This window comes from Amblyomma maculatum, chromosome 11 (assembly GCF_055883805.1).
Source record: "Amblyomma maculatum isolate TAMU_Amacu chromosome 11, ASM5588380v1, whole genome shotgun sequence".
Classification (NCBI taxonomy): domain Eukaryota; kingdom Metazoa; phylum Arthropoda; class Arachnida; order Ixodida; family Ixodidae; genus Amblyomma; species Amblyomma maculatum.
Genome location: NC_139354.1, coordinates 100,806,491 through 100,878,579, shown reverse-complemented (window position 1 = coordinate 100,878,579; position 72,089 = coordinate 100,806,491). Strand labels below are relative to the sequence as shown.

At 44.2% G+C, this 72,089-nt stretch overlaps 1 long non-coding RNA gene across 2 annotated transcripts; it reads left to right on the top strand.

Moving 5' to 3' along the window:
* The first annotated feature begins 44,616 nt into the window (after positions 1–44,616).
* On the top strand, positions 44,617–66,901 carry LOC146174505 (uncharacterized). Of its 2 annotated transcripts, XR_014702257.1 has the most exons (4): positions 44,617–44,697; positions 46,493–46,588; positions 65,853–65,949; positions 66,711–66,901. It is a non-coding gene; the product is annotated as an uncharacterized LOC146174505 (long non-coding RNA). The 2 variants fall into 2 exon arrangements; XR_014702259.1 differs by lacking the exons at positions 65,853–65,949; positions 66,711–66,901 and adding an exon at positions 46,673–46,733.
* Positions 66,902–72,089: the final 5,188 nt, after the last annotated feature.

The window sequence follows — 72,089 nt, the reverse complement described above, 5'->3', positions numbered from 1 at the left end:
GCCGTGGCAAACATTTTCTGCGCCAATGTATGAAGTGGTGTTCCTTGAACGGAGAGATTGGACTGTGATCCGCATAAGACCTCACGAGCTTATCCATTAGCGTATTATGCAATTCGTTTAGCATAAAGATCCTTCCACGCCTTTCTCATGCTAATACATAAAAGCGAATGTCCGATCAAACTGCTGCAGTGACGCAAGCGTTACTATGTCGGTCGTCACATAAATCAGTAATCTTCAGTGCAAAATGCAGATTCTTTAGGGCGGTAACTATGCTAATTATTATTTGTTTCAGGAGCGCGTTCACGTGCATTATATCAACAACTAATTGTAATTGGCGAGCTTACGAATAGCGTATGGTATTGTTTTTTTCTGCTGGATAGCAAACGTTTGTACTATGTCTTAAGAATCGAGATTTGAGCAGCCTTTATAATTTTTATTGCTTTAATGTTGTATTAGATATTTGTTTTATTTATTTGTGGTTCCCTTACATCTCTTCTGATAACTGCTTGAAGTACAGCAAGATAACTAATATTTATTCAATTTATTAGCTGCTGCTAGCGGCTGTTCTCCTATTTTGCTTTGGCTTAACTGCTTGCCTAGATTTGCTTACTTCAAGTACCCATTCACTGTCGGCAATTATTGTTTCATTACAACCCTGTGTTTACTGACGTGAAGAAAGCTTGCTTTTGATGTAGCATTTCCAGATTATTCTGAGAGCCTACAGCAAGATAACAACTTAGATGAACCTGAGGAATATGGATATCACAAAGATGAATCACAGCTACAACTCCCAAATCTGGGTGACTCGTCATGTGACGGTGGAAGTTGAGAGGTAGAATGTTCCTCTTTTCAAAATACGTGCTTAGCAAATACCATAAATGAACTCATGAATACAGTCCCATGTCGTTTGCAGATTTCACCACAAACTGAAGAAAGCAGTTGCCGCACACCTGACTCATCTGTTGCCCTCAGCGGTTCCTTCTTCTCGGTGGGACTGGGGAACTCTGTTTTTGTGCCCAAAAACAGTGGACTAGTGAAAGGACCGGTGGCGCTGGCCTAGAGGAGGTGGACGGGGATCCCTTGGAATGTCGCGGCCTCCATCGCCCTGGATAAGCCGTCGTTGGTCTGCTGGAACAGAAGTACTCTGTTTTGTAGTGTGTAAACGTCCAAGGCATGTGCATGAGAGTGGCCGGAGTTGAGCAGTATTTACACATGAGGGGTATCTGTTCCGGAAAGATCCTGCTGTATAACAAGGGTGTGGGAAGCGGCGAGTTTGTTTGTTTGCGCCATTGAACGGCCTCGGGTCTTGTTAGATCGCGGTGTGCGGGAGGATATAGAGTCGGTAGTGCTGAAGTATGTCCATGTAAGTGGGGAGTAGAAAAGCTCGTGAGATATTAGTGTCAGTGGAAGCAGGGTGGCTGATCGTACTCTCGGCTCGGCAGCTGAGACCTCGAGCGAGAGAGTGAGCCTGGACGTTCAACTGTCACGTGTCTACTCAAAGCAGCCACTACACCATGCCCCAACAAATGTCCTGTGACAAAGGCGTCAAGACTGTAAACATTGATGATTGCTGTCCAAAGAGTTTTAATGGTTTCAGTTTCCTCGTCTTGCCATGATACGAGCTCATGCTCGTATCATGCCAAGACGAGGAAACTGAAGTTTGGGAAGATTTTACTTATGTTTCAGCTTTTTGCTTCACTGTTCTGCGGAGATTTTTCCTCGGCTATTACTTCTTTCCCATAATATTTCAAAAGTGAATATTCCCATCTTTGACTTAATAATTTAGGGCTCCACGCAGAACTTGGTTTTGTATGGTGTCGTAGTGGTGTTGATCCACATTGAGAAACTTTTAACTTCTCTTTTCCTCCCATACTATGAACAGTCTGTCGAAAAAGTGCTTTACGACAGCTTGGTAAATGTCTGGGCGGCTCGGACAGAACACCTGTGACTACAATATAAGCAATAACCAAAAGTCACTCATTATTCAAAGTATTATCAAATATTTAATTTCATTTCATTTTATTATCTTAAAGACCCGTTAGGTGTATTACATAAGGGGTGGTACAAAAATACAACACATTTCTTTATACATGATGCGCGGCAACACTCTGTCGGAACATCAAGGGACATGTGGTGCCAACGATGTGGTTGGGAAAGTGGTTCCAGTCGGCTGCAGTTCGCAGAAAAAATGATTTTGAAAAGGTTGTAATACGGGAAGGTGAAACTTGAAGAGGATGGCCGATAAGATAATAAAAGCGTGAGGAAGGTGTGCAGATGTATGGTTCCTGTTGAAGTGCAGAATAGTAAAACTTGTGATAAAGGCTGAGACTGGCGATGCGGCGGCTCAGTGAAAGATGCTGTAAATGTGATTTATTTAGGGGGATGAAATGCTGACATTGCGTGAGTAGCATGAATGTATGAATCTAGATGGTCTGTTTGAATACCCTCGAGAGCATTAGCATAGTGTAATTGATGTGGACTTCAGACCGCAGATGAATATTCGAGTTCCGGTCTCTCAAGTGTTCTGTAAGCAAGTTGTTTACATGAGGAGTGGCACTACGGAAGTGACACTAAGAAACAAAATGATTTGTTAGCAGATGAGATTATGTTCGTTACATGTGCATTCCAGGTTAAATCAATGATAGAAAGACACCGAAGCACTTCTAAGGTGGTACAAAATCAATCGGAAAGCCGGAAAACTGATATGTAATTACGAGAGGATTACGACGGTGATGAATTCACATAGTTTTTTATTTAGTAGACTTGAAGGTCTCTTGCCATGATTGCACCATGTTTTTATGTTTTTTTAGCTCAGTCTGTAAAGATTCATTATCGGAAAAATTAATGACAGGTTGGAGATAACACAATCGTCAGCAAACAAACGAATGTCGTTTATGTAAATTAAGAACAGTAAGGGCCCAACAACATATCCTTGGGGAATGCCCAACGTTACTGATGATGGGTTTGACGTGGCATTGTTAACTGAAACGAACTGAGAACAATTAGTAAAAAATGATGTGATCCAGCAAAATACATTTGGATAAATTGAAATGTTTCAGGAACAAGTGATCATGCGGAACCTTATCGAATGCTTTCGCGAAGTCGAGAAAGATTGCATCACTTTGCATGTTCATATCGAGGTTGTTATGCAGATTGTGAAGAAAGATGGCCTGATGATTCTCGCCTAACATGTTATTGCGAAGTCAATGTTGTGATGCACCAGAAAATAATTTTATTTTAGAAACCTATAATTAAAGAATAAATGACATGTTCTGTGCTCTTGCAAATCACACTGGTAAGAGAAATAGGGCGGTAGTTGAGAGGGGAATTTTGTTGTCTTTTTTATGGTCGGGATCGACCTTCTCCATCTTCCAATATTCCGGTAGCAAAACCTGTCTGTGGTGACTGCGTGAAGAACAAACATATGTTGACAAGGATATTCGAGTTAATTTCGTCCGGTCCAGCTGAGAAGGATGGTTTTAGATTTTCGACTAGGCATTCAATGCCAGAAGTAAAACAAACGTGTGACATAGCAGGAAACGTGTTGGTGCTTGGAATGATACATGATGCGTTTGATTGCGTGGTTAAAACGGACGAGAAGGCTGCATAAATATGTTCAAACATTCAATATCAGTTACCAGTTCGTCGTTATCATTTGTTAGAAAAATAGTATACATGAACTGTAGGTTTGTTGCTTGCCAGAATTTATTAGGGTTTAAAGTTAGCATCCTCGGTAGGTCAGTACGGAAAGAGGAATATTGCGTGTTTCTAGGTACAGATACATAGTCACGTTCAGCTTCATAGTATTTTGCCCACATGTTATGGTTAGAAGGTCATCTCGCAGCGCGAAAAAGGTGTTTTTTCTTGTAATCAAGTTTTTTTCTATGGATAGTGTTCCAGGGTTTTTGCTTATTACAGTGGAAATTGTATTTCGGTTTAAATCTGTTTGTTTGTTCAGTAATATTTTTTGTAAAAAGAAACCAGTTTTCATGAATGGTGCTGTCAGTGAAAGATGATTCCAAACTCTTGAAGAAATGGATGAGTTGAGTATTAAGAGCATTGTAATTACCCTTATTATAAAGATTGGTGTTTTCCTTTCGAAAGTTCTTCATTAATGGCTTGGAGCTGGAAACGTCATATATTATTTGATGATCACTGATTTCCTTCATGTATAAAATCGAAGATAAATTAACAGGTTGTGATATTAGAATGAAGTCGAGAATATTTGCACAGCCTTTCGTGACAGGCGGTTGCTGGGTTAGAAGCTTCGTAAGGATAAAATTAAGGCAAACGTCGATAAAGGCACGAGAGTTTTCATGACGGGCAGTTGGGTTAGCTTGGTTGTCCCAGTTGATCCAACATCCTGTGAAGAGAACGTGTGAGCCTCAAAAAAAAGCACATGGCGTGCGAAAATGTTCTAGTTATTTTGTTTAAAGCTTCATTAAGGGCATTGAAAACGTCAGGGCTATTGTTTTTCGCACGATAACAAACGCCAATTAACATACAGTTTTTATTATTCACTATCAGAAATTATTTTTTTTGCTGACAGAATATCGTGGTTTCAACACGTATTTGCCATTCTACACTGAAAGCAAGGTACTGCAAGAGGGAGCTTTTGCAGGGGACAAATGAAACCACTGTACCTATCTAGTTTTTCGTGTTATCATATTAGTGTTTTATCCGTGCAGAAGAATTCTTGAGATCAACAGAATTCTCATTGAAAAGCGACTCCTGCTTTTCCTCATGAAATTGAAGCATGGTGTGACATTTAGAGCACTTGGAGCTCTCTTTTGTGTGCATCGTAGGATGCCATCCCGCACTTTTTAAAGAATCCTAGACACCTTGTTTAGTAAGACGGAGGTCTGGTTGACCTCGTTTCAAAGAAACTATGCCTGCTTCATTTAGAAAAGCTGTCCCCATTGCCGCGTCATTATAGACTGGTCTGAAGTTTCTTTGAAAAGCCAGCAGAAATTAAGGACCAGATAAACTGTTGGAGTAGTTACAAAAATGCTTTTGTTTTAAAATATCTGATTGTCATTGTACCCTGTGGGTTCATTTCATTTGTTTCAGTGTATTTGGTGCACACTTTGGGCTCCTAGATCTAATTGAACATAGGGACCTTGTCTGGCAGATAATGGGCTCCCCTTATTCCCTTTGGCTCAGATGCACGTCATGTTGTTCTGGGAATGTCGCCATTTTAATGAATGTATCAACAGTTTACAAGACGCCGGACTTTCCTGATGAGTTGGCAGCAACGACCAGCAAGTCGCTTTTCTTTTCCAATCAACGTGCATTACAGGATGTCCTCATGCTTCGTGCTCGTGTTTGACTTTATCAGGACAAGATGTTTCTTCTCTGTCAGACTCTCGCATGATACATGCAATTAACACGGGGAATGCCAATCTACTCCGGCAAAACACGTATCGAGACTCTCCTGCCGAGCGAAAAATTATTCACAATTAAGTCCAAGAGATTGTAAAGAAAAGTGTGATTCGAGAACCTTCGTGTTCAGAGGCCACGCCCGTAATACAGGTAAGAAAGGAGGGTTTTTCATGGCGATTTTGTGTCGATAATCTTCGCTTGAATGCGATAACAAAAAAAGACGTGTGCCGGCTGCCGCGCATGCATGACGCTGTCGACTATATGCACTTGGCGTCGTTATTCTCGTTCGTTGATCTCCGTTCCGCGTATTGTCAAGTACCGATGCACCTGTGCGACAAAGAAAAGACTCTATTTTTGACTCCTGACGGCTTGTTCGAGTTCCACGTATTGCCATTCGGCTTGTGCAATGCGCCTGCGAAGTTCGAGTATTTCATAGATACGGCTCTTCGTGGCCTCAAATTGAATATTTGTTATGTACATTTGCATGACGTCAATATCTTTGGCAAGACTTTTGAAGAGCGTAAATAACGTCTTAGAATCTTTCCTGACTGTATTAGCAAGGCTGGGATTATATAAAATTCTAAGAAGTGCCACTTAGGAGAGCGACGATCTGTTTTTTTTTTTGCTTTCTGGTGGGCAAGGATGGCATTCGACCTGATCCACAGAAGCTTGCATCAGTTAGATACTTTGAAAAGCCACGACAAACGAAAGTCTTCTAGTGTTCTTGGACCGCGTCATATTTCTGCCATTTTATACCGGGCTTTGCACACCTTGCAGATCTCTTAATTGCAATTCTGCATATTAAAGATTGGCAATCGGTAAAGAACACCTAACTGTGATTCGGTTTTCAACCAGCTGAAATTTGTTCTGACCTCGGCACCCCGTTTGCAGAACTTCGATCCTGTCGTAGCCACGAAGATTCACTCTGGCGCTAGTGGAGTCGGCCTTGGGGCGGTGTTAGTAGAGACATAGCGCTGCCGAGCATATAATTGCGTTTACCAGCCGCACCCTAACGAAGTCATAAAGCAATTACACCTGAACTGGAATGCCTACCTGTTGTCTTGGCCGTCCACAAGTTGTGCCCATATCTATACGGATCTTCGTTCACGAACGTGCCAGATCATCATTCCTCTTGCTGGATCATATGCCTACGCGATATCTGTGTTTGTTTTGGGCGTTGTACGTTGCGCTTGCAGGAATATGACTTTTCTGTCGTTTACAAAAGACGTCGTCGCCACAGTGATGGTGACTACTTGCCGTCCATTCATTCCCAATAACTACCGAAGATGCAGACTTCCAGGAATGTTGGCCTCAATTTCCAAGCCATTTTCATACACAAAGATCTTCCGTCGAGAGCAACAAAATGACGTCACGCTGCAACGGGTTGCTGCTGCGGCCAACACAGGAGCATATGCTACATTGTTTACCATACAAATTGCCTCCTATGAAACAATTACTTGGCTGAATGTGTATCGGTGCTTTTCGTTTTCCAGCAAAATTTCCGCAATTCTGAGCTACCCGGAAAGCGCAACGACATCGCATTGGGTCACTTTTAGTTCTCTTATATATTGTAAAGACTTCACTAGCTCTTTTAATCGTGGAAAATGTTTAAAACCACAAAACAGTACATCTCCAACTCAAGTCTTACACCACTCGTCCTGCTGGTCTTCTCCAACCGGTAATGCAACCACCGGCGCCTTTTGAAAGGTTGCCATCAATTTTCGTTGCCCATTTTTCATGTCTACAAAGGAAACCGCTGGATTCTAGTGTGTGTGGATTATTTGACACAGATATGGGAAGATGTCAGCGCTTGTATATGTCAAGGCAAGTATGTATCGTCGTATATGCTGCATTCGAATGTTCTCCGTCAAGGCACTCTACGTGTGATCAGGGACCGCCGACGGCAGTTCACTGCTGACATTTTAGAGGAAATAATTCGGCTCTGGGGTTGTAACTACCGCCAAGCCACACCTACGCACATTCCACTTGAAGACGCAAGCGAGAATCTGCAACCAGCGCTTTATTTAATTTAGACCTCGAACTGCATGTTGGATACAAGTATATTTAATTCTTAGGAACACACTCACCAAGAATATCTAATTTAGATGCTTTTTACTAATGTGGCTTACTACGTGTCATTCCTGATAGAAAATATTTCTCAAGGGCACTGCTTTTATCAAGAAAATCACTGATATGAGGGAACATCTCACGATGAGACGTAAATGCTCGCGACAATCAATTCACGGCTATCATGGTAACTGTTTTCCTATAACGTGCAGTTGTTGAATAAGCGTTCCTTGTTCTTACCATATGAGTATAATGAATAATTCACTACAAATATATTTTTCTTCAACGGGTTCTCAACAGAAGCTGTGTCTTTTGATCATGATATTGAGAAGTAGGAAAAAAATGGCAGTTAAAGTACGTCACACAGAGCGCTAGAACTATCGTAATTTCGGAAGAATATATATATATATATATATATATATATATATATATATATATATATATATATATATATATTTATAGATACATATATATATACTGCTCATCTCGAGTCCAGGTATCCCAATTCAAGCTGGAAAATTATTCTTGCCGAAAAACAAATCAAAGTACCTATCCTACAGCACACCGCACCTACATATTTAGCACAACTTCTTTTCACGCGATCGCAAGCCATTTTCTTTCCTTAAAATGACTTATATTTCTCGTAGCAGCTGGAAGCAAAATAACGGAATGGCCGTGCTACACTCACGAAACTTTTCAAAACCGAGAGGCAGAAAACAGAAGAGAACCCCTATTGCAAAAACCAGTGTCTCAAGTGCGAAACCAGTAAGATTTTCGCGCTGGTTTTCCACTGGATCTGCTGGGCACGCTGGAGATCTGCGATATTCACTGGAGCAGTAACGGGAAGACACTGGCTGCACTGGTGCGATGGGAGAAAAACGCTGGGATTAGCCGTTTGACGCTGGGTGTGTCGCTGGCATCCGGGATGCACTGGGAGGAGCGCTGTATGTGCGCTGGGGCCCCACTGGTCCCAGTGCCCCACTATAGCCGGTGCGGCCTGCGGTGTCAGCCGGAGTAGCATCCCTCAGGGGCCAACAGGGCAACAGCGTACTTTCAATCGACCATCGGGGGGCATATGAAAAATATGGTTCAAGCAAGCGCTTTTTGCTGCGAAGTCGTTGCGCATTTGTCAAAAAACAAAGGCAGTATCTTTTTTCTAGAGTTTCCATGTTTCGATAGGTCGTTTCGAGCGTTTCGAGAGAGACAACGACCGCCGCGCCTCGATTTCTTGACACACTGGCGATCAACGCACAACTAAAGCTGGAATTGAATAATGTTGGCTATCATGCATAACCAACTTCACAGCTGATCTTAAGGGCCCTCTAACACAATGATTACTGCCAAAATGTTCAATGCGGGCTCAATCGCAGGCGAGCGTAGCCTGCACCACGGCCCAGTATAAACAGCAGAAAGAAAAACTAAAACCAGGAAGAGAGTAGTTTACCGAGCGATGGGCCCATGAGAGAAAAAGCAACAACATACAGCGCTTGTAATACATAATATTTGACGTGTTTCTCAAGACTTTGCGCTCCTTCTAACTCTGCGTATCAAGCAGCCGAGCCCTCGGTCATCCCAACGCTTCCCGCAATGTTTACATACAAATAAGGTTTAGTTACACTCGATTGGGGTCATCGCTGCGGCGCTTGCCGGTATTGAAGCTTGGTCGCACTTTTTTCCTTGAAGGCTTCTACTAAAGCTCCGTGTTCAGCGAAAATTACGCCCACGGTAGCAGAGCACCACCCAAGAGCCGGCATTGGTAAATTTTCCAGCGATGTCAAACTCCACATGTTAAAATGATTGCAGTACACAAAATAGCGCGCATAGGCACCCAGAACATTAGCTGCAAGTCGTGAGAGCAGAGAGCAAGCTAAAATTATCAAGAAGTTGCAATTGTTAAAGCGGTAGCAATGGCCTGTAGACTGCGAAACATGAAGTCCCAACCTTATAAATGCGGGTCATGACATAAAATGCAGGAATGTTTCATGAACAAGTTCTCGGTGAGGCCGAGTGGTTAGCTTGCTGAGCTAATGATTGATATGTGCCTAGGGACTGAGTTCGAGGCGCACATGGTGCACTAATTTTTTTCTTTTTTTTACTTCAGGTTTTTTTATGTACCTAACTTGTTTCGTTACTTTTTAGTTTTTAATTTTTATCCCACTCCTTTTTTTTTCTCCAGGCGAACAGTGCCGCCACTGCGGAGCGTCCCAGTATGCCGCGTCCCAGTGCGCCCAGTTTCCAGCGTCATACTGGGACCATAATTAGGTATGGCGCTGGGGCGCTAGCACCCAGTGGCACTGGTTTTTGCAATAGGGACACAAACCTTATGGAAGCATCTGCCGCGATCAGCATCTTAAGGCTCCCGGTAAAGGTCAATACGTGGCACAAAAATAAAACGCCTCATCCATAATTGCAAGCTATTGTGAAAGGCCCTGCAAAACATTTTTTTTGTAGACACATTTCACATTACTTTTTTCACTGTCGTTCTCAAAAAGAGCTATATATTTGAGCCACATGTATTATACGAGAGTAAAGTGGAAAAATTCGCAATATATATAAGGATGGATATATTCGCAGGGAACGGATGCATTGTGTCTGTAGCATGCGATCGTGGCCCCGGCGCAAAAAAGACGCCCTCATCACGCCTGCAAAGCACGTGCAGTTCGTTCTTCGTTCTCGACGCAAAAGAAGAACAAACTGCGCGTGCTCCACAGGCGCGCTGAAGCTGCCGTCTTCTTTTGCGCCGAGACCACGATGGCATGCCACACATAACATCGTATTGATAGCGTCACTCAAGGGCTCTGGCTTGAATCATGAGGGCCCGCAAATGCTTTAGAATTTGGTTTGCCTACTCGGTAGGTCATAGTGCAAATATTCTTTTTCAACATCTGTTTGCGGACGATACCACTCTGAGCAGCAATAACCACTCAGTAATATATGTTCTCCACCTTTCATCGAATTCATGAACAAGCCATTGTTTCCAAAGGCAGTACTGGTAGTAAAGAGGAGTATAAAACCTATCGTTTAGAATTGTTATAAGAAACATATTCGTATCATTTCAAGACGATCGTGTTGCAAAGCGTTTTGTAGAAAAGGCAGACACTATGGAATTTGTGCGGTGTGCTCTTGAAGCATTGTTTAAAACCGAATACGACAGTTGCTAATGAACATATTTTGTAATGTATAGAGCATGCACGTGCAAAGAACCAAAACTACTGACGGCAACTGCAGTCTTATAGGCCCTTCCATGCTCCTTGTGTGTACCTATATTTCATAATAAAATTTGAAAGGGCACAATATATAGACAAATATTGTTAACGGTACTTAGAAATAAGCCTTAATATTGAGAAGACCTTCAATTTTTGTCGACTGTAAAATTACTTATCGGAACAAGAATAAAAATAATGGAAACAAATTTCTTTTATCTTCAACTGTGCCCTCTAATTTCCGTTTTAATATGCTTCTAAGAATCTGTTGTAAGTGCGCGCTGTGGGCATAGCATGTGTATAAGAGACAAGGCTAGAAATCACAAAGTACACACTTTGTTAAGAGAAAGTGAGTTTCATGGCTACAAATTCAAGGATGTGGATACAAACCTATCCATCTGGTGGCGCAAAGTGGTGCTGTCCTAACTTGAAAACAAATATTTGTGTATTGTTTCAACGAGAATAGTGTTGTACATATGTGTATACATAACGCAGCCCGTGATATTTGCTTAAGCTTTGATTGTTATTTCAAGGGAATCGTTAAAGCACTTTCGTTTGGTATACTGAGCATAAATTTGCCATTAGCTCGGCAACTATCTAATTTGCACTAATAGCTTAAGACGCCACACAGCAGAGCGGGGAGACTGGCGTTTCCGCAACAAGAGAACATTTTTCACTCAAAGCCTGTATAGCTGGCTCTAAACAGTGGTAAATGTGGTAAAGAGACTAACCGACAGCATTATGCATAATAATGGCGGTTTACAGCAGCAAACTGTTATGCACACAAACGTGTAAGATTTCACACTGCACACAAATTAGCGTAAATAGTGAAGACTCTTAAGTAAGTGATCTTCGCCCCTTTGTATCAAGTATGCAGTTAAACTGATTTGGGTTTTATTTTCGTCTTGAGAGGAGGTGACAGGATTAAGACACGTGAGAACGGCTTTACGTCTGTCCACACTCTTTACGAGTTGGCTTTTTAACAGGTACTGGTATTGTACCATTACCCCATAGAATAAAAAGCATAAGTATCATAAACATGTCAGAATTTTTCGACTATACATCAGCTAATGAATTTAAAAGTTAGCAAAACTCATACCACCATTTTAGTCCAAGATTTACACATGGTTATGGCAGTTCAACTCAAGTAAAAAAGTATTGTCGGGCTGTACCGGATATTTGAATGGGAGAGCGATAAAAGCAGAAATGAGCCCGAATCAGCGCGACAATGAAAACACAAATTAAAAAGTTGCATTTGATGAAGCCAATGGGAGCAGTTAGAGAATGGGAGCAGTTAGGGATAAGAGTAGATGGAGAATACCTCAGTAATCTGCGATTTGCTGTTGACATTACCTTGCTAAATAACACAGCAGATGAACTGCAAATAACGATTGGTCACCTTTACAGGAAAAGTAGAAAGGTAGGCTTGAAAATCAATATGCAGAAGACTATGGTAATGTTGAACAGCCTCGGGGATGAACAGCAGTTTACGATTGTTAGCGAAGCACTGGAAGTAGTAGGCGAATATGTCTAATTACGACAGGCAGTAATCGCAGATCCGGGCCATGAAAAGGAGATAACAAGAATGATAAGATTGGGATGGAGCGCATATGGCAAGCACTCGCAGATTATGACTAGCAGCTTATCGGTATACAAGAGGAAAGTATACAACATTTGCATCTTGCCTGTACTCACCTATGGTGCTGAAACGTGGAGGCTAACATAGAGGGTTCTACTTAGATTGAGGACAACCCAGAGGGCTATGGAACGCAAAATGGTATGGGTTACAATAATAGATAGGAAGCATGCAGTGTGGGTCAGAGAAATAACTCAAGTTACCGACATTCTAGTAGAAATTAAAAAGAAGAAATGGACATGGGCAGGACATGTAGTGCGAAGATAGGATAACCGATGGTCGCTGAGGGTAACAATCTGGATTCCCAGGGAAGGAAAGCGTAGCAGGGGGCGGCAGAAAGTTAGGTGGGTGTTGAGGTTAAGAAGTTCGCAGGTGCCAAGTGAATGCAGCTAGCACAGAGCCGGGTTAATTGGCGAAATACGGGAGAGGCTTCGCCGTGCAGCAAGTCAGGCTGATGATGATGATGATGATGACATGAAGGGAGTTTCAAAACATAAATATATTACTATCCTTTGGATTGTCTTATTTTAAGCTACAGAGGGAACGATGGTTTAGGAATTACATTCACTTTCGAATGCGACTTGAAGGAGCAGTTACAGAAGAAAAGCTTTTCATATTTTAGATCACATAAATTTTATATGTTTAAGTTGGCATACATTACCTTTCAAACGTGCAATAATCATGTCGTTCTCAGTGATTTTGTGTCCTCCGAGCTCTTTAGCAATAACAGCAGACTTGCTACTAACAATCAGGACTAGTTATGAAAAACAAACTACCTGCTTTTCAGGCATATCTTTGAGGAATTTATTGCCATCCAAAATAGAATATCAGCGTACTCTCACACATTTTCTCCGTACGTAAAGACTTACATTTTTTTCTATTTTTGTTTTCTTCCATCGACTAAATATCTTTCTCTGGCTCTTAAGCTTCAGTGTTTATCTTATTTCATTCGTTTATCAGTAATTTCAATTCTCAGCTCGCTGCACATTAGTGGATTTTTGACTGCATTTCTTGATTACTTAGATTTTCCCCATTGTTCCTCGTTAGTATTGTATTATAAGATTTTCTCTGCATGCTCATATAATCTTTTCTTAATAACTGCCTAGTATGTTACATGCAAAATTTATTTATTTTTTACAGGAGATCCCCGCGCAGTTTATACTTCGGGGCGTCCTCCGTGATACTGATGAAAAACGAATTTTGTGGTTACCTTAGAATACTCAGGGGCAGAAAGAATCTGATTTACTTAAATACACGTGCTGCACCACAAATTTCGTTACAAAGAAAGTTAAGTACCTGCTTCAAGACATGTCACTTTCGAGCAGTGTCAGCAAGCTTTTTGCGCTGAATATGAAAAGTCTTGTAGTTTGCACAATATTGCGACTGAGTTAATAAGACAAAAACATTTAATGCCTCATTGATGTCGACGGAAGGGTATCAGTAGATGTGTCATGCTTTAGAGAGCAAGAGTTGAAATAAATTAAAGAACCTTGCCTCTACCGGAAATGGAACCTCCATTCCATGAATACCGTGCTCAGCGCTGTACCAACCGCACCACGCCCCGGATTTTTTTTTTTCTGACGCGGTATTTATTACACGTGGTTATGTACAGAAAGGGTTATGTAAGCAGACTATTTACAAAACACTGAGCCGTTGCTCAACTGCAAAATAGAAAACACACATAAAAGGCAGGCAAAGATAAACACCGTGTCACCAGCGCAAATCAGTCAGGTTGAAAGTCATTTTCTTCGTAAATCTCCTAAGTTGCGGCATCATTCGGCTATAATGGAGTCTAGGTGGAACAACAGGTGCAGCGGTGTGATATAAGATGCGTTTCTTCCGCAAGCTATGGATACCAACAAGGAAAAACATTTCATATGGTTCGTAATCACATTGTTTAACGGCAAGATACCGCAGACTACGAATTAAGAACAATGGTTTTCTTTAGAGTTTTTCGCAGCACGTCCCAAAGAGATTTGCGTCTTTGCAAGACGCAATTTACAGACGGCAATATACAGAAGATACAAAAATAATTTTTATTATGAAGCCACGTGTTAACGGGTAGACCTTCGCTGTGTAATTTAATGAAAAATGTTTTCTTGCAAGGAAAAATCTGCATTTTGCGCACCATCTATAGAACACCATGGCCCTTAACACCAAAGTATAAAGAATGGAACATTAATGGTAGAATGAGCATTGCTATCAATTCCTTTTATAGACTCTTGCGCGAAACAGAGTATAAGTACTGATTCGAGAACCGTACCGTCAAAAACTGCACTAATGCAAAACCTTCCTGCATAAATCCTAGTAACTCTGGCCGGTCAGTAAAATCTGAGCATACCCCTAAGTTTGGAAACAAATTCATGAAATTAACTTTCCGGAATGCTCCAAAAATCAGATTAGAAAAATGATGAAAAAAGAATAAACGGGCAAATAACTGCCTCAAATACAGGTGTACTAAGCCGAGCCCCCTTGCACAAACAGGTCTGAGTAGGCTATCACGTCGAATCGGTTCAAAATTTGATGACCAAATAGAAGTCGCAAATATTCTGCGAAAACGCTGGATATAATATCTAGCACAGTGGGGTACCTGAAGCACGTAATAAATGTTTGTCGCCAGATCATGTTGCAGGCCTGGGCCCGACCGAAGATTGAAAGCCGATAGGGAACAAATGTATTAGCATAACGCTTGAAGAGAGGAACTCGCTCTTTCCAGTAGTTTGCACGTGACTTGATTTCATGCAGTGCAACGCCCGGATATTTAGGGGGCACACGTGACCATTCCACTCCTACATGTAGGGGCAGTATGAGCCCTACGAACGAAACAAAAATCCAGAACTCTTGGAGTGATTCATCTCAGCATTAGAAATAATGCCAAATTGTTCTCTGCTGGATATAACGTTTTCTATGCTTGTTGTATCAGTGCAAAAAAAATGCTAGATAACCCGCATATGTTAGCCCTTTAACCTCATTTCAAATAGAGAGAGAATCCATGGATATTACTATTACGTAAAACACTCAGACAATGTGGCTCCAAGTAAAGAGCAAAACGCCGCGAAGACATCGGGCAGCTTTGGTTCGCAGAAGAAGTGATTGGTGCGGGGCTTGTTAAGTGGCCATTTACAATCCGGCGAGTCGAACAATTTCTATTCGCCTCGAGATCGACCTAGAGGTGGCGCCACCGTCGCTCCGGTAGTGTGGGTCGGCAGCCGGCGGCGGTTGCAGAAACGCACGCGGCGTAGGTCTGCTTCCGAGTTTACGGCGGGTTTGTTGGAGAAGAAAACGTGTCTTCTGCAGTATTTCTGCAATGTTGCAGAAAAAAATCCGAGGATTTCGCCAATGCAGCGGAAGAAGCGTGGATTTTAGGAAAGCAAGGCTCGCAACCACCAGTCTTCTAGATCTACTTTGCACGTTTCTTGCGCTGTACCACACTCACGCGCCTAAAACTTGGGTCTGCCTAATAAAAACTTTATTTTTCTTTTAAACATTGTGCGCGTGTCTCATGCGAGTGAGACAGGCGATAGATAGATAGATAGATAGATAGATAGATAGATAGATAGATAGATAGATAGATAGATAGATAGATAGATAGATAGATAGATAGATAGATAGATAGATAGATAGATAGATAGATAGATAGATAGATAGATAGATAGATAGATAGATAGATAGATAGATAGATAGATAGATAGATAGATAGATAGATAGATAGATAGATAGATAGATAGATAGATAGATAGATAGATAGATAGATAGATAGATAGATAGATAGATAGATAGATAGATAGATAGATAGATAGATAGATAGATAGATAGATAGATAGATAGATAGATAGATAGATAGATAGATAGATAGATAGATAGATAGATAGATAGATAGATAGATAGATAGATAGATAGATAGATAGATAGATAGATAGATAGATAGATAGATAGATAGATAGATAGATAGATAGATAGATAGATAGATAGATAGATAGATAGATAGATAGATAGATAGATAGATAGATAGATAGATAGATAGATAGATAGATAGATAGATAGATAGATAGATAGATAGATAGATAGATAGATAGATAGATAGATAGATAGATAGATAGATAGATAGATAGATAGATAGATAGATGTATTTATTGAAAGGAAAGCAGAGGGGTTGGCCGGATATTCAGTGTGAAGCCGGCGCAGATACAAGGTTCGTGCTCTGACCTGCAGGACTTTAGAATGAATCGAGAAAGCCTGTTTCATTATATCGTGCTTGAGTCGAGGATTAAGCAGGTCAAAGGTAGCACTGACAGCGTACTGTATGGCGAGTTGCTTTAGACTGAGTGCACATCAACTCTGGCTTGACAACCACGCACAAGTATTCCCCAAAAATGAGATTACGCCGACACTTTACAGGAAACCTCGCAGCACAGGAAAGGTGATAGTACACATGTACAGCGCTGAGTGGATTAAATTTGCCGAGCTAACAATGACGCGGATGCTTTTTGCGGCCACTGTTAGAATGTGATAGTGTATTACTGCATGCGCCACTAACTGTGAATGATTTCCTGAATCCGAGTAAAATATAAGGAATTTCTGATGTGTGTGATGTTGATATATAATGGTAAATTAGTAGCGTAATTATTTTGTTTCGCAATGCCAATACATTTCATAGTGTGAGAAAACTTTTACACTACAAAATTTACGATAATCAGCGATTAATTTTCAGTAAAGTTTAAGTGCAAGCTACGAATCACTCGCTTCGAAGAGATCGTCGTAAACTGCGCATTGGCACTCTCATGTTCTGGCAAGCAATTTTAAATGCTGAAGATTTCTTTGTCACTAATTATTGAGCAGTGATTAAATCCTATGCGAAGTAAAAAATTGGGGTTAATTCCAAAACAGGTGCCGGATATAAAACTATTCCAAAAGAAATGGAGGTCATCTTATTATGCAACTATAAATATATATTTATTCTCGAACTAAACACTGATAATTAGGCCCGCATGAAGCTGTTTTACTCCCCTTGTCAGAAACGATGAGTTCACTCGGAAGACAGCACTTAGACGAAAAGGAATTATAATGATTATAACAGGCTACCAGTAAAGTACATTGATCTAGGTTTATTATCTCATATATATTTAGTGTAACAATTAGGTGCAGGGAAGATGTTTCCCAAACATTCGAGCTTTTCTCTAAAGCAAAATGTGCTCACTGCCACTGGTACGGATGCGCAGAATCCTTCAACAGCAAAAAAATATGCATATTTTGGCACGGGGTTTAACGCATGAAAGCCCATCGGCTATGAAGGATGATTGCAGAGGCTGGTTTCGGTGTCGTTCTTTTTTTTTTCCTTATTACCACCACATCGACCATGTGAGATTGTTTAATGTGCAGTCAAATCCTACAGCAGAGGAACGCTTTTCAAAACGGCGTGATTGAATCCCCCGTTCTCAAAATCAGCCACAGAGTGCCCTTACCCCTGAGATACCGCGACAGAGGTTTAAAAGCAAAAAAAAAAAGTACTCACAAAACTCTACCATGCATTCGGAAGGTATAGCAGGCATAGAGTGGCCTGTTCAAACTTCATTCTGCTATGAAGCAGTCTGCGGTGGCATATGTTTTAGTATCTGCAGTATTCCAAACAGAAACTGGAATATGCGATTTCTCATCGTTTGCATTAACGTTTATTGACGGCAGCGACCTGTTTTGCTTTGACACGGCGCTAACGACAATACCACTTCGTTTGAGACACCGCGTGTCAAAGGATCTCAAGCGCCGAAGACCGCGACGGACGATGTCCGTATCCAGAATGACATATACTCGATACGGACAAGTATTTTGATTTTTTCTAATAGAGCTTGGGGTAATAGCCTGTTCATATTTCTTTTGCTAGAGGGATATAAGCAAGCAAAAGCACACAGGAACCACGAAACAAACAAAACATTCCTGTACGCGCCGCATGCGCGCGCGTAAATCACTGCGGGCTGGCACGCGACGCGAAAACGCATCCACACTGAGCAGGTTTCGCCGCTGAGCTGCAAGGTGGCGACTCTGCTCGATCTCGAGGCCAATAGCAAAAGTGCACCACCTCGAGTACTACAGAAGCTACATTTGCTCAGTGCAGAAGAGAAAACAGGAATGAATGACGAACTGGATCAAATGCTTTTGCGAGATCGACCTGAAGTACAGCAACCTGATCATGGGAGCAGGAGCACGATTCGAGAATTGTGTGCGCAATGTGTACATTACATTGTATGGCACGGCCCCTCAAGCCGCACGTCTGGTGAAGGCGAATGAGAACCGATATTGCCAACTGTTGGCAATTTGGTAAAAGCTTGGCGAAAATCATGTAATCCACATTTGCAAGCGTGATTTGTGCATAGCCTTCCATTGAGCGGAATTTTTCTTCATCAGTACTCTGTGGATTAAAGACTGTGAGACATTTTGTAAATGTCTTGGGAAGGGCATTTATATCAAGCCTCATCCCTATGAGATCTAGCAGGATAGGATCAAGAACAGTTTTAAAAGCTTTGTAAAATTCAGAGGAAATTCCATCACCCCCAGGCGTTTTTGAGAGAGGTAATTGATCAATTGCCACTTCTACCTCATGCTGCGTGAAAGAGCCACAAATTAAGGAATGATCATCTTTTAATAAAGGGGTCAACCGGGTTGTGAAACGCGAGATAATGTCAGAATTTTTCACAGGAGGAGTTGCACTAAACTTCGAGTAATAATCCACGAATACGGACGTAATCTCATTCGTACTCGTAACCAATGTGCCATTACGCATTAATCCCGGAATCAGCTTTCCAATGACATGATGACGTTCATCAAGCAAAGCTTGCCGCGTCGGGCGTTCGCAGTGCAAAGCACCCTTGACACCAGATCGAATTAAGGCACCCTTGTATCGTTCCGCATCATGCCTTTGTAATTAACTTTTGACACTAGCAATTTTGTCCGTATAAGATCCAGGGGATTCACATTCTAGTTCATAAAGTTTGCACAAGCTTTTGTTAAGTGCCTGCCCCTGATGTTTCTCGTATGAATATTTAATTGAGCCAAGTTCAAATGCTATCGCACGTACTTCCTGCTTCAATATTTTGCAAGCGGCGAACAAGGGCAGACTTCCGGAAAGACATGGCTGGAGCTTTGAGCGCACACGAATGATAAATTCTTCGTCATTTACCACTGATGAGTTTCAATTCCAAAGTTTCCACTGCGGCCTAAACTTTGAATGGTCATTGCCACCGAGCCGGCCTGCCACAATGCAGTGATCAGAAAACAAAACCGGTAAAGTTTCGCATGCAAACCCACGGGAAATTAATGTACAAGATGCGTGAATCCAATCTAGACGAGTGTGAGAATGCCCCTGAATGTGGGTGAATGATCTAGAAGCACGGCAGGACTCTCCTGTATCAACTAGTCCAGCATCCTCTGTAACACGGAACAAAAGTTCACCGCTCCTGTCACTGCGTGCTCCTGAACTAGAACGATTCCTGGGGTTACAAACAAGCAGAGAAAGTCGCCAATTAGCACAAGATGTCGGTTACAGTTCAGTAAGCTGGCTATGTACTCAAAGAAACTTATGCACTGAGTCACAGTATTAAATGCGTAAAATGTTAATTATCCGCCATGGCTTCCTCAAGAGTAGAAGATCGCAACATATCAACGGGCCCTCGGCGTCGATATTATAAGTTCGGCCAGAACAAGGCAGTGTCTCTCGCAGAAATGGAAAACGACCTGCCGACAAGCCCACAGCATGTGCGACAATGGCATTAAAATCTGCCAAAAAGGACTATAGTGCCCTCTCGGTCTCCTCCTCGCTCTTTATCTTCGTCTCTTGGACTGCCACAGTTTCTAGACACCTGCTGTGGAAACGTCGGGGAAGTTTCATCTATCTCTGGCGCCACCTAAGACCCGGTACATTGAGTGTTGCAAGCACTCTCTCTTTAGAGACCGCCATGGTGATAGCACATAGTTTTGCCTACAATTCAATTTGCCAGTCGAAAGTCGGCGAAGCCGCCTCCGAACCACCGCCACGCCCCGGATCGAGAAATGCTCTTCATAATAGCCCTTGTCTACAATGGGGATAATAGTAAGATTCCGCGACTGACAGATACTACTAGCCTTTCCTTTCCTGTAAAAGAAATATAGAATGCCGGTGAACTTTGATGCGTTCAATGAAATGCTGGTTGTGTTCTACAAGGGGCGCACGATGTACCGTCATGACAGGTCATGACGTTACCAGGCGATTCATGCAATAGAGCGCAGACTAAAGAAGTTGGGTTGGGTTGGGTTTTTTGGCACATAGGCTACTATGGCCATCATGCGCCAAACACTAGGTTGCTGAGCTTCTTTATGAGTGAAAATGAAAAGTTTAGAAAATTACAGCTGATTTAGAATCCCTAACTCTTTAAGAAAACTAAAAACAGATGAAATTTCAACAAGCGGGTTGTCTCCTAATAGTAAACAGGGGTGGAATGGGATGCGTTCATTATAGAATGGAGTAAAATATTTTTTTCTTAACTGTTCAAGTTCTGTGCACGAGATCAAAATGTGGTTCACGCTGAGCTCACCTCCACATTCTTTGCATAATGGATTTTGCTCTTTTCTCAGTAAGAAATTGTGTGTCAAGTGTGTATGTCCGATTCGAAGACGGCACAAAATCACCTCACTGAAGCGTTTGTTCTGTGTACATGATTTCCATTCTCCTACTATGGGTTTTACTGTGTGTAGTTTATTTTGCTCTTCGTTATTCCATTTTTTCTGCCATTTATCTATCAGGCTTCTTTTTACTAACTTAATACAATCCTTGTAGGGAATTGGTATTTTCTTTATTTTCTTAGTTCGAGCTTGTGCAGCACGTGAGTCGGCTACTTCGTTACCATCTATCCCAGCATGTAGGAACCCAGCAAAAGATTATGGTTTGGCCTTGCGTTGTGATTTTTTCTATGCCGTGAATGATGTTCCCTACTATAGGATCAACTGCATTTTTGGAATGTAATGCCGTAAGCACACTTAAAGAATCGGTATAGATTATGCTCTTTTCACAGTTCTGTTGCATAATTTTATTTACAGCTACATAGACAGCGTAACATTCTGCAGTAAATATTGAGGCACTGTTAGGTAGCCTTATGACTTTTTCTCTGTTGCCTTGCACGACAGCACATCCAACATAATTTGCTGTTTTTGATCCATCTGTGAAAAATTCTGTGAAGTTCATATACTTCTCTCGTAGTGCTAGGTATTTCTGTAATATGTGTTCGTGTGCTGTTTGATTTTTTCGGAAGGCTGTCAGTGTGAGGTCACATGTAGAGGGAAGGCTGTACCAGGGTGGAAATGGATACTGTCTCTGGGCTACAGTTGGAAGTGCATCCAGTATTCCTAAATCTTGGCATATTTCTTCAAAGCGGAGTAGTAAAGGCCTGATAGCATGGGGTTTGTTTATGAACAGTGTTCTGGAAGGGCACTTTGTAACTAAGGGGAAACAGAGATGTTTTGGTAAAGATCTTACCCTGAGTATGTATTCACATGTAAGCATGCTCCTCCTGTCGGCTAGGGGTGGTTCATTTGTTTCTACATAGATGCTTTTAATGGGGGATGTTCTGTATGCACCACTAGAAAGACGTAAGCCGAGGTTATGTATTGGGTCTAATCGCTTTAGATATGATGACCTCGCGGAGCCATACACAATACAACCGTAATCTAAACTGGAGCGTACAAGAGAGCGGTAAATGTGTAAGAGGCATGTTCGATCGGATCCCCAGTGCTTCTTTGAGAGAACTTTGAGTATGTTGAGGGACTTAGAAGCTTTCTTCTTAAGGTTAGTTATGTGAGGCACGAATGTTAATTTTTTATCAAAAGTTATACCTAAAAATTTGTGTTTATTTTTTACTGGCAGTTCAGCTTCATTTAGGTATAAAGTTGGATCTGTCTGTAGGCCTCTCTTCAGTGAAAAAAGAACAGCTACTGTTTTTTGAGGGGAGAATTTAAACCCATTCCTGTCTGCCCATGTAGCTAACTTATTCAATGTTATCTGTATTTGCCTCTCACAGGATGATATGTTGGATGATGTACAGGCAATTTGCAAATCATCCACGTAGAGTGAATACATAACAGACTCTGGGATTGCTTTACTTATACTATTCATTTTTACAACAAACAATGTAGTACTTAAAATACATCCCTGTGGTACGCCATTCTCTTGGATAAATGTTTTTGACATAGTTGTGCCTAGACGAACAATAAATGAGCGGTTAGAGAGGAAATCACGCAAGATTTTTAGCATTCTCCCACGGATACCCAAGTCGGCAAGGTCACGCAGTATTCCGAACCTCCATGTTGTGTCGTATGCCTTTTCAAGATCGAAGAAGACCGCTAGACAGTGCTGTCTGTGTATGAATGCTTCTCGGACGGTATTTTCCAGACGGACAAGATGGTCAGTTGTACAACATGCCTTCTTAAAACCACACTGATGAATATCGAGCTCTTGGGATTCTAGGATAAACATTAATCTAATATTAAGAATACTCTCAAATGTTTTTGCCAGACAGCTAGTTAATGATATTGGCCTATAACTGCTGGCCGAAGTTGGTGGTTTGCCAAGCTTCAAAAATGGTACAAGAGCTTTTTTCCACGCCTCCGGTATCTGTCCTACTACCCATATCTTGTTGAAAAACTTTAGAAGGGCTTCTACAGATGGCTCAGAGAGGTGGGACAACATTTCATAATGTATCTCGTCGGGGCCTGGGGCAGTCTTTTTGCCAGTAGATAGAACTCTATGAATTTCTTGTATTGTGATTAAACTGTTAATCAGTTCGTTGCTGCCACCGCTAGTTGGGAGTTTCTGTTTTTCAGCTGTGATTTTATATCTTAAGAATGATTCTGTGTAGTGGTTAGAGCTAGACACTCTGCAGAAATGCTCACCGAGTATATCTGCCTGCTCCTGCAAGCTAGTTTGCACACCTGGAGGGGTTAGGAGAGGGACTGTGTAGGGGGGGTAGGTACCATCTAGTTTGCGAACTTGTTCCCATACCTTTTTGGATGTGATGGAACTGTTTATAGATGAAACATAGTTTTTCCAAGATGTTTTCTCTGCGCTGCGACGAATATATCTTGCTTTTGCTCTTGCTTTCTTAAAGTTCATTAGGTTCTCGTGCGTTGGGTACCTGCGAAAGACACCCCAGGCTTTATTTTGTTGTTTTTTTGCATCCTTACATTCCTGTGTGTACCACAGTTTATGATTTGGTTGTATTTTGCCCGAGGAGTGGGGGATAGCAAGGTGAGCAGCAGCAAGGATACGGGTCGTGAAAAGCTCATTTAATTCATCTACACTGAGGCTGTCTGAAAAAATGTTTTCTAAATTGGCTTCTGATTTGAACAATGACCAGTCGGCTAGGTGGAGCTTCCAGCGACGTGGTTTAGAAGGGATGATTGATGGAGAAGATAAAAGCTCAATAACAACAGGTATATGATCACTTCCATACGGGTTGTCTATCACGTCCCATTTAAAATAATTAAAAATCGATGGCGAGCAGAGGGATAGATCTAAACAGCTCATTTTTCCAGACCTTGGTGAGCAGTATGTTTGCTTTCCGGTGTTCAGCAAACATATGTTGCTACATAATATAAAATCTTCTAATATGCGGCCTCTAGTATCTGTTAATTCACTGCCCCAGAAAGATGAATGGGCATTAAAATCACAACTACCAGATAAGGCTCCGGCAGCTGGTCTAAAAGCTCCTCTAAGTCATGGAGGTTTACTGGTGAATGAGGTTGAAGATATAAGCAGCATATCGTTATCGTTTTAAAAAGCAAAGTGGTAACAGCTACGGCTTCGTATTTAGTTTTGAGCTTGATTTGTCTGGTTGCAACACCACTCTGGATAACAATAGCGACACCTCCTGATAATCTACCAGACTGCTCCCGGTCACACCGAAAGACTTTATAATTTTTTAGAATGTTTTTATATTCAGGTCCTAGGTTTGTTTTTTGTAAACAGATGACGAATGGAGAGAACGTGTTTAAGAGATCTTTTACATCACTATAGTTGTTAATTAGACCTCGACAGTTCCAGTGAATGAGGAACGCCATATTGGGTGGATTTTGTTGAGAGTTAAAAATTTAGGTTTCGGGTCTCTCAGGGCCCGTTATTCGGGGTTTGTCCCTTTTTTTTTTTTTCAAGGGAGTTGTGCCGGCGCAGAAGCGGCGGCGAACTAAGACTAGTGCCCATCGCTTCCTCGGAGGCGCTGGACGTCCGCTGGTCAGCTGCGGGTGCTTGTGTTTCAGGCTTCTTCTGAAGGGAAGCCTTTTGGGCTGGCGGTTGTGAGACCGGTAGGTCCTGTTTTGCAGATGGCAAGGAAGCTTTCGCTGTCCCTGCCTGGGGCGGGGGTGGTCCTGTCTGAGGCATTGCCTGGACAGGAGCCAGATTCAAGCGTGGCGTGTCGCCCCCACGCGCCACCTTGGAGTAGTCTGCCTTCGCTGTAAAAACGAATGGGTTTTTCTTTTTCAATTTTTCGCGCGCTTCTTTGAAGCTGATGTTTTCTATTGTTTTTATGGCTATGATTTCCTTTTCATTTTTCCAAGTTTGGCATGACCTGGAGTAGGCAGGGTGCTCCCCATCGCAGTTGGCGCAACGTGGCACAGCTGCACAGTTTTCAGAGGTGTGGTCATTTCCAGCACATCTTGCACATTTCGGACGGCCACGGCAGCTCTGTGAGCCATGACCGAAGCGTTGACAATTGAAACAGCGTCTGGGGTTGGGGATATAATGTCGCACAGTCACTTTGATATATCCTACTTCAATAGATTCGGGGAGTGTGGAGGTGGCAAAAGTTAGGACAAGGTGCTTAGTGGGTATTTCTTTGTCATCTTTTCTTATTTTTATTCTGTGGACATTGGTTACATGCTGTTCTTTAAGCCCCTCAAGCATTTCTTCTTCTGTGAGGTTCAAGAAATTGCTCTCAGATATCACGCCACGGACAGTATTCAATGATGTGTGCATAGACACTACAATTGGGATGTCCCCAAACGACTCAAGCTTTGGAATGTTGTCATATTGAGTTTTGTCTTTGACTTCAAGCAGGAGGTCCCCACTGCCCAGCTTGGATAATTTGTATCCTGGACCCAGGGCTTGTGTGAGAGACTTGGACACGATGAAGGGAGGCACCATGCGGGCTGGCTTTTCTGGTTTTTCACTGTGGATAACGTGGAACTTGGGGAATATTTCTAGTTTTTCATTAAAGAATTGAGAGGTTACTTCGGTCCGCCTTTTCTTTGTTTGGCGATCATTTTGTCTTGAAGAAGCCATAAAGTAAGTATGCTGTTCGGTCACAGTGCCAGCCACCCACCATCGAGCCCAACAAGGGGACGGGGCAGGAGTTAAATAAGTCCTACCCTCGCCAGCTGTACACAGTAACTATAACCTAATATGGGTAACCCAGGGTAGTTACACCACACACGGTTAACCCTAGCCGCCCGGAAGAAGGAAGAATCCAAGAAGAGAGAAGAAGACAGGAGAGCTGTAGGATAGAAGATAGGAAAGTGAAAGATGGAGGGGAGGATAGGAAAATGCGACTGCCGGTTCCCCCCGGGTGGGTCAGCCCGGAGGTGCCGTCTATGGGAAGCATGGGCCAAAGTGGTGTGTTGCCTCCGCCGAGGGGCCTTAAAGGTCCGAACACTCGGCATCGGCTCAACCACCAGGATCCCCTTTTCCCCGGACACGGCGATGCCACGCACGGCTAAGCGTGGGTGCTGGGGTCCGTGGTGTCGCACGGTACACCAAACATCTGCTTTAGCAGATGCCCCCTGCGGGGCAGACTAAAGAAGTAAAAATGTAACCATAATCTTAGAAGGAGAACAGCTAGACATAACAAAGAATTTGAAAATTATGCGCTAAAATTATGTGCACAGAATTGGTGCAGCAGATGCGACGAGATGGAAGGCGGCATGAGCCTTTCCAGAACGTGTTGTGGCTGTAGGAAGAAGGAAAAGAAAATGCACGGGCCTGCTCCGGCTACTGGTTCTCTAGCTGAGCCACCTCCGTTGCCTCGTGCGGACAGGAGTGAAAGTAGAGAAGAACGAAAGAAAAAGAGGGAGAGAAAGAGCGCGCCGCAACAGCCGTCGTCCACCACCTAAGCGGTGGCGGGTGCAATGGCGGCCTACAACAGATAAAATGCGGTGGATGCAAAACATTTATTGTGAAAACCAGGGTACATTACAATGGTAGAGGTGGTTCCTGATCGCGGCTGGTGTCTGTCAGGCCGTGCCTGGCAGCGACCGCTTCAGCCCAGTCAACCAGCATCTTTTGCGCTGCTGAGTCCGAGCTCGAGACCGCGATCTCCCAACCCTCTTGGTCCGTTAGGGCCCATTGGGGCGGTGACTTCAAATGTTCGCATAGAAACATTATGTGATCGAAGGTGGCTCTAGGTGCGCCACATAGAGCACGTCGGGTCCTACCGGCACGGGTGTGCCAAGGCCAACCAAGCTTTGGAGGGAAAGGTTTTGGTTTGTAGCTGCCGCCAGATTATTTGTTGGGGGTTTGAGATAGAGGTGTGAGGTGGGGATATAAGAGTCGTTGTTCTTGGTAATGAAGTTTTATATCATGATAGGTGAGAAGTCTGTCTCGCGTGCTTCCCCAGACTTCGATATGCGCCGCTCGGTTGACGTGCGCTCGAGCAGTTGAGTGGGCTGCCTCGCTACAGGGGTTGCCTGCATGGCTTGGTACCCAGACGATGTGAATGGGTCGAGGAGCTGTGGAACCAGAAGGTAAGATTTGATGAGCGAATTGGTGTATTTTCTCTTTTGCGAAATTTTGAATAGCCATTTTAGAATCGCTGAAAATGAGCGGCAGTGGAAGAGGAGCTGGCTAGTGCTATGGCTATGTCGACGTTTTCGCTTTGAGAGAGGCAGAAACTATGTGTTTAAAGTTATAAGAAATCACACTGATGACGTATACCGTGGGGTGACTGTATTCAGCCGCGACTACGTAGGCCGCTTTGGCGTCAGTCGCGTGGGCTTTGTGTAGCGCCTTGCCTTGTGGTGAGCAGGATTCATATTTTTAGCTACGGGTTGTACGTTAAGGTTGTCCCGGATGCGTTGGGAGACTAGGTGGCTGTTCTCAATGGGCGGACCAATTGGTGGAGTTTTAGCGCACCGTGTGGTTTCGATGCTGCGGATGTAGAATTTGTTCGGAAATCTGAAGCATGATGTTTTGTGAGGATAAGTGGCTTGCAGCGCTGACCTACCGTCCCAGCCCCGTAGGGCCACGAACAGCCACCCTTCGTAGGGTCTGCTGAGATACCTATTAGATCCGACCAACTCAAAAACCCAATCGGTAATTAGATTATCAAAAACCAGGTAAGCGTTCAGGGTACAGACGCGGAATTTATGGACGCACTAATTAACGCGTACATTGGCGATTCTTATAATAGCCCCCTCCCAGAGTACGACGGCGCTTCCAGCGAACCACTATTGAAACCACTATCACGTTGACGTTATTTCGCTCGCCTAACCTTATTTCAGAAACTATATTATCATTCCATCCTTCACGATGATTTTTTTTTGCCACCCTCTGCAGTCTTCCCTCGCCGTGGCCACGATAACAAAGTAAAGCATATAGCGTGCCGTTCTTTTTTTTTTATGCAAAATCATTCATCGCTCACACAATAGTAGACTGGAATGAAATACCATCACGCATAGCTACTGACACTAAGTTTAGAGTCTTTTCTAGATTTGCTAAAAGAAAACGCGAGCTAACAGCTTTTGTATTTCTTATATTATTCGCATTTTACACGACATTTTCGCATATTTTTCCTTTTCATGTATCATATATGTTCTGAATTGTTTTGTACACTTTTGTTGGTTTGGTTTGGTTTTTAGGGATTTAACATCCCAAAGCGACCTAAGTTATGAGAGACACCGAGGTGGCGGACTCCAGAAATTTTGATGACCTAGGATTCCTTTAACGTGCACTGACATCGCATACCATACGGGCGCCTTGCTTTCGCCTCCATCAAAATGCTGCCGCCGAGGCCAGGATTCGATTCCGCATTCTTGAGAACAGTAGTCGAACGCCGTACCCACTGCGCCACCCCGGCCGGAGTTTGTACATTTCATCTGCATTCCTTATCCTTTTACTTTTGTGCAACAATAGTGAAATTTTCTGACATTTCATTTTTTAGAGTGATTCTGCTATGTTTATCATTTATGTGGTTATATCTCCATATGTATTATATCTTATATAACGCTAAAGGCCCTTGTACGAGGGCCTTTAGGGTTATTGTAAATAAATAAAATAAATTACGCCGGTTGCTATCGTAGGTCTTGCTTGAATGAAAACATAGAGCTCAAACAACTTGACTGTTATAATATACAGAGTAAATTACATCGCAAAATTATAATGTCAGAGCGTGCCTGTTACTAAAATGAAACCACCCTGTGCTTTAGATAAAGTGTTCTGTTTTATAATAAAGCTTCTACATCACTCTAAACTAATTTATGTTTCTCGCGAATTTCTTCATTGGCAGCTCGAATTGAAATCAGTCTAAATAATTCAACTCTTTCAAGTGACCCCGTTCTATGACACAATTGTGTAAAATTTTTCCAACGCGGGGATGGCGGTGAAAACTTTTATTAAAAATGGTTACATGGAGGTTGCTCTGGGGTCAGACTTAGTGCCCTTTCCCTCACAAACACTAGGCGGAGTCCCTAGTACGTGACCTCAGTGGCTTCAGCTGCCGCCATTACTCGTTTGACCTACGTCTTTTGGGCTTTCAGGTCGGAGCAGGCGTGTAGGGTCGCCTGCCAGTCCTCCCGGGTGGGGTTGAGTTAGGTGCAAAGACAGGACTGGCGGGGCATGCCCATACCGTGTGGAAGAGGTCCGAGGATATTTCCCCACAGTGCGAGCCTTCCCTGGAGAAGGCACTGTCAAAGTGTCGAATTGATGCCGGGCACATCATGGTGTTCGTAAGAAGTTGTAGAAACCCGCGTTCCTCCGCTCTCGTTAACCCTTTACACGTGTGGGGGTAATGATTGTGTCTCGTTTTTCACAGCTGAGTGATTTCTCTGAAAGTGTAGGCTGGTGTGAATTCTTCTGTGGAGGAGGAGGGGGACGAGGTTGCCATGTTAGAAAGCGCGCGGACGGCGGCATCTGGTGCCTCGTTTCCTCCTAGCCCCGAGCGGGCGGGAGCCCAGATTATTAAGCGGAGGGATGGACTTCCAACGTACGAGATGTTTTTAGTAGCCGGTAGGTCAGGTACGGGACCAAGCCCTGATGAATGTTCCTACACGACCGTAATGATTGTTTTGGAATCGGAGTGTGTTCCTGCTAACGCAATGGTAGCCTCCTCTACCTGGGTTACGTTTCGATCTTTAAATGTGAGTCCTTTTACCACTTTGGACACGTGGATCACTGCCGCCGTGTACCACCAACCTTGGTGCGGGCAGGATGCGTCCACATAGTACACTCCGGGTTTCCCTCCGTAGTCGTGAGCTAAGTCCTCTGCCCTGGCCATACGTCTACCCTCGTTGTCATCCTTGGATATGTTAGTGGGTAGTGGTTTTAAGTGCAGGGCGTATTGCCACTCCTGGAGAAGTCTTTCTCTTTCCTCGGTTGCAGTTGTGTGTTGTATGTGTAGATGGGTTACAGGCGACTCTCCGACGGTGTTTGCGATAATCGCGTGTATTGGCTTGTGAGGTGGGCTTCTCTCAGCTATTCAAACGAGTTCATCATACCCAGATGTTGGGGTATCAGGTTCGACGTGGTTATAGGGAGGTAGAAGTCCTTTTCTGCTATTTTGTGCGTTATCACCTCGATGATCGTGTTTTTGTCGTTTTAGTCGTGTTTTTTGAAGTGGAGATAAGGGGTCGAGTACATGAATATGCTTGGTACAAGTCATTGGCCAGTCATAGAGCATCGTTGCTTCTGAGTCCCTCATTCTTGTATGAGACTCTGCGGACCATTCGGCCCACCTAATCTCCCACCTTCTTTAGCTTTTCGAGCGTGGTGGTCGCTAGCTTACGCTGGTGAATGAAAAGACCTAGGGCTAATTTCCCGTCTCTTAGATATCGGGTCTGATCCAAGTCGCAATTCTATCTTGTCTGTGCATATTTTGGAGGGACGAATATGGACGAATTTGAATTTTTTCGGTGAGCACCGAAGGCCACATTTTTTCGTGTCCTTATTTACAGCGGTGGCTGCCTCCTGAAAGCTCGCCTCAATTCCTCCCCGAGAGCCCGGCGTGGAACATATGGAGATATTGTGCGCGTACAGCGCGTGCTGCTTACCCGAGATTTTCTGCAGGTTGAACGGGAAATTCTTCATTGGCATATCGAAAAGTAGCGGGGATAGCACCGCTCCCTGTGGTGTTCCTCTGGTACCTGATATAAAAGGACCGTGTTCGGCGTTCTGGATTTTTACGTAGGTCTGTCTCTGTGAGAGAAAGCGTTGTATATACTCGAACGTGTTCTTTCCACATCCCGTTTCCAAAAGGTGCGTCAGGATCACCTCGTGCGCCACATTATCGAAGGCTCCCTTCAGATCTAGAGCTAGCACTATCTTATCCCCATTCGGATGTTCTATCGGATTTAGTATCTCTCTGCTAAGCTGTAACAGAACGTCCGAGCAGATTTATTTGGCCTGAACCAGTACATCCAGTCGCCGAAGACTCGCTTGTTTTCTAGATACTCGGAGAATCTCTCTCACCATTATTTCCATCAACTTGCCCACGCACGACGTGAAAGAAATGGGCCTGAGGTGGCCCATATCTATGGCTTTGCCCGCTTTTGGGATGAATGTTAGGAGTGCCATTTGGTGAGAAGAGGAACTTTGCCCGTCCAGATTGATTTAAAGTGTTCCAGAAGGGATTGCTTTACCGTGGTCTCGCTCCTTCCTGGTGCGGTCCCGCGTTTCATTCTCGCTAGGGCCGCCTGATCTCGTATAGTTTGAAAGGTTCATCTAGCTCAACCTTTTCGTCTCCACTGTACCTGTAAGCTTCTCTCTTTGGGTCTTGGGTTGTCCTCAAGTATTGGTCTCCGAGCTTCAGTGCTAGCTGGGCCGTATTTCCTTGAAATGCGTGTATTGCTCTCTGCAGGTGTTGCTGCGTCTCGGTGCGCGTCTGGTTTGGATCTATAAGCGCATGGAAAAGACGCCATGTGTTTTTGCAGACATCTGCCAAGCTGCCGCGTTGCACCGCTCTACCCAGTTAGCGACTGCGAATTGCGAATTGCCGCATCTTTAGTTATCGCCACGATCCGGTTCTTAGCTTGCGGTTATGTTTCTGCCTGCGCCATCTTTTGACCATGCTGCGTCGGGCTTCCTAGACGTGAAGGAGGTGAGTGTCTTCATCTGTCACCGCCTCTGAGAGCTCTACCCGCGTTTCCGTCAAACGCAAGCTGGTCAGCAGCTGTTTGGTCCAGGCTTGGTATCCCTGCTCCTGGATAGAACTAACGTTATTATCTTTTCTGAATTTTGCCCAATCCGGAAGCCTTGTCTGCCTCGTCTGTCTGGTAAGGGGTTTAGTGCGGATCGTTATGTTAATCAAGCAGAGGTCGCTACCGAGTTTTTCCTCTGTATTCGTCCACTCCAATCGCCTCGCGTTTTCCGAAAAGGTTAAGTCCGGACAAGTGGCCCTCTGCGCCGAGTTCCCAACCCGCGTTGGGTACACTGGGTCAGTGTGTAGGGTTAGGCCTAATATAGACGCTGCCTCCGCTAGCTTCCGTCCTCGTATGTCATCGCGGTTGTAGCCCCATGAGAGGCTCTGCGCGCTGAAATCTAACACTAGTAGCGGATCTCCTCCCGCTTCCCTGATAGCCCTGCTAAAGAGTGTGAAGGAAGTTACACGCAAAAAACATGAACTAAAAAGAAATACACCCGATGTGGCGGACGGTACATCGGACAGAAGGGCCGCTGCAGCGGCACAGGTCACCTAGTTGCCCAACTTCTCGTTGCTCGCACAAGCCAGCATACAAGGCGTTTTTTAATGAGACGCATGTGATGCGCAAGTTTATTACTCTAATTAGCGGATAAATTATTTGAGCCTTCATATTGCCGCGTAACCTTAAAAACTGCCTTTCTTGTTTTTAGCAGCCGCCCGCATGTGACCTTATCACTCTTATTTTGGCACGCATAAACATTCTGTATTCCTTTTTGATACTGCTCGATGTCGCGAGATGTACCTTTACAGTTTGTTCGGCAAAATGTGCAGAGATCTTTCTAGAACATTCCGACCAATTGCGCATGTTTCTACATTGTTCCAGGCTGAATAAGTAACGTTTTTCGACGGTATATTGATGGTTCTGAGCCGCTTTTAAATAGAGCGTTGACGAGTGCGAGAGGCATTCTTAGTTCGATGATCGGCGAGCACGTTTGTTGCTATTGACGCTTAGTTCTTAGTTCTTTTACTAAGTTGCTTAGTTCTTTTGCGGACGCAAGTTAGCCAAATAAATAATTTGTTACAGTGAATTTCAAGCCTCCTCATTTGTCGCCGGCAGCATTGTTATCACTATGTGACAGTCTAATAAATGAAATAATTCTGTCAGGCCACTTCTATATGACTGCTCGAGAAAGAGACGAATTTCCCTAAGGCAAATGCAATGGGTCGGCCATGTATGCGATAGGTTTGCTGATGTGAAGAGAAAATGAAGAAACAATTCCCAGTCGAAAAAAACGACAGAACTTTGTCAAAAATACGACAAAATATCCTGTAGTTCTGTCGTAACCATCAGATGTTTCTGTAGTTCTGTAGTACTTTGCTGTAGTTCTGTAGTTTTTCTGTAGTATATTTCTGTTGTCTGTAGTTCTGTAGCACGTTTATGTTGTAACTACAGAAATTTCTGATGTCACTACAGAATGTTCTGTTGTCAGAACAAGTTTCCCGTCAAAAACCGCACAGAAATTCTGTCATAACATCAGAAAATTTTCTGTAGCTTTTTCCGGTTGGGAAGGGAAAAAAAAGGGACATGACACTGGTGCCTGATATGTATGTATCTAATATATTTATCTGGTTGTGGTATACGTTTACGGCCTGCCCTCGTTTTGCACATACATGATTGTTTGTAGAATAAATCTCAGTTTGAATCTGCCGTTCACGTGTGTTTCTCCAGCATTGTCCGTGTTTTTGCGCGCGCTGGAAGGGTGTCTCACAATTGTACCAGAAAGTCCAGCTTTCTATGCTTACTGATATGCCCCTTTTATGTATGTCTTCAACATATAAAGAGTTAATGATTTAGAAATGAATCAACCGCCCGTGAAACTATTTAGTATCTATAAGAACCGAGTGTCAAGCCAGTCTGAAGAAAGCTGGGCAGCGATCCGGAGTAAAAGTTTTGTTTTCGGCACCAAAGAAGCTGATGAGCCTTTGTAGGTTAATTTGTTCCACACGCACACAAAAACCAGCATGCAATATCAAACATAGGGATCCCTTGATATCTTGCCAGAAGGATGTTGTGTACAAGATCCCGCTTTTGTGTGGTAGACACTACATCGGCCAAACTGGAAGATATCTGAACGTTCGACTGCAAGAGCACTCTAAAAAGGTCGGCAATATTGCCATAGACGGACAGCTAGCTTGCCAGACACCTTACCAGCCTTTGTTCGACACAACTATTGCTTTGTATCGCCACCGTACCAGCCTAACTTGGGAGATTGTGGAAGCATCGCAGATAGCACGATCAGGGGATGAATGCGTCAGCAAACCGTCGGTGGCTCTATCAAAAACTGAGCTGGATTTCTTAGCTTAGGCGGCACGTGCACATGTTTTTCTTCTTTCTTTGTTATTCTGAAGTGTGTATATATATATATATATATATGCTCCGCAACCGCAATAAACATTTGTTGAAACTGCACTATTGTCCTGTTCCCTCCTCGTCCTTTGTGATTTTGAGCGCTTCGCTGTATTGACGATGAACCAACACGCCCAAACATTTTCCCTTCTGTAATAATATAGTCGACTTCTCCTTCTTTGTTAGAACCAAAAGAAAAGAAAATGGGGTTAAGGTGCGAGAGTGTAATGCAAGTTAGGAAAGCAGACGAAGCTGTGGAATAAATTGAGCGCGGAATGTCACAAGTGGATACGGCAGAGTTTCAATAAAAAATTGCCGACGAATATGTTTCTTTTTAAGGCGAAATTTGAGCGCAGCTCCTCAGCTGTTTTATCTTTTTCTATATATTGAGGCAATGATTCGAAGCAAGACGTGTATGTACAGTTACAGACAACTGTTTTATTTTTGAATTCCTTCAGGAAACACTCCGCTAACAGTTGTGGACTGTTGTGAAGGAAGCTTTGTGGTCAGAAAAATGAAGAGAGCCATTAAGTTGTTGGGAAATTGCGGGAGGCAGCGCCTGGGCCCATAGAAACCTGGCGCGGCGAACAGAATAATGCCAAAAGCAGCAGACGAGAAAGAACCTTCGCGAATACCTTAAACTGACTTCAAATCGCTATAGCCAGAGTTATCAAGGTTCTCATTGAATTTCTAGCAGTATGTTTCAAAGGAGAACGAGGGCGAGCTAGATCCGCGTGAAGCCTTCCTCAAAAGCGAAGGGACAATCGGCCAGAGATCCGGACTATCAAAACAGGCGTATATATGCTAACTACATCAAAATATGATGTTTTCTATGTGAGTGTGTGAATTATGGGTTACTGCACATCTTACCCTGCAGTTCGATGTGGGCGGTTGCATTATTCATGAATTATTGTCTCTGCAGCGTGCACCATGTATGGCCACATCTTCCACTTTAGCTCTGAAGCGTGCCTTTAATAATTGTTTAACAGAATGTAAAATTCGCACAATCTGTCACACTTCTCTTGGAAGAAGGCAGCAGAGCAGGCAACAACACAAAGCATAAAAAGCACACACCCACACACAAGGACACCGCTGCACTGACAACTATATTAACAAGAATCCGCACATCTCCCTTCATTTCACGTCTGCAGCCGTCTTCCTTGTCTTGAACATCCTGCCGGTTTGAGCAAAAATTCCAAGTATTTCTTCAACAAAACCACTGATGGCATACCGACACATTGGTCTCCCAAGTCGCAGATTGCATATGCTTCACATATTTCTTTTGCTAGCTTGTCCTTTATCCTTTTCATAACCTTAATATTGTGAAGGTCAGCCGGATATTTTTGGTCTCTACAATCAACGCAGTCTTTGCAGTGCACAGCGAGATTAGTGCCAGACTTATCCGGTATTGCCGTAGCGCGCTCTCCTGTCTCAATGACCGGATTAGAGTAGAGAGCACGCTAGAAGCAATGAAGCATATGGAGGTAGAAGCAATGGAGCGCATTTTTCATCGTGAAGTTTGGGACACGTCCATGGAAATGAACCTTCCGTTTCTCATGCGAGGCGTCAAACAGACAGTTTTTGCCGGCCTTGCAAGGAACAGCCTCCCCCTAAAAAAAAATACCAGTGCCGAGTTCAAACAAAAGCATACACTATGGAGAGGACGCTTGGCTCCCGAGCCTGGATGTCATGTGTAGGTTGCAATAGCAAAGAGACTGGCGTTGAAGCGAATGGGCTGTTTGTTCGGCTTACTTGCTAACCCAAAAAAGAAAAAAAACCTAAAAATTTCGGTGTTGTGGTAACCGCAAACATGCTTCTCTATAGTCCATAAGATAGTGCCTGTTTCATATTGCAGTGCTCAATTTACTGTCAGCGCAAAAACATCTAAATAAACGAGCCAAGGTGTAGGGGGGAATTCCAATAAAATAAGTAAATAGTTTTTCTTGACTACAATGGTTCAATACTAATCTCTGCGCATCTCGCGTTGTAACTAAACTGAGAAAGGCGCTTTTCCCGCTACTTAGCGCACAAAATCGGACTGTGAAATGAAATTGGCCATGCCGATTACAATCGGTGAAGAAAAACTTAAAATTTGAATGGTTAGTGGCGATATATCTTGTTTGTATTATAAAGTTTAAACTTCCAAAAGCGCCTCTGGACATGAGAGACGCCGTAGTGGTGGAGTGGGTGATATTGAAAAAATTGATGGCCTCACATTTTCGAGATATTCGTACCGTATTCGGACAGTTGGACTCAGATTTAGCAATGCTGACTAGCCTCATTTTTGGTGTTTTTCTCTATAATGGTCGTTGTTTTGATATCTGCCTTTACGTCGGTTCAAGGAGACCACCACCTTTATGCCCCAGAATGTTTAGCATTAAACCCACCACCTATAACTATATTCATTACAACGCGTATCTCGAATGCGCGAAGAGGTTGGCTTGAAACGCACCTCCGAAATACGATCTGCAATAATGTAAAAGCGTGCGGGTTTCTGTTCCCCATTTTCTAGGCATGTGCATTCGAGATAAGCACCTGGACCACGCTTAAGCTCTGATGTGCGAAGCGTAATTTCGAAATGCCCGCTGCCCGCTGAAGATGATCCCCATTCGGCCAAATTAGATACCAACATGGGCAGTGTCGCAGGGATCATGCACGTCATAGCGCCACTGCAACTCCTCGCCGTTTGAGCATAGGCAAGCTTTCCACACACCCGAAGAGATGATAAGTATAGGTATATTTTGTAGTGTATATCTTTACAGGCTTCTAGGAGCGCTACATCCATGAACGATCTGCATGCACAATGTCTCGCAGGCGAAGAGCATAAATCCGGCGCATATCACTAAGCAGGGATAACGTTTTTTTTTATATGTTTCGAATCGGTGGGGTCTCCTGTTTGAATTCAAAGCCGCTGAGCTCTGTTCGCGTAGATTTCAAGTTTTTTTGTTATTTTGTCAGGATTGAATAATCTATTTGCTGAAGTAAACAATACAGAAGAAAATCCACCGTCGCCTGTCCCTCTCTCTCATTTTCTTTGATATATATATATATATATATATATGTGTGTGTGTGTGTGTGTCTGTGCTGAGCGGAGTAAGCATCCGCTGCTCGGAGAAATAGAAGTATGAGATTATTGGATGTATTGTGTTGTTGAACGTTTTGACAGGAGCAAAAAATTCGAAGACAACTTTGTTGATGTTGCTATATAAGTAGCTTCTTCGAAACACCCGCGTTTCCATAAAGCCAATAGAGTGGGAGGTTGCCCACGTTTATATACTACAGAGAACCAACGAATTCTACTTTAGCTCGCCACTCATAATCTAACTGTGAGTACTTTTCTGATCAGAATATATATATATAAAGAGAGCGAGACAGAGCGCCTAAGCGCCGCAATCTGCACTTCCCGCTTTCGAAAAGTGTAATAATTTAAATCCTAACATGACCTCTAATGTTTTGTGTACTTACTAGTAATGGTGTTTTTGCAGTCAGCACGTGCTATAGAGCAGTGCCGTGAGGATGCCTGTCAGACAAAGATATCTGTAGTGCCTTCTATTGTGGTTGTGAATATCAATTTAAGAGCACTGAGCGTTTTTATCAAAGGGGGATCGTGCGGAGGTAGCAAGAAATTGACTGTACGCTTTCTATATACTTTGTAAGTCTCTATATATGATTAGCTACACGCTTTAAGACAAGTTATAGGTGAAAATTCCTGTAGCTGTATTTTTAATTATAAAAAATATACAAAGCTTCATTTGTTTTTTTTAATGATTACCTTTTTTTTTGCGCTGCACCGTTTAACCAAAAAAACATTAGAGCACTGCACTACCTGCATTGGAGTAGTGCAAAAGACGGATGCTGCTGTTCGTTGCTTCTACTGGCTTCGTTCGCTTCTTGTTCACTCATTTTAGTCCTTGGCACTTTCTAATTGCGCACCAATCTTTTCCTATGCAATTTTCTGCACTACTTACGATTGCGTGATGTCTCATTATTGACGTCACATTATTCCATCATCATCATCATCAGCCTGATTATACCCACTGCAGGGCGAAGGCCTCTCCCATATTTCTCCACTTAACCCGGTTCTGTGCTAGCTGCATCTACTTGACCCCTGGGAACTTCTTAATATCATCCGCCCACCTAACTTTCTGCCGCCCCCTGCTACGCTTTCCTTCCCTTGGAATCCAGTTTGTTACCCTCAGCGACCATCGGTTATCCTCTCTTCGCACTACATGTCCTGCCCATGTCCATTTCTTCTTCCTAATTTCCACTAGAATATCGGTAACTTGAGTTATTTCTCTGACCCACTCTACACGCTTTCTATCTCTTAATGTTACCCCTACCATTTTTCGTTCCATAGCCCTCTGGGTTGTCCTCAACTTAAGCAGAACTCTTTTGGTTAGCCTCCACGTTTCAGCCCCATAGGTGAGTACTCACATTATTTCACTTCTTGTTTGCCCATTTTAGTCTTCGGTACTTTCAAATTGCGCGCCAATCACTTCCTCTGCCCTCTTTTGGCTCTACTTCCTCTGGCGTGATGTCACGCCCTTGATGACATCCTAATTGTCTGCCTTAAATAACTACTTTAGTGTTTGATACTTTCAAATTGAGTGCCAATCCTTCGCTATGCTCTTTTTCGGCTCTACTTCCGGTTGCATGATGTCACATTCTTGGTGTCACACTAATTCACTTCTTGTTTCCCCTTTTTAGGTCTTCCGTACTACGAAATTGCGCGCCAATCTCCTCATATGGCCTTTTGAGCGGGGATGGCACAGCTACAGAGCCAGTAGCAGGCCTGTGCATTTTCTTTTCTTTCTTCCTACACCCACAACAACATTGACTTTTGCACCCACTGAGAACGCTTACTCCTTGCTGCTTTTTGGGTAGGTTTTTGCGGCTCCTGGTATGAAACGCAAACTTTTGTGCGCTTGCCATCTTTTAAGTGCTGCAGTTCACAGCACTCCATTAGAGCTAGTGTTCCGTATGGCCATGAAATGTTGCCCGAGCTCGAGTATAACCACGAGGGGGCGTATCCAAGGTGCAATATGGCTGCCGATTGGGAAATCCTGTGTCGTGTACAATTAAGCTTCACCTATAAATACAGCGGTGAGGGGGAGGGCAGAAGAGTTCAGCATCTCGCTACAGAATAGACATTCAGCTCTAACCGAGGATGGCGACATTACCCTAAAAGGAATGAACAATAATTTCAGAGATATCATGAGATATCATTACTGAGTGCGCTGTGGAAGTAGGCGGTAGGATAGCTAGAGAGGATACCGGTAAGCTGTCTAAGGAGACGAAAGATTTGATTTAGAAACGCCAGAGTATGAAAGTTTTCAATCCAACAGACCTGATAGAATTGGCCAAGATATCAAAGCTAATCAATAAGCGCAAGGTGGCCGATATAAGGAAGTATAACATGGAGAAAATTAAGCATGTTGTAAAAAACGGGGAAAGCCTTAAGTGGTAAAGAAGAATTTGGGCATACGCAAAAACCAGATATATGCGATAAGGGACAAAGCGGGCAACGTCATCACGAATATGGACAAGATAGTCCAAGTAGCTGAGGAGTTCTATACAGATCTCTACAGTAGCCAAAGTTGTCAGGACCGTAATGAGATTGACGGAAGGGAAAAACAGTCAGACGTTCTACCAGTGACGAAAGACGAGGTCAAGAAAGCATTAGAAACTCTGAAAAGGGGGAAATCAGCTGGAGAGGATCAGATAACTACAGATTTGTTAAAAGACAGGGGGGATATCGTGCTGCAAAAACTGGCCACCCTGTATACGCAGTGCCTGGTGTCATCGACGGTACCGGAACCATGGAAGAATGCTACCATTATCCTCATTCATAAGAAAGGGGACTCTATGAATCTTGAAAATTACAGACCAATCAGCTTACTGTCTGTTAAGTATAAGGTATTTAATAAGGTAATCGCAAATAGAATAAGGACAACCTTATACTGCAATCAAGCAAATGATCAAGCATATTTTCGGAAACAGTACTCTACTATCGATCATATCTATACAATCAACCTGGTGATCGAAGAATGCTCGTAATGCAACCAGCCCTTATACATAGCATTGATTGATTACGAAAAAGCATTTGGCTCAGTTGAAACTTCGGCGGTGATACAGGCATTGCGAAATCAGGGGGTAGACGAGCCGTACGTGAGTGCTGGAAGATTTATATAGTGGCTGCACAGCAACCATAGTTCTGAATAAAGAAAGTAACAAAATTCGCATAAAGAAAGATGTTAGGCAAGGAGACACGATCTCCCCAGTACTATTCACAGCTTGCTTAGGAGAAGTATTCAGAATTGGAATGGGAGCAGTTAGGGATAAGGGTACACGGAGAATACCTCAGTAATCTGCGATTTGCCGATGACATTACCTTGCTAAGTAACTCGGGGGATGAACAGCAACTAATGATAGATGACCTAGTCAGGAAAGGTAGAAAGATAGGCTTAACAGTCAATATGCAGAATACTAGGGCAATGTTCAACAGCCTACGGAAGGACCAGCAGTTTACGTTAGGTAGCGAAGCACAGGAAATAGTAGGCGAATATGTCTACTTAGGAGAAGTAATATCCGCAGATCCTGAGCATGAAAAGGAAATAACAAGAAGAATAAGATTTTGAAAAGCGCATTTGACGAGCACTCGCAGATTATGACTAGCAGCTTACCAGTATCGCTCAAGTGGAAAGTAGACAACAGTTGCATCTTACCTGTGCACACCTACGGGGCTGAAACGTGGAGGCTAACCAAGAGGGTTCTACTTACGTTGAGGACAACCCAGAAGGCTATGGAACGGAAAACGGTAGAGGTGACACTAAGAGATAGGAAGCGTGCAGAGTGGGTCAGATAAAAAACTCAAGTTACCGACATTCTAGTGGAAATCAAGAAGAAATGGGCATGGGCAGAACATGTAGTGCGAAAAGAGGATAACCGATGGTCGCTTAGGGTAACAAAATGGATTCTGAGGAAAGGAAAGCGTAGCAGGGGGCGGCAGAAAGTTAGGTGGGCGGATTAGGTTAAGAAGTTCGCAGGGGTCAAGTGGATGCAGCTAGCACACCGGGTTAAGTGGAGAAATATGGGAGAGGCCTTCACCCTGCAGTTGGTATAGTCAGGCTGATGATAATGGTGATAATGAAAAACCCAAGAGAGACTCACGCTCCTAAGAGACCCTGCGGTCCAAACCAGATTGGGCGAGTCTCTCGAGATTCCTGCCCAGACATTGTGCTAGCAAAAAACGCAGATAGACCAAATTGGTGTAATACGGACCAACACCTGGGTAGCGATCACTATATCCTCGCCACCAGCCTGACTACCGGCAGACACAAAAAGAAGATTGGAACTGCGCGAACTGCCGAACTGCACGAACTGCGGAACTGCCGTGCCCAAGCTAGCATGTTCCGCTAGTTTATAAGCTTCCAAAGAATTTAGCAACATGCTGCAGTGAGCGAAGTTCGACAACACCATCTTGGTGTATTTTGCCGAAGCCAGCGTGAAGAAAACTATTTACAGTTAGCCTTTAAATAAGCGACCGCTGATCTCTCAAATATGACCACGGTTATTTTTGGGGGCGTCACTTCTTTTGATAACCGTTGCACTGAGTGGGCTGGTGTAACTGGCAAGCTGAATGATGCAGGAGAGGTTATAAAAATCTAAAAAGTGTCTTTTCTTTTTACCTAGGTTTATAAGACGCTATTCTGCGTTTTTCTACAAGCATAAGGTTCACTGGATAGGTCGTAGACATTGTTGAAGGTCGTTTTCTATTTTAAAATTTGTACACAGAAGATAAGAATGTTTCGACAGGCGCGGCGCGCACTGCCGTAGATATTGAAAAATATATTTCCATTTCTGGCAAAACACTTGCTATAAGAGAGCAAAAGATATGAAAACGAAAAACCTTAAGATTAGAGAACTTTTTCCAATGGCCCTGCAGGCGAACTTTCTTTACCGCGGCACGCAATAGGACGTCTCTCCAGACAGGCAGTGGGCAATACATGGAAGACAGTTGATGCTTACATCAATTGCCTGCCTGTACAGGTACGTCTTGTCTTAGAGTGAATGCACGAGATGGCCAATCTTATAAACGCTTTGAGTCAGAATTGTCCGTTCGTCGAGGAAACATTGCGAAAATATTAAGGAACCTTGAATAAAGTGCTGCACACGTCCTGTCACGTTTCCATGATGCGTATATGGGCCGGCCGCACTGAGGCTCTGAAAAGAGCAGCATTGTAGTCACGTGCACACTCAACAATAAACAATCGAGTACTGTAACGCCGCATTCACACACGGCGCTCTCAAATAATCAATAATTGTAATTGGTATCCTTGCGCTGTCATCAAGACATGAGCTTTCAAATCCGAGGCCTGGTCTGTGGGTGTGTTAGTACTCGTAACGGATATGCAGAGAGTTTCTAAACCAGTGACCGAAATTCTCATCCAGACTTAAGGGTAAGCATCTATTCAACTTTCACTATCAAAGGTGACCTTAGATACAGGACGAGTGCGCCGTAGAATGTAATTTGTAATTATGTTTGCGAGTTTATTTTACTGTAAAACGTTTCTATCTAGATCTGTCTATAGTACCTGTGACGTAAACGCAGAATGCAAATAGGTTTAGAGTGATATAGACTGAACTAGTCTTACCGTGTGCAAAAAATAAGATAGTAACTAATGTGGAATCGTGAGGATAGATATTAAACCTGCTTCAGATGAAATATATACCCTATGGCAAAAACCAGCGTTTTTCAGCGTCTTCCAGTGCGAACCAAGCACGATTTTGGCGCTGGTTTTGCACTGGATCTGCTGGGCATGCGGGAGGTCTGCAATATTTACTGGGTCAGTTACGGGAAGACACTGGTTGCACTGGTACGGTGGCAGAAAAACGCTGGGATTAGCTTTCTGACGCTCGGTGTGTCACTGGCATCCGCGATGCATTGGGAGAAGCGCTGGGGCCGCACCGGTCTCAGTACCTCAGTTAGCCGGTGCGGCCTCTGGCGTCGACCGGAGTAGCATCCCTCAGGGGCGACATGGCAACAGCGCACTCGCAATCGACCATCGGGGCGCATGTGATAAATATCGTTCAAGCAAGCGCTTTTTGCTGCGAAGTCGCTGCGCACCTGTAAGAAAACAAATGCAGTATCTTTTTTCTAGAGTTTCCATGTTTCGTTAGGTCGTTTCGAGCATTTCGAGAGAGACCCCGACCGCCACGCCTCTGATATCTCATGACACACTGACGATTACGTAAAACTAAAGCTGTAATTGAATAATGTGGGCTACTATGCATAACAAACTTCACAGCTGATCTTAAGGGCACTGTAACACAATGATTACTGCCAAAATATTCAATGCTGGCTCAGTCGCAGGCGAGCGTAGCCTGCACTATTGCCCAGTATAAACAGCAGAAAGAAAAAAATAAACTGAGGAAGAGAGTAGTTTACCGAGCGATGGGCCCATGAGAGAAAAAAACAACAACATAGAGCACATGTAATGCGTAATATTTTGCGTGTTTCTCAAGCTTTTGCGCTGCTTCTTACTCTGCGCATAAAGCAGCCGAGCCCTCTGTCATCGCAACGCTTCCCGAAATGTTTACATACAAATAAGGTTTAGTTACACGCAAAATAGCGTCGTCACCGCTGCGCTTGCAGGTATTTAAGTTTGGTCGCACATTTTTCCTTAAAGGTTTGTACTAAAGCTCCGTGTTCAGCGAAACTTACGCCCATGGTAGCAGAGCACCACCGAAGAGCCGGCGTTGGCAAATTGGCCAGCGTTGTCAAACTCCACATGTTAAAAGGATTCCAGTGCACAAAATAGCGCGCATAGGCATCCAGAACATTAGTTGCAAGTCGTGAGAGCATGCACAAAGCTCCAATGATCAAGAAGTTGTAATTGCGAGAGCAGCAGCAATTGCATGTAGACTGCGAAAGCTGAAGTCCCAACCTTATAAATGCGGTCATGACATAAAATTCAGAAATATTTCGAAAGGCACCAGTTCTCGGCGTGGCCGAGGAACAGAAATCTACTGAAAATTTGCCGCAAAAAAAGATGCCTTAAGCCCACGCCGCCATCCTTGACACTGTTGAATAAATTCGTGCGGCTGCACTTTTCTCATTTTGAAGCCCACACAAAAACCGCGAATATCCTATGCAGCTTCTGCACACTCTATCTTGCCCAGTGTTATACTTGCATCACATAACCCAGCCTAAAAATGAAGAAGAGGTTGCACACCGTGGCTCTTGCAAAAATTGTTAGACCAGTTCCTTTCCACTTATTTGCACTTTTCCGCATGTCATCTGTGCATGCTCTACAATATGTTTCGCTATCACGTTGTCTTGCAAAGGTCAGGCAATAAATAAAACAAAAAGTCGGCGTGGCCGAGTGGTTAATGTAGCGAGCTAGTTATTTAGTATAGGTGCCCAGGTAACCAAATTCGGAGCGCGCTATGTGCCACTCTTTTTTTGTTTTGTTTTTTACTTTTTAGGGTTTTTTGATGTACCTAACTTGCTTTGTTACTTTTTGCCTTTTAATTCTTATTGCGGGCCTTTTTTTCTGCGGACGAACAGTGCCGCCAGTGCGGAGCGTGCCGTATGCCGCGACCCAGTGCACCCAGTTTCCAGCGTCATGAGACCATAATCAGGTATGGCGCTGGGGCGCTGGAAACTAGTGGCACTGGGTTTTGCAATAGGGTAGAGGCAGTCATCTTAATCGTAGCTTACATTTTCAATGCTGCCTACGAACTCAGGGAAGAGTTCAGTTCAGAGTGATGATGGAACAATGCAGAAATGTGAAGTAATTTTTTTGCCAAATAAAGCACAAGGATCACACGAGTAACTTGTTTATTGCATATTCAGGCACAACACATGGGTTCAGCCACTTACTCAATTGGAATGTAAGCCGATAGACTTCGGTCTTTGTTCCACTCACGTCTTCTTTTAGAATTCTGACATCTATCAGATGCAAAAATGCATAACCTTAAGCCCCTCTCGCGTTGGTAACACCGTAATCTATTCTCGACTACCGATCATGACTACGAAAAAGTAACATGAGGTAGCTCTGGTAGATAGATTTCACATCAGAGCGTACACCGAAGATTTCACAGAATATTTAGAAGCCTTTTTTTTTGCAACGACATATTTATTTGTGGCATTTAACTTTCAAAAGCAACTTAGGCTATGTGAGACGCCATAGTGTTAGGCCCCGGAAATTTGGACGACCAGCAGTTTCTCACGGCAGCTGATACTGTCCAGTACATGATCGCCTTGCTTTTCACCTCCATCGAAAATCGCCTGCCGTGGCCGAGATTCTACGCCGCATTCTTAGGCACAGTAGTACAGCGCCCTAACTACTGCAATATTGAAGCGAAGAGATATCTATTCATCTTTTTACCTGAATAAATCGATTGCAATCAATAATGTATTCTTTTCTCGAAACCGCAGGAAAGCAATCAGAAGGAAAATTCAGGCGCGACAAGTGACACATGTATATAAAGCTTTTTAATGAAAGGAGTCAAGATTAAGCTGGTTATTTAACCATAGCATAATCGTCTGCGTTTTGCGTTCTAAGACATGCTGCTAGAAACAAAACTTGACCAATATTTTCATTCCGAACGCTCACGTCAGAATCATGTTGAAGCAATCATTCCTTAATCATCATTTCAGAGTCTTAAGCCCCTTTGCAAAGTGCTTCAATGAACGAATACAATTATTTTTAAACTTGTCATCTTCAATTTTTGTATATCGCCTCAGACATCATCTCTTCTCACTTTCCTATGCCACGACAGTCAGTGTTTGAGAGTAGGCGGAACATCGTTTCTAGTCTCTGCATGAAGTTATAACAGTGAACCTTTACTGGCGCCGCCGGTAACGAGCGTTGTATTGCGAATTCGAAATGGGTAAACTGGTAGTATAATCGTTGAAAATGGTTTAATTGGGTTGTCTGAGGGACGATACGCGACCAGTGACGCAGAGCGATTGTGTTGCAAAGAACGATATCTGGTCCGATCAAGGGAGCCAGAGGTCCAAGTGCGTGCCCCATCAGATGGCGAACTAAGAAGCCTTCGTCATTTTTTTCTGTGCAGCGACGTCATTTTCTTCACATCTTGGCTTTCAGCGAGCGATTAGGCCACTCGTTTTGAATTACATAGAAGGAACACAATGAAGCCTTTTGCGCGAAGTATTTATATCATAATTATCTCCCTTTTCATAGATACGTAATCTTAAGTTGTTTTTTTTTTTTGCTCTCGAACTTGATGTAGCGTGCCTTACATGTGTGTTGATGTGTGTATCGCCATAGCCAACGCTGTTGTGATGCTTTGTGCACAAGGAGCTCATGTTCCGCCGTGCTGTTTAAAGCCCTAAGAGCAGCGTTATGTTGAAGAATAAATTTCATTTCGAATGAGAGCGTTGCCGTACGGTTGTTTGCTGTCATTTCAGCACGAATACTACAGTGGCTACAGCAAAGTTAACAATGAAGAATAACCTGTTGTACGCTCTTGGATTGCTGCTCTGTTTCCAAAGCCTAATCCTAAGGTATGTACGTATTTTTGAGACTCCGAAAAAGAATAACTATTCGTGAATTTAGACACAACCGGACGCTTTTGTAATTTACTTCAGGTCTGCTACCATGGGGTATAACTTCCTGAACAGCTCTCTGCACTGAGAACCCACCACGTAGTCGTAAGGGTGATTGTTCAGTCGATCCTATCTGAGTGCCTGTGAAGGTTGTATTATATTGAGGCAGAGTTGACTTCAAGAACGGTATCATGTATGTAATAGCTCTTGTGAAAAATCCCAGTATGGCATCAAAACGGTTTTTACCGGTGCTTTATTATCCGGTATAAACATCGTACTTGTGTGATCAGTCCTGTATGCAGCATAAACAGGTTTATCATCATCATCATCATCAGCCTGACTATACCCACTGCAGGGCGAAGGCCTCTTCCATATTTCTCCAATTTACCCGGTTTTGTGCTAGTTGCATCCGCTTGATCCTTGCGAGCTTCCTAACCTCATCCGCCCACCTAACTTTCTGCCGTCCCATGCTACGCTTTCCTTCCCTTGGAATCCAGTTTTTTACACTACGCGACCATCGGTTATCCTCTCTTCGCACTACATGTTCTGCCCATGCCCATTTCTTCTTTTTGATTTCCACAAGAATGTCAGTACCTTGAGTTATTTTTTTTACCCCCAATCTGCACGCTTCCTATCTCTTAATGCTACCCCTACCATTTTTCGTTCCATAGCTCGCTGCGTTGTCCAGTTACTGGTTGAGTTTGCAGAGCGTAATAAGTTAAGAGTCATGAATACTTTCTTCAGCAAACGGAAGAACCGGGAATGGACATGAAAAAGTCTAAACGGGGAGAATAAAATGAAATTTACTTCATACTGTGTTCAACCCCCGCCATTATGCAAGATGTAGAGGTAATCGGGAAAGTGCGATGCAGTGACCACAGGATGATGAGGTACCAAATTCCCCTAAATCTGAAGAAAGAATGCAACGGATTAGTAAGAAAGAAACCCATCAACGATTTAGAGGGGAGGGGGGGGGGGCAGAAGAGTTCAGAATCTCGCAGGAGAATAGATATTCAGCTCTAACCGAGGTTGGCGACATTACCCTAGAAGCAATGAACAGTAATTTCAGAGATATCATTGCTGAGTGCGCTGTAGAAGCAGGCGGTAGAATAGTTAGAGAGGATACCGGTAAGCTGTATGACAAGAAGAAAGATTTGGTTAAGAAACGCCAGAGTATGAAAACTTCCAATCCGACAGACCAGATAGAATTGCCCAGATATCAAAGCTAGTCAATAAGCGCAAGGCGGCCGATATAAGGAAGTATAACATGGAGAAAATTAAGCATGCTGTAAAGAACGGGAGGAGCCTTAAAGCGGTAAAGAAGAAATTGGGCATAGACATAAACCAGATGTATGCGCTAAGGGACAAGGTGGGCCACGTCATCGCGAATATGGACAAGAGAGTCAAAGTAGCCGAGGAGTTGTATGCAGATCTCTACAGTGACCAAAGTAGTCAGAACCGTAATGAGATTGGCGTAGGGAATAACAGTCAGACATTCCACCAGTGAGGAAGGACAAGGACAAGAAAGCATTAGGAACAATGAAAAGGGAGGAAATCAGCTGGAGAGGATCAGATAACTACAGATTTGTTGAAGGACGGGGGGGATATCGTGCTTGAAAAACTGGCCACCATGTATACGTAGTGCCTGGTTTCATCGACGGTACCGGAACCATGGAAGAATGCTACCATTATCCTAAATCAAAAGAAAAGAGACGCTAAGGATCTTAAGAACTACAGACCAATCAGCTTACGGTCTGTTACGTATAAGGTATTTACTAAGATAGAGAGATATGTATTTTAATGGCAACAGGAGATGTCTGCCTGGTGGTAAGCCTAGCATGCTACTCCTGATGAGGATTGAGGGATGAGGGTGACAGAGTGTGGGAGGGGGAGGGGAAATAAATGAGAAAAAAGAGAATCGGTGTCGCACACTTTCACACGCACATAATCACACACAGATGAGTTTTAAAGGGTATTGATCAACGTTGTGTCCTTAAGAAAAGTTAAATTTCACACGCACATAATCACACACAGATGAGTTTTAAAGGGTATTGATCAACCCTGTGTCCTTCAGAAAAGTTAGTAAGGCCTTGGTAGCTCGCGCAGCAGACGATCCGTCGCACGAAGGACCCAGGACATGTTCAAGGCGCAAGGTTGTGTCTTTAGGTAAGCTTAAATTATTGCGCAGAATCCTGCGATGTGCTGTAAACCGTTGACAGGAGGTTACCAAATGTTCAAAATTTTCACACACATCACATGTAGAGCACAGAGGACCGCTCGCTATGCCTATTTTATCTAGGAAGTAGTTTGTGTATGACACATTCAAGCGGATTCGGTGTAGACAGTTTCGACGCCACCTGTTCAAATTGTGAGGAATTCGAAAGACGCAAGTGGGATCTATTCGGTGTAGAGGTAGATATTGATGGTTAGGATCACACCACAGAGAGCGTTGCAATCGCCATGATTCAGTTGCTGCAAGTCTTGCTGCATCTCTTCGTGAGAATGGTACTGAAATTGTCCTTGTGGAATCTTTTAGTTCTTTTGCAGCGGCGTCGGCGAAGTCGTTGCCCGCGATGCCGCAGTGAGCCGGTAACCACTGTAGCACAATGCTGTGACTCAAGTCATAGGCCTCTGTGTGTAGCTTATTTATGTCAATGATGAGCTCTTCCTGAATTCTTGATGATTTAAGCAATTGTAGTGCAGCGCGACAATCGCTGAAGATAACCCATGCTGCAGGGTGTTGTTGTAGAATATATATAATTGCTTCTCTCAGAGCTGTTAACTCAGTAGCCACAACTGAAGTGCGATGACTGAGTGTTGCCGAGATTGTGGTGTGCAGTGATGGTATCCACACGTCGATGGATGAAGAAATAGCTGTGACAGAGCCATCAGTATAGATGTGCCAATGATGAGTGTAGCGTGCACAGATGTGCTCAAGGGCGAAGTATTTAAGTGCGGGTCCTGGGGTGTGGGCTTTTCTTTTGATGTCAGGTATAGTTGTCCAAATTTGCCATGAAGCAAACCTCCATGGTGGGAAAGATGACGGTACTGCGCTTTGATATTGCGCAGGCAGTAGATGGGAGAGTGATGTCATACTTTCCTCTGAAAACGGGTGGGTAGGTTCACGTGCAAAGCGCAGCTGGGCGCGAAGCAGCTCCTGCGGTATCAGCACGGTTACAGATAGGCGTCTGCTCTCCGCCAGAGTGCCCACTGTGGAAGTGTTCTTTGGAAGACCTAGGCACACTCTCAAAGCTTTGGCCTGCATGGCTTCAAGTAGTTTAATGCTTGACTGCGAGAGGCCTTGAAGAACAGGGAGGCTATAACGAAGGAGACCTTCACAAAGTGCTCCATAAAGCCGTAATAAGGAATCGGTAGAGCAGCCTGTTCTGGTCGTTGAGAGCATACGGAATATAGATACGTATGAGGAGAGTTTGGTCTTAAGTTGTTGAACGTGTCGTGACTATGAAAGAGACCTATCAAAGGTCACACCTAGAAATTTTTGATGGTTGACATACGGTTAAGGAGTGGCAGCAACTTTCAGTACATAACGGGAGAGATCACGTCGTGAAAATGAAATTGCTGCGCACTTTTCTGGAGATATAACAAGACCTCGCTTGTTTAAAAATAATGCAATGCCAACTATTACTTTTTGTAGCCGAGCATGCACAATGCGCCTGTTTCTTCCGGAGCACCATATGCAGATGTCATCTGTGTAGAGGGAGATTTCAACAGTAGGTGGCAAGGACTTGTCCAAACCAAGAAGAGATATATTGAAGAGGGTTGGACTTAAAATCCCTCCCTGAGGAACGCCACGAGACACATGATGTAAGGACGCGTCACCTTGATCCGTTGACATGTAAATGATCCTATCACATAGATAATCAGAAAGCCAGTTATACATTCGTCCAGCAATGGCAACTGAACGCAAGGCTGAATGAATCGCCTCGTGCGTGACATTATCAAATGCTCCTTTAACGTCAAGGAAAACGGCAATAATTAAAGACCGCTCAGCTTTGCTGCGCCTGACACAGTTGGCAAGAGCAATAACATTATCAATACTGCTTCGGCCTTTTCGAAAGCCAGACATTGATGGAGGGTAAATTCCCCTATTCGTCAAGTCCCAGGTAAGGCGTGAATGAACGATTTTTTCCATCAATTTCCCAACACAGCTTAGCAGTGCAATAGGACGATAAGCGTTTATATCAATTGATGGCTTACCAGGTTTAAGGACGTGTGTATTACGCGCGCAGTCTTCCATCTCTCTACAAGGCTGCCAGCTATCCAAGAGTTGTCATAGATGGTAAGCAGCTGAGTTTTGGCTTTTCTTCCAAGACGCGACAGCGAAATGTAGCTAACACGGTCAGGCCCTGGGCAAGATCTTTTGTTGGTAACTGCTAGCGCAGCTTGAAGTTCTTCCATAGTGAACAATTCGTCTAGGAAAGAAGTGTTGGGCGCCGGGACAAAGGTGGGGAGCACATTTTGCAGTGAAGGAGCTGCTAATGGAGCAATCATCTTTGAACAGAACATTTCTGCTACATGAAGACAAGTAGTATTGGCATTTAGAGCCACGCACTCGAAAGGATGAAGTTGTGAAGGCTGACTTCTTAAGCTTCGTACAATACTCCATACTTTAGATAGTGGCTTTCTAGGATCTAATTTTGCACAAAAAGATGTCCTTTTCCTTCTTTCTAGCTTGTCCAAATGGCGTTGAACGTGTTTTGTGCTCGCCTAGAAGTCCGGATAACGTCTCTAGAAAGTGTCTTGCGCGCTCGTCTTTCTGCTCTGCGACGTATTGCTCGAAGGTTTTCATATTCGGCGTCAACAGCTGAGTACACCTTTGGCAGGTGGAGGACTCTCGTGTGCAATGTTTGAGCATGTGCTACTGCAGCAATGAAGGAGTCATAATTTAAATTTGACGGATCCTGCTTTTCTACGGCATCAGCGAAAGCTTCCCAGTTCGTGTAGCGAACTTTATTCCGCTGAGAGGCGAGAGAAAAGCCACAAACCTCAATATATGTAGGTAAGTGATCGCTGCCATGAGTTTCGATGTCCACAGACCAGGTTGTTGAAGCTGACAGATCAGCACAGATCATGGAGATATCAAGAGCACTGGACCGTGCTCCTTGATAGTAAGTTGCTTGGCCGTCGTTGAGAAATAATAAATTGTTGGAAAGTGCGAAGTCGAATAGCTGCCGGCTTCTGGCTGTAGATCTGACGCCTCCCCAAGCAGGATGATGTGCGTTGAAATCTCCCGTTATATTGTGTGGCACAGGGGTACTTCGCATGATATCTTGTAGGCCAGTGCCCCGCAGTGTTTCGGAGAGGTAAGTTAGATCACTGTCATTTTTAAACGTCGCCAGCAGTGTCTCTTTCACCTAACTGAAATCACTTTAGTGCTGCTAGGATTTCATCTGCTTATAAAATTGCTAGACATTTTTGAAGGGTCATAGTAACAATTACCAAAGTACCATCTGTGAAGTTACACGAAATAAACTTATTCATAAAAATAACAGCCTACACACGCTCACACATCCATACATATAGCACCATAGTGGTGCATGGATTACGCCGAGTAGTGGAGCTGGGGCTAGCTCGAATCGGCCTTCACTTTGGTACAGTGCCGAGTCTTGGGGTTCAGTAGAAATTGAGGCTGCGATGTTGGTGAAACAACCACAAGCTGGCTGAATGCGCTATTAGAAAACTTATTCATGTGAAAATCGACACAGCAGTAATATGGAAAAGATTTAACACTCTATCGAAAAAAGCAAATGGATGCGCTATTTATTGAGTGCACAGGGCAATATTTCTCGCTCCGTAGCGTCCTTAAATCGATTTGCTTTCTTTCCCTCTCCGATGACGCCAAACAATCAAATCTCAAGGCATATAGCTCAGAGATCGGCGACCAGGTTACACACATCAATACTTAGTTGGAACGATGCAAGGGCTTGTTATCTATTGTTCTACTAGGCGGGATCACTTAGTGTCTGGGAGATCTGGAAAGGCGAAGAGGTAGCAAGCACCGTTTTCTCAGTAAAGAGCTGTCTCAATGGTGCAGGTGAGTTCGCTTCTCAGAAGCTTCCTAAGGGTCAAAAGAAGGAGCGGCACCAACTCCCAATAACCGCCTACTTCTTTGCATACTACACCTAATGGATGACTGCTTTCTTCCTCATCCACCCTTCACAAACTTGGCTACGATCGGCTCACATCGCCATTCTGTTTCTCTCAGTAGGCGCTGCTTCGTCGGGAGGGTCAAACTCCACTTAAAGTGTGGAGACTCCTCGGACTGTTTCTTCGAAAGAAGTAGCGTTTCCTTCTTTCTCTTTACTTCAGTTAGTCATACGATCCGCTACCGGCTCGCCGGCTGTACGCTCGTGACAGCCTCCTCCCCCGCCAAAACTATTCACGGTGGGTAGCAGTCGCAGCTGCTGCGCGGACAGGCAACTTAATCGCCTGCTAATGGAGGCTCAAAGCTCTCTGTCGCTCGACGTGACAGCTTCATTGCTGTGTTCATTGTCACAGCTCATATTCTTAGAGTCAAAAACTCAACTATATATGGAAGTAAGCTCTCCGCTCCCCTCCGAAAAGGTCAGAATAAAAAGAGGAACGCCATCAAATTTTTACTTTTCTGAGAAAAGATTTCACTCAAGGCTTATGACCCACGTATGCCCTGAAAACTGAACGTGCCAACTTACTGTCACAGACTGGCGCACTAAACAAAAAATCATTTAGCAATTTAGGGGAATGGTGAAAATAACCTTCGACCGCTAAGAAAAAAATGACAAAGTTCGTCTGCATTCCCAAATAACTTGCCCTTCTTGTTCTTCATTTCAAAATTATACTACTGTAGAACCAAGCTCGATCTTAGAAGTTAACTGTTTCTTGATATTGCACTTTGCAGCCAGGCCAAGGGACAATGGTCCGTCTCTGCAGTGAATTTGCAAACCAGAAGAGAGCAATGCACTTTTTGGATGGCCCATATAATGCAAGCGCACTCTTTGACTTTCGAGCTGCGTATCTGATGGCACGTTCAGCGAGCGGTATTTGCCAGTAGCCAGCGTAGTTGATAGGCCGCTCGACTGACCTGTTCTCCCTCTTTAATATTGGGAATATGATTTACTAGAGGAGCGGGATCTTTATCTCTAGCTTCTACCAAGACCATTGGCGAAGCGATACCGATTTTCGCTGGTTTTATTACAGCAACTTTGAGCATTCGCTTAACTTGTCTATCCAATATTTTTTCTACCTTGCATAAAATTGGTAGCACTTTGACCGCACTGAGTCACTAGAAGTCAGCTCATTATTGTGCTCAAGTCAAATTAGGTCTTCCTTGTCTGTCCACAAAACACTTCTGAAACTCAGCTATGAGCTCGCTAAAAGCAGATAACTGAGCTTTTTCAGTTCACCCTCCGCTCCATCTCTTTGATGAGGCCTCTGAGTATTGCGTATCTTTCCGCTAAGACAAAGCACACTGTCATCCATCTCCTGAAAAATGTTTAATGTTGGATTTACCAAGGCATCTCCCTGCACGTAAGGCTTCATGAGGTTTCAATGATGCATGCGGAAGCTTTAATGCCTGCGAGAGATTTTCACCGCGGAGTTAGTGTCAGGCAGCTTAGCAACCTCTTCAGCAGGTCCTTCCCACTGCACTTCGAGCCTATTCTGCCGTAAAGGTCTCAGCAACATCATTTGTTCCGTGATGTGATTGCTCTTCTGACGGAGTATTATCATAGTACACTTTGGAACGAGGTTGCAATGACTTCATGCTGACCTCTATAAGTTCTTTAATGTTACGTAAGCAATTGCAGAGTTTCAAAACGAATTCTACCTTTGTTGGATTTTCACCTTGCCCCTCCCAGACTTCGCTATAACAGCCAGGATCAATTCAGCGGATTCATGTGGCGCCGATTAAAAGGCGAAACCTGTTGCAGGTACGCAGCCATCCCAGTCGCGCTAGTTTTCCTAACATTGTGTCTTGCAAGAATGTGCTTGAGAACAGAATTCACCTGCCTACGCTGTTGTCCTGCTGACGGTGGATTGAGCTGTACACAGTCTTAATGACACATGGCTTGATAAATTATGTAGTGAGGACAGTTGTGATATGCGCTGCCCTGGTTGCTTTTGATCTCGGAAGGGAATCTAACTCGTACAAAAACTGACAGCAGCGAATGCACACCTCTCTCAGAGATCATCACACGCCACGTTAAGCCCCGGGAAACTTTGTGGCTCGGCATAAGATAGTATGTAACGGTATCCTTTCTCTGTCATAGGGATTGCAAAAATTACGTCTATCACTAACCGGGGAAGTGGGTTGCTAATGAGGATATTAAGACTATCGGTTCTTTTCACATATCTTACGCCTTCCTGATCTGTTGGCATGTGTCTAATGCGCTGTAAAAAGCTCTATAGATCTCGTTAAGGCATTTGGGCCAATAGTATACCTGCAGTAGCCTTTGTTTTGCTTTCCAAACACCAAGGTGACACGACTCTACGCATCCATGGGAATGTCGCAGTAAGTCTTCGCAATGATTTTCAAGAATGACCAATCTGTGTTTCTCCATTACGGGCTAATCGTAGAATAAGCGATACAGCACAGAGGTTCACATTTAGAAAAAAAGTATGCTTTGCTGCCGTATTCGGTCTGCGGCGGAGCTCTCTGATCTCTTGTGCCGTGGGATAATTGACCGGTTCCATCTCAAATGTCATCTCGTTTGCCACTTAAATATCGTGTGACATTAGGAGGCACTGGTGGCAAGAGGTTACCGTCAAGTGCGTCCTGTACCGCAGTTCGTCAATCTCACTTTCATGCTTACTTGTGGCGGAGGTTTCGATCTCAACATTTTTTGATCCGCTATCCTTCACATCGGTCACAGTTTCAACTCCTGTTTTAGCCGTTGAAGAAGTTTCTGAAATAAGCTGCGTCGCCATTAGTCGCGCTATTGAACGTGCTAAGGGCAGCACAACTCTCCCTGAAACGGGTGGCCCTAACGCCTACGAGCATATCAGATTTGGTGAATGCCAAATACGAATAGCATTTAGGGAGGTTGTCGGACACGGCAGTTCGGTCCTTATCTGACGAAAAGGACCGTCGAGTACTATCTTCACGATGTGCAAGCACACGCTCTGCTCTTTCACAAACTGTCGTATATACGCACACTGGCCTGCATAATGGAAGGCGACACAATTTTGAGATGAGAAACAGTTATTTTTGCGGCAAACTCACCTAGTACCATGCCAGGCTTCTCTTTGACCACTAGATCTTGCATACACTGATGTCTTCCTCGTAGTCATTGAGATACAAGAAGCAATCTTTTCATTGTGGAGGTTGACGCCAATGTATCCTGGATTTTTACACCTGTAGCAAGTGAAGGGCTTTGCACACTCTAATTCTTTCTTTGCATTTTGCGCTTCGGCCGCTCCCGAATCGCTATCACTGCCACCATTTAGCGGGAGTTTGCCTGAAGAAACCTTCCTTTCTTCTTTGTTTAGGTATGGCTTCCAATGGCCCAATTGTGACGGTTACTGGCACTGGCACTCCTCAACGAGTTAAGTTCATTCCGTGGCAGACCCAATATTACTCCGGTTCAATAAACAATCCATTTTCCTTTCCAGTCTATAGTTATAAACTGGTCCAAAAGGACTCGTTCAACTGCGGACCGGATTGTAGGACTAGGTGCTTTTTAACCCCTCGAACATATTGTTACGAGGCACGTCGAGATGTTAGGAGGTGATGGTACGCCGTAGCCGCAACAGTTCACCGTCAGGGACACACTCACAGGAGAGCCAGATGTAGCTGCAGCGTCGTCTTTCTCCACTAGCCCAGCACTTCGTCATCGTCTCTTTCACTGCGTACCGTAACAATACCCCCCACCCCCGCGGAGGAAGCACAGTCCCGGTGCGTAGACTACACAGGTGAGCGCGAGATATAAGGTTTCAGACGGGCGACTTGCACGACTTCTGGATGATGGTTTGCAGGAGAGTGGCGGTTCACAGGGATAATCTCGTACGTCACGTTGGTAAGTTGCCGCAAGACCTGGTAAGGGCCCACGTAGCGGGGCAGAAGTTTCTCGCACATGCCTACACATCGAGCAGAGAGCCAGAGGAGTACGATGGAGCCAGGTGGGTAGTAGGCGTCACGGTGCTGGAGATTGTAACGGTGCTTTAGAGAACGCTGGGACGCACGAAGCCGGTCTCGAGCAATATGACGGGCGGCATCAGCGCGGGCGATGGCACCAGAAGCGTAACTGCAGGAGGAATCGTCAAGAGGCAGTAAGGTGTCGAAGGGAAGTAGAAGGTCGCGGCCGAAGAGTAGATAAAAGGGAGAGTATCCGGCGTTATCGTGCCGTGAGGAGTTATAAGCGAATGTTATGAAAGGTAAAGAGATGTCCCAGTCACGGTGATGGTCAGACACATACATTGACATCATATCGGTCAGTGTACGATTAAGGCGCTCAGTAAGACCGTTCGTTTGTGGATGGTAGGCCGTTGTGAAGTTGTGGCGCGTAGCGCATGAGCGCAGAAGGTCATTAACAACTTTAGAAAGGAAGCAGCGATCGGTGGGCAGTTGACGAGGGGCACCATGGAGCAAGATGACGTCATGCAGAAGAAAGTCTGCAACGTCGGAGGCACAGCTGGTGGGGATAGCTCTGGCTATGGCCTACCGGGTGGCGTAATTGGTCGCTACAACAATCCATTTGTTCCCTGAAGAGGATGTGGGAAATGGCCCAAGGAGGTCGAGACGAACTCGAGAAAAGGGCTCAGTTGGAACTGCCAGTGGTTGCAGGGGCCCACTAGGCTGAAGAGACGGGGTCTTCCTGCGCTGGCACAGCTCACAGGTGGCGACGTAGCGACGAACAGAGCTGTAGAGGTCAGGCCAGAAGAATCGCCGTCGAACATCGTCGTACGTGCGGGACACGTTCGAAATGGATAAAACGCAGTCCTCAGCAGTATTGTCAGGAAGTTCAGGAGGGTCAACGGGGTGGCGGGACAGACAGTCGGCGTCTTGATGTAGGCGGCCTGACTTGTACAGAACAGTAAACGTGTATTCTTGTAATCGCAAGGCCCAGCGACCTAAGCGGCCAGTAGCGTCCTTAAGTGATGACAACCAACACAAGGCATGATGGTCCGTCACTACGCTGAAGGGCCGCCAAAACAAATAAGGGCGGAATTTGGTCAACGCCCAAACAAGTGCAAGGCATTCGCGCTCTGTAATGGAATAATTGCGCTCGGACTGAGATAGAAGGTGGCTGGCATAGGCAATCACACGAGAGTGGGCGTGCTGGTACTGGGCAAGGATGGCGCCAATACCATGTCCGCTAGCGTCGGTGCGCAGTTCTGTAAGCGCAGACGGGTCGAAGTTCGCCAGTACAGGGAGAGTGGTGAGCGCGGAAATGAGCGTTGTGAAGGCCTGAGCTTGTTCACGGCTCCACGAGAAATTCACTTTTTTCTGCAAAAGGGAGGTATGGGGATGTGCTAGGTCAGCGAAGCTCCGAATGAAGCGACGGAAGTAGGAGCAGAGCTCGAGAAAACTTCGCACATCACTTGTATTACGTGGTGTAGGGAACTCGCGGAGTGCACGAACTTTATCAGGGTCGGACTGCACACCATTTTCGTCAACCAAATGTCCCAGGATTTTGATCTGGCGGCGGCCGAAGCTGCATTTTTTTGCGTTGAGTTGAAGACCGGCGCGGCGAAAGACTGCCAGTATCGTAGAAAGCCGTTCAAGGTGACTTGTGAACGTGCGAGAGAAAACGACAACGTCATCTAAGTAGCATAAGCACGTTGTCCACTTGAAGCCACGGAGAAGCGAGTCCAGCATGCGCTCGAAGGTCGCAGGAGCGTTACAGAGGCCAAATGGCATGACCTTTAATTCGTATAGTCTGTCAGGGGTGACAAATGCGGTTTTCTCTCGATCCCGTTCGTCGACAGCTATTGCTGTCGACGAACGCTGGCACCATGCAATAGCTGGTAAATAGCTAGGAAATTGCTGGCACCATGCAAACAGTCGAGGGCGTCGTCAATTCTCGGGAGCGGATAAACCTCTTTTTTAGTGATCTGATTGAGGTGGCGGTAATCTACACAGAATCTCCAAGTTTGATCTTTCGTTGTGACTAAAACGACAGGAGACGCCCAAGGACTGCAGGAAGGCTCAATAATATTATTTGTCAACATCTTGTCGACCTCCTTCTGTATCACGTGGCGCTCAGCAAGAGAGACTCGATAAGGCCTTTTGTGAATAGGGCTGGCATCACCAGTATTGATGCGATGGGTAACGACAGGTGTCTGGGCCAAAGGTCGGTCGCCAAAAGAAAAAAAATGTTGCTGTACGAAAACAAAAGGTCGGAGAGAGCACTGGCTTGCTGAGGTGTCAAATCGGGTGCTATCATGGGATTTGAAAGGGTCGTACGAGTAGCTGATACGCGGGGTTCAGACATAGGCACAGGCTTGAGGGCAGAAACTTCGCAGTCAGCCAACGGAAGCAAATCAGCGCGTGCAATGCCATTGGGCAAAACTTGGACAGAGCGGCTAAAGTTAAGGACGGCAAGATAGGTTCTGTTATCCGTGACGGTCAGGACAGTGTGAGGGAGTATGATGTTACGGTGGAGATCGGTGATTGGACAAGTGACGTATGTACCATCAGGAATAGCAGGAAACGGGGCCAAAGGAACATACATGGCAGCTTCGGGCGGTAGGCGAACAAACTAGACGGAGCAGAGGCGTGGCTTGATATCTGTGCGGTCGGAGCAGAAAGGCAGGTCTAAGCGAAGGAGCCCACTTGAATCAGGGCAGAGTGCGCCGTTAAAAAGTCGATGCCGAGGATCACATCGTGAGGGCAGCGGTCGATTACAGTGAAGAGCACAGGGGTAGTTCGACCACAAATGCTCACGTGCGCAGTCCAAAGTGCCACGACGGCAGCGACGCCTCCATCGGCGACACGAACGGCTGATGAAGAGGCGGGTGCGACAACTTTTTTGAGTCGGCAGCGAAACGAAGAGCTGAGGACGGAAATTTGGGCACCAGTGTAAATTAGGGTGGAGTGATGTTTCTCTCGTTCGTTGCCATTCTTCGGAGGGGCTAAAGCCTCTCCAAACGTGGTCATTCGGCAGTGAAGAAGCAGAAGACGATGATCTGATGATGGTCAGGAGGCGATATATATTTACAGAAGCAAAACAGTATACATAGGCAAAGTTACAGCAACAAGTCACACAGACAACTGTAACTTAAAAGAAAATCAAGACTCTCACACAGAGAAGTCACTTTACAGGCCCTTAATTTCCTACCGAGCGTTTCGGTTAACGCCTAGGGGGTGTAAATACGTGCTAAGCACAGAGCCTCAATCTTGACTGTCGAACATGGTCCAAGGACCGCTTTTTGATACCAGACATCAACAGACCCAAGGGCGGTCACCTTAGGTGATCCGCCCCGAAAATGAAGCAGCCAATCAAATTATTTAAAAACATGCCACAACCCCCGTGGGTTGGGAATAATCTTGGACCCAGGTCCTTAATTACGCCAAATAAAAATACAACATTCAAAACACACACTCTCTCCACTCGCTGGTCCCCAAACCCTCTCACACGGCTCCTCTCTTTGCCTCCCCTGCTCAGCGTGTTTGCGATGCGACCTTGCAGCTGGCGCCTTTGTCAAAGAAACGCCGCGGGGGATCTGGAGACTAGGCCACCCAGCCATCCCGTTCGAGGTAAAGGGGGGGGGGGGGGGCGTCACTGTCACAGAGCAGTGTACAGTCGCCGTTGCTCGGACCCAATGTCTCGCGACACAGCGGGAGGCCGCTGGGCTGATTGCCTACTTGGGAGGGCGCCAAGGGTCGCGCCTATTGTCGCCTTCTGCAGGACATTTAGTGAGCGCTTGTGGCAGTGCAAAAAGCTTCATTACCGGCGTCTCCCTGCATCCATGCTTGGCGCCAAGGGCGGGACATCGCTGGACGAGCTGGCCGTAAAGTGGTTCGCAGAAGCGTGCTGCTGTTGTTTCCGGCTGATAAGGATGCGTCTGCCGTTCGCTTCTTGGCGACGCCTCGGGGCGAAGGGGCGAAACAAACCAAGCCTCCCGCGCGCTCGAGTGCCCGCGCCCAAGAAAAGAGGAGAAAAGCAGAAAAAAAAACTACAGCGCTCGCTCCTTGGCCTCGGTGCGTGGGGGGTTTGACCGCCAGCTCGACTGCACGCCGGAGTCGCTTTTCACTGCGGCCTTACAGGCGGTAACAGGCACAGCATCTACACAGATATGTGGAAGATAGCGGTGATGAGCGAGGGTCAGCAGAGGATTTTCGGGCCGGGTCGTCAATGCAGCTTCACCTGCCGGAGCTGCATTGATCAGTTTTCCTGGAGCGGGCCAGAGAAGTGAGGGGACGAGGAACGGTGAGGTAGAGTCGAGCGGGAACTGCGGGTCTGGGGAGACGGCGATCGGCTGGACATGCGCGGGGATGGCGGGTTAAAGTCACGAGAGGGCGTATCACGGAGAGAGGTTGGGTGTAGTCCGTAGGCGGTGCTGCCATCATGATAGTAGCGAGGTCGAGGTGGCGGAACCCAACGGCTGCGGCAATGGCGAGAAATGTGGCCGGCACGTGAGCAGTTGAAGCAGATGGGTTGGTTGTCCAAGGTCCGCCATTCTTCTGGGTTGCGGTAGCGTCGGGTAGATTCGGGGTATCGCGTCGGGAAGGCCGCAGTCGGAGCCGCAGCAGCTACCCTCGAAATGGTGGGCTGGACAGATGGCTGTGCGGACGGCTGACCAGAGCTGAGGCTTACGCTCGCATTAAGGCCCATGTTCGCAATTTCTTGGCGAACGAGAGCTTGGATCAGTGCTATAGTAGCATCCGCTGGCTGAGGTGTGAATGCGACGGGGGCCATTGCCTCCAGCACTCTGTGAACGATCCTGGTCAAGTTTGGCTCATGGTACGGCTACTGCAGTGTTGGCAGATCTTCGCACGAAGACGTAGAAACTGTGCTTGGCAAGCGGTCGAAGCGGGGAGCAATACGACGATGTTTAGTTTGCTCAAACCGCCGGCATACCTCGAGGACGGAGTCGAACGTCGTACAATCTTTGCAAAATAGAGGGTTAAAAGCGTCGTCAGCAATGCCCTTTGAGATGTGGCCCTCCTTGTCACACTCGGGCATGGCGCTGTTCGCTTTGCAGCATAGAGCTAGTACGTCTTTCATGTACGACAGATATGATTCGGTCGACGACTGTGCTCGCGATGCCAGGTCCTTTTTAGCGCCGAGCTTGCGTCCGATCGGCTTGCCAAAGAGATTCCGAAGCTTCTCTTTGCACTGTCCCAGGATGTTAGATCTTCTTCGTGCGTCTCGAACCAGACGCACGCCGTACCAACCAGATAGAAAATGACATTTGCAAGCATCAACGTTGTGTCCCATCGGCGGTGCTTACTGACTCGCTCGTACATAGCGAGCCAGTCTTCGACGTCGATGTCATCGGTGCCGCAAAAGGTTCCCGGATCACAAGGCTGCGCAACGACGACAGTGGGCGCTGGTTGTGCCACTGTAGAGGTAGCTGCGTCGGACGCATTCTGCGGCAAACTGATGACGCCTTGTGTAAAACTAGCACACATTCTCGCGCTGTGCAGTGAACATCTACGTTTTCAAATTCCAATCGCAACACCTTCTAGCACTGTGCTGTGTGCTTCTTCGTCTTCATGACGTTTTATTAGCTCTGCTTCCATTAACCCAGCCAGCTGTGAGAGTGCGGTCGCGATCCGTGAGCGTAGCCGTGATAAATACACGTTGCCTGGAGTAGACGAATCCCCTCACAATAAAGACAGGGACCGCTGCATAGCAAGAAAGCTGCCGTGACCGCCGCACAACGACATTGCTTTCGGTTAACTTCAATCCAGTTTATTTGCAAGAAGGTTCTGGTCCCTTCCCTGAGCTAAAACTGTGAAAATAGTTTCAGGCAGTTACAAGGCATCAAACAGCAGACACAATTCAAATATTCACACGAGCAAAAGGCAAGTTTGTGACTTTACACCTGCAACAAAAACAGGATCACCATGGCAAATCAGTCCAAAAAATGTTCGCAGCTTTTAACATAGCGACATATCGGATTACATGACTCTGAATGTCCATTTACTGTGCAGAGCCCTCACGAGAATATACAGATCGGGGGAAAGAAGCCGCCTCTGAATCTGGGCAGGCAGGCAGTGGCTCTCATGGCCTTGTCGGGAACTCTCGGCCAAAGAAGCAGTAGACTATATGTGTTACCGAAGCTTTGCGTGAAAGCCTACCAAGTCGTCAATTTGTAAGCTACATATGCAATACATTTCCAAGATACACGCGGTGTGAAATACAGCTGTAATTGTATAGAAAGCTACACTATAATGAAGGCGCTTGCGCGCTTTTGTAGCCCTTAGGGCTGCCTGTCTAATATTGTACAGAATTTTCAATTGCCTTTCCACCTTATCTTTCCCCTACTTGCCATCTCAGGTAGCAACCAATCTCTCTTTGAAAGAGCAACACTGAGAAGCAAAGCGTGTCAGGGCCATGCTCCCGAATTTTGCTCACAATGGCCACTACCTTCATAGACTCCTTCCTCTCTGATCCCCACACTTTCACCTGCTCTCAAGTCCCGCTCTCTTGAATATTCTCCAAGACCGTTGAGTCCATACCCATTGATGATCGTAATGTTGTGCGATGTATTAGCGCAGTCGCTCCAGTATTCCTCTTCTGCCGTAGTCATCGTCAGTATTCATCCTATAGCACCTCAATATGTTCTCTACCTTTCAGGAATCATAAAACGCCCTCCCTCAACAGTATCCGTCGTCATCGTTTTTGCCACACAGCCGCAATCCGGTTACATATCGCTTTATTTTGAGAACGCAGCCAAAGCCTCCCTCATATCCGGTTTTGTTTCGCATAAAGCACAGAATGGGATACCACTTAATCCTCCACCTGCTAGCCATTATAGTTTGAAAATCGCTCTCATTCAACAAACCACGTCGGACAGGCTGGATGATAGGAGAAGGCTATCACAGCACCGGTTTTGAAGCATAGTCTAAAAACTGGCACCTAAACGATGCTCGCTAAATGGGGCCATTTGCCACAGATTTTAACTGGAGTTAAGCCATGTAACCTTGTTAGGTCAGAGAATTCGCTAACGATCAGTACGAGGAAAACATTTGACGGTCACAAACATGTGTGACCCCGCCGGGGTGGAGCAGTGGTTACGGCGCTCGACTACTGTTCCCAAGGACGCGGGATCGAATCCCGGCCTCGGCGGCAGCTTTTCGATGGAGGCGAAAAGCAAGGCGGCCGTGTGCTGTGCGATGTCAGTGCACGTTAAAGAACCCCAGGTGGTCGAAATTTCCGGAGTCCTCCACTACGGCGTCTCTCATAGCCTGAGTCGCTTTGGGACGTTAAACCCCACAAACCAACCAACCAACCAAACATGTGTGGCTCGACGACAAGGCGTCGTCATCAACCTGCTGATATTTGAGGCACTGGGTGGAAGTTTGCTGCTGATTATTCAGTGGGGTTTATGATGTCACGAGATGGCAAGAGAAAGCAGAGCTGGTAGGCACCTTTGTTGTGGCTGTTGCTAGCCAACATTAATGAGGTTTCATATCAGCAGCAGAAATAGTGACATTGAAGTTGTGATAGCACCTCGCACAATGAGTTTTGAGACATACATATTTCAAGAATTTATAGCTCAATAGACATAACACTTTTGTAGACAGACATGACCTTAACTGACATAGAAAATTCAATTTTTGTATTTCTCTCCAGCTTTGATAGGCTGTTCGGGTTCCATATATTTATCTCCAATTTGAGGCCAAAATTCTTTGACCGACTTAAGTCTACCTCTGACTCTCTGTAGTCCTCTTTGAATAAAACACCGCTTTAAGGTGACGTCAATCTTCAGGATCACATTTTACCACAATGGAAAGACATCCAACACATCGCTATTTAAAATAAATACGATCACTGACATTGGACACATCGAAAGCAACCTACAAGCGCAATAATGTTTCTCTTATAAGGAAAGCACTGCGGATTAATCTGCCATCCGGAATCTGAAAAATATGTTATTTCAATCACTTCTCATCCTGAAAGATTCTAGCGAATTTTGGAGCTACTCGTCTTCTCAGTTTAAGAATTCTCCGTATAAATGGCCTAAATTCAGACGCCTTCTGTGGAAAGATGTGTGCTTGCAACGACAAAGTTTATACCTCTTTAATGATTGCATCAAGCGCGAGGAGCAGGTTTTTAGGAATGTATCAGGCATTTAAGGTATCTATGAGCGCTTTCGTGATTTCCAGCATCTGGTTTTGCCATTGATACTGTGTGAGAAAGATTTTCAAGCACCCTATATGACATAACGGGTTGATCATCGGGAGCTTCCTTTCTGGGCAAGAAATCAGTTTCAGTTTCAATTTGCTGCTTTCCCTCTATTGAAACGGTGCCGATATAGAATTATCTAAAACAGTTTGCCTTGATAGATACCGTGGCCCAGATGAAGAGAAGTCAATCAATACGGCCAGACTGAGGAAAGTCATTCACTAGAACTTGTTTAAAGATCAAGAAGCGTCCCTCATTGCTGTTGTTAATTTGCGCTTTATATATAAAACACAACATTGGCAGCCTCAATCTGAACTCTATTTCTCTACAGAATACAGGTTTCTATTTTAGTTTTATTTAAAATTGTTTGAATTAGTAATAGCGAAAAAAAAATTAACACATTGGTTCTCTTGAACTCGACACATACTTTCTACAATCTAGGCTTTCGGTGATCATTCATACTAAATTAGGCATTCAGCTATACGTGCACTAAATAATGATGCTGCTGCTGATTTGGAAATCATTGCAACCGTCCTGAAACATGATTCTTAGCCTATAATAAATTGCCGCTGCGGCAGTGAATCTCTTCTTTGTGACAGTAACCCCAGATTTTTACACTTTGTGAATGTGCTTGGAGGAGAGACCAGTGGTGGGAATCTGACATCCATGTTATTACGACTTACAGTCTGTAAGCCAGAATCCGGTCTAAGTTTAGCCATGTTCGAACACATCTTGTGGGTTTTATGCGATGTCGGGGTGAGATTCGCAGCTGGTTGCCTTTGCTTCAGCTCAAAGTGTCAAACGAAAACATATTATCCGTGGCTAGGAATAAAAAACTGTCTGGCATGCGGCGTGGAATATATGGTACCGGGAAAAGTCTGGAGCAAAATCTAGGTGATATATTGTGTTATTGTTTTTTTTTTCAGTTCTGTGGCTTCTTGGGATCCTGCTGGGGAAGCTGTTCCTGCACTGGTCAGAATCCATGGTGTAGTGGGTACTGCATTGGCTGAAGCATAAACCTAAGTGAGAAATCTTCGCTCTTTGTGCTGAATTCCATGGCTTTCTCGTTTGTCCTTTATTTTCTTCTGAAGCCTTGAAACGTGCGCTGGGTAATTTATGGAGCCCACTACCTTAGACGAAGCATTTATCGGAAGTCATTTAGGCTGCGCGGTGTGAATCTGAAAGCATTATTATCTAATTTAGTTTTGATGTTTACAGTAAAAAAGACGTATTAAAACAACCTTGTTGAAGAGGGTTACAAGTATGTGTTGCATGCTATAGTCAGAAGTATGTTTCTAAGTCAAGAGTCGTGGGTATGAATTTCGCATATATATCACAATTCTCCACTCAAAGATCAAACACTCTTCAATAAAGAATCAGTTTCCACCTGTGGAGGCCGATAAATGAAACAGCTTGTTACATCTCATTAACATTAATTCCCCGTTTAGTGGAAACTTAGGATATCTCCCGTGGGGTTTTTACAGTTTTGGTCGAGGTCGTGTGGATGCGGCACTAATTGTTTTACTGGCCAATTATCACGATACTGACATATGTTGTCATATACAATGTGATAACTCCGCATTGAAACGTCCATCTGGCGCTATCTAATTAGTGAGTGGCAAGTTGTACTACAAACTTTGCTTAGAAATCATTCGAGCCGAGAGTTTTTGAGTTAGATGCTTAGAAGAGATGAAACAACGACGTGATCATCTAATGACTACATTGTCGTAGAAACGCTGCAGTGTGGCGTGATACTTATGCAGCTTCTCGCTTATCACCTGCAGGTATGCTGAAGCATTATGGTTGGCTAGTTGCTTGAGCACCGTGCACCGAAGAGATAGAACATCACGCACAAAAGATACATCAACATCTTTGGTGGCGTTTTCCTATGGGTTTACGTTTGTATGTTTCTAGACTGGAGTCATCTATGTATTCCTCTTTAACGCACAGAAATAAAATGTTCAGTTCATGGTCATCCCTGTGTTGGTTAGTCTCTCCGTTTCTTGTTCTTGCCTGTGCACGCCCCTACACGCCCCCTTCGATATATGATGCATGTAGCCGCGCCCTTCGATATATGATGCATGTAGCTAAGTACAAGTTGCCAGCAACGTCGAACATAACGATCCACCCTTCGTGAAAGCTATTGAGGAACTTCACGCAAGGTTGACTACTTATGTGAGCAAAGAAAACACAGAAGTTGTAATTTCGGCAGCCAGCCAAGGAAGTGGAGGACGTGAAAAAAAAATGAAAAGGAGCAGGTGGTTACCTCCTGGCCCAATGAACCAGGTAAAAGGACTGCGTCTTGAAGAGTACGCCATGCGCTCCTAGAACAGTGCTTTCTTTGCGGGAAAAAAGCATCGACGCCACTTCATAACTGCTGAACCCTGCACGAAGTTTCTTTTGGCGGACCGTTGCAGTTATTTGACCCAGTACAGAGCATTCTATTGCTGCTTCGCTCTAGAGCTTTTGTCTGCTGCCGCAATACAGAACGTTTGATGTCAGCCGATGGCTAGCCACGCTGGGCGTATTCGCTCGTGCACATTTTCTGGTCTTCGCAGAGATGACAAGTCCACTTGTCAGAACGTTGCGTCGACTTGCGAACTGAGGCTTCCCCTCAACTCGTGCTCTGTGCTCTTGCATACCGTGTAGCATCTTTTTCTTATTCTACACTCAATACTGTGTGTTTTAGCCATTTTCTAATATTTTGTAATAAAATGCTTAGGTTTTATATGATTATGATTGCTCTCAGAACAAATTGCTGGGTGGGGGGCAAAAAGCATTTTTTTATTCTTTTATCAAAATAATAAGGGAACAGTGGCTGAGAGCCACCGCTTCAATCAACCAAAAGCTTTATTTATTCATTCATTGATTCTTTTTAAATTAGCAGTGAGTATTTACGAATCTCTCGTTATCATTATCAACTTGAATATTCTCGCTACACTGTAAAAACAAAAACACCTTATTAGGTGTTTTCGCATGTCTATAACTAACACCCATGCACACTTAAAAAAAAGTGGCTTCAGAGTGCCAGTACACCCTCAAAGATGGTGATTCGGTTGGTCAAAACACCCTTCTATGGGACCAATGCACTGGGGTGTTTTCATCACCGTTACAACCTATTGCAGGGTGAGAGCAGTGGCATTGCACCCTTACACCCCTTCAAAAAAATCAGTGCGCGTAACCTGCATATATTGCGTTCCCTAATTGGGAATTACTTTTGCCACTACACGTTCTTTAATGTTTTTCCTATGTGCACCGTTGCAGTCAAGCTTAATCGTATACCTAGTAACCACCTGCAATGCCAAATGAGCATGTAAAAAGATGCTGCATGCCATTATTTTGACATCCCGAATGACCCATACCAGTATGATTGTTTTCTCAAATTCACAAAGCATGTTACGAAAAAATGTCACAGCTTCACACGCAGGAGGAAACTGGAAGTCTTTTATTTGGCATAGAAGGGTCAGGGTTCGGGCTAGTGGGTGCTCGGATGCTTGGGGGGGGAGGTCAGGGGGCACTTCTGTTCTGTTCCTTCATTGATGCGCGCTATGGAACCTCATTTATTTAACAATACTGCCGCTCTCAACCAAGACCCTAGCAGACAGCTAAAACACACATGTTACGTACGTAAATACCCCCAAAAAATGAAAGAACCAAACAGTTCCAACAAATGCAGACAACAAAGTATACAATTTTCGTGAAGAACAGAACCAAACAATGCACACAACAGCATGGTGACATTTCTTGAAAAACAAAAACAAAACTATTAGTCGTATGCAACAATAATCACAGTACACAATATTAATCCTATGCTTTGCCAGCGTCAACGCATGAACTTGCATAAAATTCGGCCTTGTGCGGTGAAATAAAGCGTCGTGCAGTGCATCTTGGCTTCGACACGCAGACGCCCAAATAGAGGGGCTCTATAAAGCAGTACAAATTATTGGAACTCTTGCCATATGCCAGATTGAACAGCCAAAATCCACCCGTTATTGGAACAATACTCTAAGTAGAGTCGATGACTCGAAGAAGCTTCCGTTGCTCAATGAAGGGGAAATGCTCTTCAGTGTCTTTGATGCTGCTCCCAGTATATCCTACGCACGGCGTGGCAGGCTTTTCTTCCGGTTCCATGATAAAATTGTGAAAGAAGTGCATAAGAGAGCAGCTGTATAAATGTGCACTGCGCATGGCAAAAAGCAAGTTCAACATGTTTTCTACTCTATATTTAGAATACACCAATGCCCCTTTAGTCGAGTGTACGGAGTGTACAGTTTAGTGTACAGCAGTGTGCTGGAAAAGGGCCCCATCAGAAACCACTGGTGATTATCTCACAATTAAGAATGCAGAGTGAACTGTTATGGTTGGTTCAGGAGGCACAAAGCTGCCAGTCCTTGAACAAGTCATAAATGAGAGCACGTAAGGTCAACCCATTTTTATTCATGCAGCATGCTGTTGCATGATATTTTTAGATTATGAAAGCTATTTTGTCAAATAAAAATGGCTTCACTCATCAAAAGCGCCTGGGTTAGAGAACTTCCATGCTGCCCCATGAACTTTTCGTTTCACATGCACTGGAATGTTTAATATGATAGTTAAAAATGTAAATAACCAATAGCTTGCTAAAGTATGCAGAAGGAAAAAGTAATAGCTGGATGTCTATCACACCTAACAGCATTCACATGATCTTAATCGGAAAAAGTTGTTTCAAAAATGGTAATAAATTAAATTATTCTAAACTGGCAATGCAGGCCAAAAGGCAAAAATACTGCCTTGTATTTTACATGCTGGTTTAACAGCATTTGTAAACTGAACTACCTTATTACAAAAACCAGCACCTTCCAGTGCAAAACCAATTCTTTTTCAGACATTTCTGTTGGGTACGCTGGTGGTCTGCGAGATTCAGCGAAGTTGTGACGCGAAGACACTAGTTGCGTTTGTATGATGGGAAAAAATACTGACATTTACAACGATGCAAGTGCATTTCTGGTATCCCACAAAGCACAAACAAGTGCTGAATGGATGCTGGGGCTGCACTGCTCCCAGTATCATTTTAGAAATAGGCAAATAAATGGGGAAATGAATAACAGTGCCCGAGTAAGCACTGTTTCCTTTGAATACAATGTGCACTTGAATATAAAATCAAGGCAGTTTTTTTTTCCAGCATTAGTGGGAGAGCATCTCTTTTAAGCAACCACGATCAGCATAGTTCTGACCCTCACATTACCCACTTCTGAATATCTTGCAACTGAAAATGAAATTAGTTATAGGCTACCTTCAAAAAATGTAATTATTTGCTGACAGCACTGAAACATGGTGCGTACTACTAAAATAATAACAGCTGGCTCAATTGAAGGCTTCACACAAGACCTACAGCATACTCTGTACTGGCCAAGTAGATACTGCAGAACCAAACAAAAAATGTGGAAATAGTACTTAGCGATGGGACACTACAAAAAAAAAACAAAGTGCATGTAATATGTAGCACATAATGCGTTTCTGAACTTTTTCACTCCTTGCGCTAAGTATGAACCAGCCGAGCACTAGGTCATCGCAATGTTTCCTGAAGTGTTTACATTTAAGTTCTAGTTACAAGGAGAAAGTTTTATCGCTGCCCTATGTAGCAGTTCTGAAACTTCATCGCACATTATTCATTGAAAGTGTACACTGGAGCTTTGAGTTGAGTGACAATTATGTGTGCAACAGCAGAGCATTACCAAACAACCAAACAGCAGAAGCTCCAAAAAATGTGAACACTGAAGCATGGCATGTTAAAACATTTTCCACAAATAGCACAGTGTATGCGTAGACATCCAGAACATCAGTGGTGAGGCTCAAGAGGCAGCAGAAAGCTCGTGTTCAAGAAGTTGTAATCGGCATAGCGGCAGACAGTCTAAGCACTTTGAAATGCTAAAGGTCCGAATACTAAAAATTTGTTGACTAACTTGAAATGCAAAAATAACAATTTGGATTTATTGAGAATGTCTGCTATAAATAAAAATGTCTATTGACAGTGCCACATGGTATGCATGAAATGTTAGCATCTGTAGTTGAAGGCATTACATTTATACAACATGAACATTAAAACACAGCAGTATTTTCTCCCAACCAACGTGGTAAACCTAATCTCAGAAGCATTAAAATTATTACATCATTTCATACTTGGCTAGCAAATTACAGCATTTTTTTTAAGCACTGTAAAACTGCATTACCCACCTTCAGAAGCCTGTTGGATAAGACAATACAACAAATTTTTCTGTTGAAGCAGTCTCAGATTTATATATTCTAGATAATAAGAACATGTTAGGTACTAGCATGCATGAGCAGGTTGAGAGACCCCTTTCCAGCACATGCTGAACCCCACTAAGCTGCCTGCAAGAGCCCTCTAATAAAGCACTGCTGGTACACTGCAGCAGAGTGCTTAGTCAAATGGCACACTGCACCAATCTTAACATTACCAGTGCTTTATCAGGTGACTCTTGTATGCAATACGACGTGGTAAGCATGTGATGGCAGGGGTCTCTTACAAGTGCTTTTGATGGTACTTACAGTGCAAATAATCTTTTCACAGGAAAGAATTCACAGTTGTGATGAAAACCTGTGTATTATTTCTATTTGAATTATGAATCACTAATACATATTACAAGTTAGACTATAAGCCATTTTAGAAACAAAGAAAATTCGCTAATAATATGGGTTTCAAGTAGGCTTCCTGAATATTCAAATAACAAAGAGAAAACTTACAAATGGTACAAACATAACATCCAGAGCTCTCGGCTGGTTCCCAATGTTTGGCAAGGGTTGCAGAATGCATACTGCCTGTACATCTACAATAGAAATAAGCAACAACACAATGGTGTACCTCCTTGTAGAAAGAAGGAGACAGCTGAGTTTCGAGGCGATAATTTAATTTCTAGTTTAGGAATGCAAATAAACAAAATTGAAAACATGTAGAGGCATACAAACTGAAAGCCAAACATCTTACAGCAGAAAATAGCAAAGCTTGTGAAGATTTGAATTAGGTATCCCCTAATTCTCTACTAGTAGTTGAACAGATTCGAAAAAGCTGCACCATTACAATAGAGAAGAATAACAGGTAATTGAAATTTAGCTAATGCAAAAACTGTTACATATGAATAAATGCACAGGCTAGTTATGGTTTTATT